This window comes from Arachis stenosperma, chromosome 10 (genome assembly GCF_014773155.1).
Source record: "Arachis stenosperma cultivar V10309 chromosome 10, arast.V10309.gnm1.PFL2, whole genome shotgun sequence".
In the NCBI taxonomy this organism is placed as follows: Eukaryota; Viridiplantae; Streptophyta; class Magnoliopsida; order Fabales; family Fabaceae; genus Arachis; species Arachis stenosperma.
The window spans coordinates 99,089,702-99,161,790 of record NC_080386.1 but is presented as its reverse complement, the minus strand read 5'-3'; the positions used below and the strand labels follow the sequence as shown (position 1 = coordinate 99,161,790).

The following is a 72,089-nucleotide window of genomic DNA, read 5'->3' as shown; positions in this document are numbered from 1 at the left end:
AACAAAGATGGTCAACAAGAAGACGGGTGCAAAAGCAAGGTTAGGGACCCCGAAATTCATTCTAGCAGTCAACACTCTTGGGGCCTTGTCACTTGCTTTAACTTGCTTGAAGACTTTATGCAACTAGTGTGGGATCCTAGAGGATATTGGAATTACAAACATTGGTGGGGATTCCTGGATGAGTTCAAGCACAAGCCTCCATAACAAGGAGCTCACCAAAGGTCCAACTTAAAGACTATAACTAAAAATGCTAGGTGGGAGACAACCCACCATGGTATATTCTTTCCTTTTTATTTTATTTTTATTTTATTTTATTTTTATTCGTGTTTATTCATAATTTCTGCATAGTCATCTGCATTTTGCATTTTGCATTCTTCATTAAAAAAAAAGGGTACGCGACGCGCGAGCGTCGCTGACGCGTCCGCATCATATGTGCATTTGAAACAAGAAGAAAAGAAGTAGAGAGTCATGTGGGAGCGTGGCTGGAGGCGAGCCATAGGCACAGAACACGCCAACGTGAACGCATCCCTGACACATCCGTGTCACTTGCAAAATCAGCCATCCACGCGTGCGCGTCACTCACGCGCACGCGTGACTCTACAAAATCGACGTAAAGAGGTATATGGTAGAGAGTTATGATGAAGTGGGGCTGGAATGGTGCTGGAAGCACAAACCTCATCACGCGTACGCGTCACCCACGCGTACGTGTCATTTTTCAAAATAAGCCCATTCACGTGTACGCGTCACCCTAAATTTTGGCAATGTGCGTATGAAACAGAGAGTTGCGCGTGCGTGAGGCTGCACTCACGCCAATACCACAAATCAAGTCACGCGTGCGCGTCACCCACGCGTCTGCGTCACTTGAAAAGAGCGCAAACCACGCGAACGCGTGCTCCATGCGCACGCGTCGCATGCGACACACAATTTAACTAGACCTGCGCCAGAATTCCTATCTTTTCTTCCCCAATCCTAATTTTTTCTTCTCCCTTCTTATTTCTTTCTTCTTTATTCTTTCTTACTTTCTTCTTCTTCATCCCTTTAACTTCTCATCCTTCTTCGCTTTCATTCTATTTTCCTTAATTTGCATACTTTCATTCGTTGCATTTTAATTTCGTGCATATTTTTATTTTCTTTTCTAAATTTATTATTTTTTCATTGGTGTTAAATTTTCTTATTCAACTATTGTATCTTTTCTGGTATTATTTTGGTGCTTAGTGACTTGTTTTACAATGTTGGGTGATATTATTTTTTTTTGTCAATGTCAATCTTTTATGATCCCTGTATTCCTTTTGCATTGACATGAATTTATATTGTCTTTCATTATCTACTATCTCTTCCCCATTGTTGCAATTTGTGCACTATTGATATGCCATTTGCTTCTACTGTTTTCTCACTTGCATATTGTAGCTACCATGTAATTGAGACCCTTATTATTTGGCATTCACACCCATATTTTATTTGTTCTCTATCTTTGTTTCTGGGTTACTTTTCTTCTTTTCCTCTTCTTTCAGGCTGGCCATCGAGAAGGAAAAGGAAGAACTTCTATATGGGGCAACAAACAAGTTCCTACACATATTTCTTGGAGAGAATAGCATCAGTTGGAGCCACCCGTCCACTTGCACATCTTAGCATACACCAAGGAGGGTGCAATCTTTAAGTGTGGGGAGGTCGATACCGACTTCCATGGGTTAGTTAATTTCTTCTCAACACCAATGTTTTATTTTCCTTGTTAGTTGTTGCATTTGCATTAATTTGATTGCATGTTGCTTGATTTTGTGCATATTTTTCCACTGCTTGGTTAAAGTAATAAATTTCTTTTCAAGACTCTATTTTATAATATTTCACTAATTTAAATTGAAATTTTTTTTGTTAAACTTGTTTGAAGGAATTTTATTTTGGAACATGGTTTAGAGCTCGAACACACAAAATCAGTGAGATTTTGAGCCTATTTGATTGGTTGCATTTTATCAACCAATATTTTATTTTTGGTGTGTGTTTTTCTCTCTAAAATTGTAATCTTTGTCTTGCTTAATTCTATATGTCCATTATTCGATGTATGCATGCACTTATATGATTGAGTCCTTGTTTCATTGAGCTTACATACCCATATGGCCTTAACCCTTCATTATTCCTAAAACCAATTTGAGCCTATTTTACCCCATTTATTCTTTATTTTAGCACATCATTAACTCTAAGTGAAAAATAATAATGTCCTTAATTTGAATCCTTGGTTAGCTTAGACTAGTGAGAGTGTTCATGATTTAAGTGTGGGGAAGTTGGGTTTGGAAATATTTGGTTTAAGAATTGGGTGTTATATATCTTTATCAAAATGTGAAAGAAATGTTTAGGACATATTCATGCATTCAATAATTTAATCATATGCATTGAGAAAAATAAAAGAAAAAAAAAAATATATATATATATATATATATATATATATATATATATATATATATATAACAAGAAAAAAAGGAGAAAAAGAAAAGAAAAAGAGCAAATAACAAAAAAGGGACAAAATGCCCCAAAGTAAATGTTAGTCGTAATGCATATGAGTTGTACTAAAGTTGGGATGCATGAATATGTGGTAAACATGGTTAATGGATAGTTAGGTTTTGTATTTTGATTACATGGATTGTCTTAAGTTAGGTGGAAAGTTTAAGTTAATTAAGGATTTAGATTTTAGTCCACTTGGCCAAATACAATCTTACCTTGACCCTAATCCCATTACAACCCTTAAAAGACCTCTTGATATGTGTGTTTGTGCATTAAATTAGTGTTGATTGGTAGAAGAAAAGCAAGCCTTAGAAAGCAAGGTTAGTAGAGAATTGAGAGACTGGAACTTTAAACACCTGAGCGATTAGAGTGTATACACTTCCAGTGAGGGTTCAATGCTTGATTCCTTGTTCCCAACTTTCATGAGTGATGAGCGGATAATTTATACGCTTTTTTGCATTGTTTTTAGTATGTTTTTAGTATGTTTTAGTTAGTTTTTATTATATTTTTATTAGTTTTTAGTTAAAATTCATGATGAGCGGATAATTTATACGCTTTTTGGCATTGTTTTTAGATAGTTTTTAGTAGGATTGAGCTACTTTTAGGGATGTTTTCATTAGTTTTTATGTTAAATTCACATTTCTGGACTTTACTATGAGTTTGTGTGTTTTTCTGTGATTTCAGGTAAATTCTGACTGAAATTGAGGGATCTGAGCAAAACTCTGAAAAAGGCTGACAAAAGGACTGCTGATGCTGTTGGATTCTGACCTCCCTGCACTCGAAATGGATTTTCTGGAGCTACAGAACTCTAAATGGCGCGCTCTTAACGGCGTTGGAAAGTAGACATCCAGGGCTTTCCAGAAATATATAATAGTCCATACTTTATTCGAAGAATGACGACGTAACTTGGCGTTGAACGCCAAGTACATGCTCCTGTCTAGAGTTAAACGCCAGAAAAACGTCATGATCCGGAGTTGAACGCCCAAAACACGTCATAACTCAAAGTTCAACTCCAAGAGAAGCCTCAGCTCGTGGATTGATCAAGCTCAGCCCAAGCATGCACCAAGTGGGCCCCGGAAGTGGATTTATGCATCAATTACTTACTCATGTAAACCCTAGGAGCTAGTTTATTATAAATAGGATGATTTACTAATGTATTAGACATCTTTGGTCTCAGTTTTGTATTATTCTTCATCCTAAGAGGCTATTGATCATGTTTTAGGGGGCTGGCCATTCGGCCATGCCTGAACCCCTTTCACTTATGTATTTTCAACGGTGGAGTTTCTGCACACCATAGATTAAGGGTGTGGAGCTCTGCTGTACCTCAAGTATTAATGAAGTTCTATTTTCTTTTATTCAAATCTCTCTTATTCTTATTCCAAGATATTCATTCGCACCCAAGAACATGATGAATGTGATGAGTCAATAACCCTCATTATCATTCTCAATCATGAACGCACGTGATTGACAACCACTTCCGTTCTACATGCAACAGAGCTTGAATGTGTATCTCTTAGATTCCCCAACAGAATCTTCGTGGTATAAGCTAGATAGATGGCGGCATTTATGAGGATCCGGAAAGTCCAACCTTGTCTGTGGTGTTCCGAGTAGGATCCTGGGAATCCGGAAAGTCTAACCTTGTCTGTGGTATTCCGAGTAGGATTCCGGTAATGAATGACTGTGACGTGCTTCAAACTTGCAAGTGCTGGGCGTTAGTGACAGACGCAAAAGAATCAAGGGATTCTATTCCAGTAGGAGCGGGAACCAACCAGTGATTAGCCGTACTGTGACAGAGTGCGTGAGCATTAGTTTTCACTGCGAGGATGGGATGTAGCCATCAACCATGGGTGATGCCTCCAGACGATTAGCCGTGCGATTGACAACCGCATAGGATCATTTTCCCGAGAGGATTGAAAGTAGCCACCGCTGATGGTGAACCCCTATACACAGCTTGCCATGAGAATGAGTCAGGAGGATTGAGTTGAAGCAGGAGAATAGCAGGCATCCTTGGTCCATACAGCATCTCCATCCACTTATCTGAAATTCCTACCAATGAATCTACATAAGTATTCTATCCCTTTTTATTATTTCTTTTTATTATTAATTTTCGAACTTATTAAAAGCCAATTATAATCCTCCTGACTGAGATCTACAAGATGACCATAGCTTGCTTCATACCAACAATCTCTGTGGATTCGACCCTTACTCACGTAAGGTTTATTACTTGGACGACCCAGTACACTTGCTGGTTAGTTGAACGGAGTTGTGAATTCAACCAGTGCCATAATTAGAACATTGATCACAAATGATACAAGAACATTGATCACAATTTCGTCCACCAAGTTTTTGGCGCCGTTGCCAGGGATTGTTCGAGTATGGACAACTGACGGTTCATCTTGTTGCTCAGATTAGGTAATTTTCTTTTCAAAAATCTTTTTCAAAATTTTTCTTTTATTTTTCGTTTTTCCAACCTTTATTTCGAAAATATTAATAAAAATCCAAAAAAATTAGAAAATCATAAAAATCAAAAATATTTTGTGTTTCTTGTTTGAGTCTTGAGTCAATTTTTAAGTTTGGTGTCAATTGCATGCTTTAAAATTTTTCTTGCATTTTTTTTTCGAAAATCCCACGCATTCATAGTGTTCTTCATGATCTTCAAGTTGTTCTTGATAAGTCTTCTTGTTTGATCTTGATGATTTCTTGTTTTGTGTCTTTTCTTGTTTTTCATGTGCATTTTTGCATTCATATTTTCCATGCATTAAAAATTTCTAAGTTTGGTGTCTTGCATGTTTCCTTTGCATCAAAAATTTTTCAAAAATATGTTCTTGATGTTCATCATGATCTTCAAAGTGTTCTTGGTGTTCATCTTGACATTCATAGCATTCATGCATGCATTCATGGTTTTGATCTAAAAATTTCATGCATAAAGTATTTTTGTTGTTTTTCTCTTTCATAATTAAAAATTCAAAAATCAAAAATATATCTTTTCCTTATTTTTCTCATAATTTTCGAAAATTTGAGTTGACTTAGTCAAAAATTTTCAAAATTAGTTGTTTCTTACAAGTCAAGTCAAATTTTCAATTTTAAAAATCTTATCTTTTCAAAATCTTTTTCAAAAATCATATCTTTCTCATTTTTTTATATTTCTCGAAAATTTCAGAAATCTTTTTCAAAATTTTTTTCAAATTCTTTTTCTTATCTTTTACATCATATTTTCGAAAATATAATCAATAATTAATGTTTTGATTCAAAAATTTGAAGTTTGTTACTTTCTTGCTAATAAAGGTTCAATCTTTAAGTTCTAGAATCTTATCTTGTAGTTTCTTGTTAGTGAAGTAAATAATTTCAAATTTTTAAATTAAATCTTTTTTTATCTCTTATCTTATCTTTTTCAAAAAAAAAAATTATCTTTTTATCTTATCTTTTTTTTGATTTCAAAATATCTTATCTAAACTTCTTATCTTCTTATCTTTTCAAATTTGATTTCAAATCTTTTTCAATCAACTAACTAACTTGTTGTTTGTTTCTTATCTTTTTCAAAACCACCTAACTACTTTTCCCTCTCTAATTTTCGAAAATATCTCACCTCTTTTTCAAAAATTCTTTTTGTTTTAAATTTTAATTTTAATCTTATCTTATCTTTAATTTTCAAAAATCACTAACCTCTTTTTCAAAATTATTTTCGAATTTTCTTCTCTTTTCTTCTTCTATTAAATTATTCAATTACTAACACTTCTCTTCACCTCTCTTCATCCATAAATCCGAACCCTCTTCTTCATTCTTCTACTCCCCTCTTTTTCTACTAACATAAAGGAATCTCTATACTGTGACATAGAGGATTCCTCTTTCTTTTCTTGTTTCCTTCTCTTTCATATGAGCAGGAACAGGGATAAAGGCACTCTTGTTGAAATTGATCCAGAACCTGAAAGGACTCTGAAGAAAAAATTAAGAGAAGCGAAATTACAACAATCCAGAAGAAACCTTCTAGAAATTTTCGAACAAGAGAAAGAGATGGCAGACGGAAATAATAATAATAATGCAAGGAGAATGCTTGGTGACTTCACAAAGCCAACGTCCAAGTTTGATGGAAGAAGCATCTCCATTCCTGCCATTGGAGCCAATAACTTTGAGCTTAAGCCTCAACTAGTTGCTTTAATGCAACAAAACTGCAAGTTTTATGGACTTCCATCTGAAGATCCCTATCAGTTTTTAACTGAGTTCTTGCAGATCTGTGAGACTGTAAAGACGAATGGAGTTGATCCTGAAGTCTACAGACTCATGCTTTTCCCTTTTGCTGTAAGAGACAGAGCTAGAGTATGGTTGGATTCACAACCCAAGGATAGCCTGGACTCATGGGATAAGCTTGTCATTGCATTCTTAGATAAATTCTTTCCTCCTCAAAAGCTGAGCAAGCTGAGAGTGGATGTTCAAACCTTCAAACAAAAAGATGGTGAATCCCTCTATGAAGCTTGGGAAAGATATAAGCAGCTGACCAAGAGATGTCCATCTGACATGTTTTCAGAATGGACCATATTAGATATATTCTATTATGGTCTATCTGAATTTTCGAAAATGTCATTGGACCATTCTGCAAGTGGATCTATTCACCTGAAGAAAACGCCTGAAGAGGCTCAAGAACTCATTGACATGGTTGCAAACAACCAGTTCATGTATACTTCTGAGAGGAATTCCGTGAATAATGGGGTACCTCAGAAGAAAGGAGTTCTTGAAATTGATGCTCTGAATGCCATACTGGCTCAGAACAAAATGTTGACTCAACAGGTCAACATAATCTCTCAAAATCTGAATGGATTGCAACATGCATCCAACAGTACTAGAGAGGCAGCTTCTGAAGAAGCTTATGATCCTGAAAACCCTGCCATGGCAGAGGTTAATTACTTAGGTGAACCTTATGGAAACACCTATAACTCATCATGGAGAAATCATCCAAATTTCTCCTGGAAGGATCAGCAAAAGCCTCAACAAGGCTTTAACAATGGTGGACGCAATAGGCTGAACAATAGTAAGCCATATCCATCATCTTCTCAGCAACAGACAGAGAACTCTGAACAAAACAATTCTAATTTAGCCAATATAGTCTCTGATCTGTCAAAGGCCACTTTCAGTTTCATGAATGAAACAAGATCCTCCATTAGAAATCTGGAGGCACAAGTGGGCCAGCTGAGTAAGAAAGTTATTGAAACTCCTCCCAGTATTCTCCCAAGCAATACAGAAGAAAATTCAAAAGGAGAATGCAAGGCCATTGACATAGTCAATATGGCCGAATGCACAAAGGAGGAGGAGGACGAAAATCCTAGTGAGAAAGACCTCTTGGGACGTTCCTCAAGCAAGAAGGAGTTTCCTATTAAGGATCCTGAGGAATCTGAGGCTCATCTAGAGACCATAGAGATTCCTTTAAATCTCCTTCTGCCATTCATGAGCTCTGAAGAATATTCATCCTCTGAAGAGAATGAAGATGTGACTGGAGAGCAAGTTGCTCAATACTTAGGAGCTATCATGAAACTGAATGCCAAGCTATTTGGTAATGAGACTTGGGAAAGTGAACCTCCCTTGCTCATTAGTGAACTAGATACTTGGATTCAGAGAACTCTACCTCAAAAGAAACAAGATCCTGGCAAGTTCTTAATACCTTGCACCATTGGCACCATGAGCTTTGAAAAAGCTCTATGTGATCTTGGGTCAGGGATAAATCTTATGCCACTCTCTGTAATGGAGAAGCTGGGAATCATTGAGGTACAACCTGCCTTGTTCTCATTACAACTGGCAGACAAGTCATTGAGACAAGCTTATGGATTGGTAGAGGACGTGCTAGTAAAGGTTGAAGGCCTTTACATCCCTGCTGATTTCATAATCTTAGACACTAGAAAGGAAGAGGATGATTGCATCATCCTTGGAAGACCTTTCCTAGCCACAGCAGGAGCTGTGATAGATGTCAACAGAGGTGAGTTAGTCCTTCAATTGAATGGGGACTACCTTGTGTTTCAGGCGCATGGCCATCCCTCTGTGACAAAAGAGAGTAAGCATGAAGAGCTTCTCTCAGTTCAGAGTCAAGAAGAGCCCACACAGTCAAACTCTAAGTTTGGTGTTGTGAGGCCACAACCAAACTCTAAGTTTGGTGTTCAAACCCCATATCCAAACTCTAAGTTTGGTGTTGGGACCACACTTAAATTGACCTGATCACCTTATGGCTCCATGAGAGCCACTGTCAAGCTATTGACATTAAAGAAGCGCTTGTTGGGAGGCAACCCAATTTTATTTAATTTTATTTTATTTTGTTCCTTTGTTATTTTTGTGTTTAATTAGGTACATGATCATGAGGAGTCACGAAAAAAATCAAAAAAATTAAAAACAGAGTCAAAAACAGAAGAAAAAATTTTTTCACCCTGGAGGTAGCGCAGACTGGCGTTCAACGCCAGTAAGATGCATCTGTCTGGCGTTCAACGCCAGAACAGAGCACCATTCTGGCATTGAACGCCCAAAACAAGCAACAACCTGGCGTTAAACGCCAGGATGGTGCACGAAGAGGACAAGCTGGCGCTGAACGCCAGAAACAAGCATGAAACTGGCGTTCAACGCCAGAAACATGCATTACATGGGCGTTGAACGCCCAAAACATGCATCAATGGGCGTTTGAACGCCAGAATGATGCATAAAGGCATGTTACATGCCTATATGGTGAAGGAATGGTATTTGTTTTCACCTCAGGATCTGTGGACCCCACAGGATCCCCACCTCAGGATCTGTGGACCCCACAGGATCCCCACCTACCATATTCCCATCTTACCTTTTAATCCTAATCACACTCTCCTAATCCAAATCTCATTTCACTCTTCCCCATATCACACTTCCCAAAAACCTTCACCAATCACCTCAACCTCCTCTTCTCCATAAACCCCACCTACCCTCATAAAATTCAAATTCAATTTCCCACCCATTCCCACCCAAAATGGCCGAACTCCCACCCTCCCTCTCCCTATAAATACCCCTCCATTCTTCTTCATTTTCACACAACAAAAACCCCTTCTTCTCCCAAAATAGCCGAACCTACTCTCTCACTCTCTACCATATTCTCTTCTTCTTCTTCTACTATTCTTTTCTTTTTTTGCTCGAGGACGAGCAAATTTTAAGTTTGGTGTGGTAAAAGTATAAGCTTTTTTTTTTTCCATTACCAATGGCACCTAAGGCCGGAGTTTCCTCAAGAAAAGGGAAAGGGAAAGCAAAAGCTTCCACCTCCGAGTCATGGGAGATGGAAAGATTCATCTCCAAGAGCCATCAAGACCACTTCTATGATGTTGTGGCAAAGAAGAAGGTGATCCCTGAGGTCCCTTTCAAGCTCAAGAAGAATGAGTATCCGGAGATCCGACATGAGATTCAAAGAAGAGGTTGGGAAGTCATAACCAACCCCATGCAACAAGTCGGAATATTAATGGTTCAAGAGTTCTATGCCAATGCATGGATCACTAGGAACCATGACCAAGGTATGAACCCAAGTCCAAAGAATTATCTCACAATGGTTAGGGGGAAATACTTGGATTTCAGTCCGGAAAATGTGAGGTTGGCGTTTCACTTACCCATGATGCAAGGTGATGAACGCCCCTACACTAGAAGGGTCAACTTTAATCAAAGGTTGGACCAAGTCCTTATGGACATATGTGTGGAAGGAGCCCAATGGAGAATAGACTCCAAAGGCAAGCCAGTCCAACTAAGAAGACTGGACCTCAAGCTTGTAGCTAGAGGATGGTTGGAATTCATCCAAAGATCCATTATCCCTACAAGCAACCGATCTGAAGTTACTGTGGATCGGGCCATCATGGTTCATAGCATCATGATTGGAGAGGAAGTGGAAGTTCATGAAGTCATCTCCAATGAACTCTACAAAATAGCTGACAAGCCTTCACACATGGCACGGCTAGCCTTCCCCCACCTTATATGCCATCTATGTTACTCAGCTGGAGTTATCATAGAAGGAGATGTCTCCATTGAAGAAGACAAGCCCATCACCAAGAAAAGGATGGAGCAATCAAGAGAAGTTCCTCACGGCCCTCAAGAAGTGCATGAGGAAGCTCATCATCAACAAATTCCTGAGATGCCTCAGGGAATGCACTTTCCTCCCAATAACTATTGGGAGCAACTCAACACCTCCTTAGAAGATTTGAGCCACAATGTGGGACAATTAAGGGTGGAACATCAAGAGCACTCCATCATTCTCCAAGAAATAAGAGAAGATCAAAGAGTAATGAGGGAGGAGCAACAAAGGCAAGGAAGGGACATAGAAGAGCTGAAGAACATCATTGGTCCTTCAAGAAGAAGACGCCATTAGAGGTGGACTCATTCCTTGTTCTTTATTTCTTTCTGTTTTCGGTTTTTAATTACTGTGTTTATCTATGTTTTGTGTCTTTATGATCACTAGTATGTAACCATGCCTTAAAGCTATGAATAAAATCCATTACTCCTTCACCTTTCTTAAAAAAAAATGTTTTAATTCAAAAGAACAAGAAGTACATTAATTTCGAAAATAGCTCTTGAATTTAATTTAATTATATTGATGTGGTGACAATACTTTTTGTTTTCTGAATGAATGATTGAACAGTGCATATGTCTTTGGATATTGTTGTTTATGAGTGTTAAAATTGTTGGTTCTTGAAAGAATGATGAACAAAGAGAAATGTTATTGATGATCTGAAAAACATCATGAAATTGATTCTTGAAGCAAGAAAAAGCAGCAAAAAAAAAAAGCGAAAATTTTAAAAAGCAAAGGATCCAAGGCTTTGAGCATTAATGGATAGGAGGGCCCAAGGAAATAAAATCCAGGCCTAAGCGGCTAAATCAAGCTGTCCCTAACCATGTGCTTGTGTCATGAAGGTCCAAGCAAAAAAGCTTGAGACTAAGTGGTTAAAGTCGTGATCCAAGGCAAAAGAGTGTGCTTAAGAGCTCTGGACACCACTAATTGGGGACTTTAGCAAAGCTAAGTCACAATCTGAAAAGGTTCACCCAGTTATGTGTCTGTGGCATTTATGTACCCGGTGGTAATACTGGAAAACAAAGTGCTTAGGGCCACAGCCAAGACTCATAAGTAGCTGTGTTCAAGAATCAACATGCTTAACTAAGAAAATCAATAACACTATCCCAAATTCTAAGTTCTCCAGAGACGCCAATCCCTCTAAACTTCAAAGGAAAAAGTGAGATGCCAAAACTGTTCAGAAGCAAAAAGCTACAAGTCCCGCTCATGTAATTATAATTAATATTCATTGATATTTCTGAATTTATAGTATATTCTCTTCTTTTTATCCTATTTGATTTTCAGTTGCTTGGGGACAAGCAACCATTTAAGTTTGGTGTTGTGATGAGCGGATAATTTATACGCTTTTTGGCATTGTTTTTAGATAGTTTTTAGTAGGATTGAGCTACTTTTAGGGATGTTTTCATTAGTTTTTATGTTAAATTCACATTTCTGGACTTTACTATGAGTTTGTGTGTTTTTCTGTGATTTCAGATAAATTCTGACTGAAATTGAGGGATCTGAGCAAAACTCTGAAAAAGGCTGACAAAAGGACTACTGATGCTGTTGGATTCTGACCTCCCTGCACTCGAAATGGATTTTCTAGAGCTACAGAACTCTAAATGGCGCGCTCTCAACGGCGTTGGAAAGTAGACATCCAGGGCTTTCCAGCAATATATAATAGTCCATACTTTATTCGAAGAATGACGACGTAACTTGGCGTTGAACGCCAAGTACATGCTCCTGTCTGGAGTTAAACGCCAGAAAAACGTCATGATCCGGAGTTGAACGCCCAAAACACGTCATAACTCAAAGTTCAACTCCAAGAGAAGCCTCAGCTCGTGGATTGATCAAGCTCAGCCCAAGCATGCACCAAGTGGGCCCCGGAAGTGGATTTATGCATCAATTACTTACTCATGTAATTAGAGAGGACGAAAGAGCTATGAGGGAGGAGCAACAAAGGCAAGAAAGAGATATTGACGAGCTCAAGCACTCCATAGGATCTTCAAGAGGGTAGGATTTGATAGGATTTGTTGGCTCTTGAAAGAATAATGAAAAAAGAGAAATGTTATTGATAATATGAAAAATCATAAAATTGATTCTTGAAGAAAGAAAAAGCAGTAAAAAACACAAAGCTTGCGAAAAAGAAAAGGGGGCAAAAAAAAAGAGAAAAAGCAAGCAGAAAAAGCCAATAGCTCTTTAAACCAAAAGGCAAGAGCAAAAAGCCAGTAACCCTTTAAACTAAAAGGCAAGGGTAAAGAGGATCCAAGGTTTTGAGCATCAGTGGATAGGAGGGCCCAAAGGAATAAAATCCTGGCCTAGGCGGCTAAGTCAAGCTGTCCCTAACCATGTGCTTGTGTCATAAAGGTCCAAGTGAAAAACTTGAGACTGAGTGGTTAAAGTCGTGATCCAAAGCAAAAAGGGTGTGCTTAAGAACTCTGGGCACCTCTAACTGGGGACTCTAGCAAAGCTGAATCACAATCTGAAAAGGTTCACCCAGTTATGTGTCTGTGACATTTATGTATCCGGTGGTAATACTAGAAAAACAAAATGCTTAGGGTCATGGCCAAGACTCATAAAGTAGCTGTGTTCAAGAATCAACATACTGAACTAGGAGACTCAATAACACTATCTGAATTCTGAGTTTCTATGGATGCCAATCATTCTGAACTTCAAAGGATAAAGTGAGATGCCAAAACTGTTCAGAAGCAAAAAGCTACTAGCCCCGCTCATCTAATTAGAACTAAACTTCATTGATATTTTGGAATTTATTGTATATTCTCTTCTTTTTATCCTATTTTGTTTTCAGTTGTTTTCTCTATTGTACGTCATATAGACATGCTTAATTCCCTGTGTTGTTTAAGCATCTCTGCTTGATTTGTGATGAGCGGATAATTTATACGCTTTTTGGCATTATTTTTACATAGTTTTTAGTAGGTTTTAGTTACTTTTAATATATTTTTATTAGTTTTTATGCAAAATTAATATTTCTTGACTTTACTATGAGTTTGTGTATTTTTTTGTGATTTTAGGTATTTTCTGGCTGAAATTGAGGGACCTAAGCAAAAATCTTATTCAGAGGCTGAGAAAGGACTACATATGCTGTTGGATTCTGACCTCCCTGCAGTCAAAGTGGATTTTCTGGAGCTATAGAAGCCCAATTGGTGCGCTCTTAATTGCTTTGGAAAGTAGACATCTTCAGCTTTCCAGCAATATATAATAGTCCATACTTTTCCCGAGATTTGATGGCTCAAACTGGCGTCCAAACGCCCACCAGAGACCCTTTTCTGGCGAAAAACGCCAGAACTGGCACGAAAGCTGGAGTTAAACGCCCAAAATGGCACTCAAGCTGGCGTTTAACTCCAAGGATGGCCTATGCACATGAAAGCTTCAAATTTCAGCCCAAGCACACACCAAATGGGCCCCAGAAGTGGATTTCTGCACTATCTACTCATTTTCTGTAAACTTAGTTTACTAGTTTAGTATAAATAGCACTTTTTACTATTGTATGGGGGTCTTCTTCCCCTGTTTTTGAATTCTTATGCCATTTGGGAGGTTGGCCATTCGGTCATGCCTAGAACTTTTGTTCTTATGTATTTTCAACGGTGGAGTTTCTACACCCCATATATTAAGGTGAGGAGCTCTGTTGTTTCTCATGAATTAATGCAAGTACTATTGTTTTTCTTTCAATTCACGCCTACTTCTTCTCCAAGATATACTCTCGTACTTAATTCAGTTAAGTAAGACTGAAGGGGTGATCCATGACAATCACCCACTATCTTCAGTACTCACTTAGCCAAGATCTGCGTGCCTAACAACCACAAGCGGTCTACATGATGTTCAACATAATCATTGGACGCCAGCTGGAGTATATTCTCTTGGGTCTTTGATCCATGTGTTTGACTAGCATCTCCTGACAATAGAGCATTCAAATCAGTGAGATTAGAACCTTCGTGGTATAGGCTAGAAATAATTGGCAGCATTCCTGAGATCCAGAAAGTTTAAACCTTGTCTGTGGTATTCCGAGTAGGATCTGGGAGGGGATGACTGTGACGAGCTTCAAACTTGCGACTGTTGGGCACAGTGACAGTGCGCAAAATGATCAATGGATCTTATTCCGACACAAGTGAGAACTGACAGATGATTAGCCCTGCGGTGAGAACCGTAGCTGGACCATTTTCACTAAGTGGACAGATGGTAGCCATTGACAATGGTGATCCACCAACTTACAGCTTGCCATGAAAGGGAGGATGCATAATTGGAGGAAGACAACAGGAAAGCAAAGATTCAGAAGCAACAAAGCATTTCCAAACGCTTATCTAAAATTCCCACCAATGAATTACATAAGTATCTTTATCTTATTTTATGTTTGATTTATCTATTAAGTATCAAAACCTCATAGACATTTGAATCCGCCTGACTGAGATTTACAAGATGACCATAGCTTGCTTCAAGCCGATGATGAGCGGATAATTTATATGCTTTTTGGCATTGTTTTTAGGTATTTTTAGTAAGTTCAAGCTACTTTTAGGGATGTTTTCATTAGTTTTTATGTTAAATTCACATTTTTGGACTTTACTATGAGTTTGTGTGTTTTTCTGTGATTTCAGGTAATTTCTGGCTGAAATTGAGGGACTTGAGCAAAACTCTGAAAAAGGCTGACAAAAAGGACTGCTGATGCTGTTGGAAAGTAGACATCTAGAGCTTTCCAGCAATATATAATAGTCTATACTTCATTCGGAAATTGATGACGTAACTTGGCGTTGAACGCCAAGTACATGCTGCTATCTGGAGTTAAACGCCAGAAAAACGTCATGATCCGGAGTTGAACGCCCAAAACACGTCATAACTCAAGAGTTCAACTCCAAGAGAAGCCTCAGCTCGTGGATTGATCAAGCTCAGCCCAAGCATACACCAAGTGGGCTCCGGAAGTGGATTTATGCATCAATTACTTACTCATGTAAACCCTAGGAGCTAGTTTATTATAAATAGGATGATTTACTAATGTATTAGACATCTTTTTGACAGTTTAATCTCTTGACTGTTTAGCCTTTGATTATTCGGTCTCTTGATCACTCAGGGGGCTGGCCATTCGGCCATGCCTGAACCTTTTACTTATGTATTTTCAACGGTGGAGTTTCTGCACACCATAGATTAAGGGTGTGGAGCTCTGCTGTACCTCAAGTTTCAATACAATTACTATTACTTTTTATTCAATTCTCTCTTATTCTTATTCCAAGATATACGTTGCACAACACTTTGATGAATGTGATGATCCGTGACACTCATCATCATTCTCACTTATGAACGCGCATGATTGACAACCACTTCCGTTCTACCTTAGGCCGGGCGCATATCTCTTAGATTCCCCAACAGAATCTTCGTGGTATAAGCTAGATAAATGGCGGCATTCATGAGGATCCGGAAAGTCTAACCTTATCTGTGGTATTCCGAGTAGGATCCTGGGAATCCGGAAAGTCTAACCTTGTCTGTGGTATTCCGAGTAGGATTCCGGTATTGAATGACTGTGACGAGTTTCAAACTCCTGAAGGCTGGGCGTTAGTGACAAACGCAAAAGAATCAATGGATTCTATTCCAACCTGATTGAGAACCGACAGATGATTAGCCGTGCTGTGACAGAGCATTTGGACCATTTTCAATGGATTGTAATTTTCGAAAATCACTAACCCCTTTTTTAAAATTATTTTCGAAATTCTCTTTCTCTTTTCTTCTTCTATTTAATTATTTGTTTACTAACACTTCTCTTCACCTCTCTCCATCTAAAAATCTGAATCCATCCTTCTTCATTCTTCTACCCCTTTCTTCCTCTACTAACATAAAGGAATCTCTATACTGTGACATAGAGGATTCCTCTTTCTTTTCTTGTTTTCTTCTCTTTCATATGAGCAGGAACAGGGATAAAGGCACTCTTGTTGAAATTGATCCAGAACCTGAAAGGACTTTGAAGAGAAAATTAAGAGAAGCTAAATTACAACAATCCAGAAACAACCTTTCAGAAACTTTCGAACAAGAGAAGGAGATGGCAGCTGAAAATAATAATAATGCAAGGAGAATGCTTGGTGACTTCACAAAGCCAACGTCCAAGTTTGATGGAAGAAGCATCTCCATTCCTGCCATTGGAGCCAACAACTTTGAGCTGAAACCTCAGCTAGTTGCCTTAATGCAACAAAACTGCAAGTTTTATGGACTTCCATCTGAAGATCCTTATCAGTTTTTAACTGAGTTCTTGTAGATCTGTGAGACTGTAAAGACGAATGGAGTTGATCCTGAAGTCTACAGACTCATGCTTTTCCCTTTTGCTGTAAGAGACAGAGCTAGAATATGGTTGGATTCACAACCCAAGGATAGCCTGGACTCATGGGATAAGCTAGTCACTGCCTTCTTGGATAAATTCTTTCCTCCTCAAAAGCTGAGCAAGCTGAGAGTGGATGTTCAAACCTTCAAACAAAAAGATGGTGAATCCCTCTATGAAGCTTGGAAAAGATACAAGCAGCTGACCAAAAGATGTCCATCTGACATGTTTTCAGAATGGACCATATTAGATATATTCTATTATGGTCTCTCTGAATTTTCGAAAATGTCATTGGACCATTCTGCAGGTGTATCTATTCACCTGAACAAAACGCCTGAAGAGGCTCAAGAACTCATTGACATGGTTGCAAATAACCAGTTCATGTACACTTCTGAGAGGAATTCCGTGAACAATGGGATACCTCAGAAGAAAGGAGTTCTTGAAATTGATACTCTAAATGCCATATTGGCTCAGAATAAAGTGTTGACTCAACAGGTCAACATGATCTCTCAAAATCTGAATGGATGGCAACATGCATCCAACAGTACTAGAGAGGCAGCTTCTGAAGAAGCTTATGATCCTGAGAACCCTGCCATGGCAGAGGTTAATTACATGGGTGAACCTTATGGAAACACCTATAACTCATCATGGAGAAATCATCCAAATTTCTCAAGGAAGGATCAACAAAAGCCTCAACAAGGCTTTAACAATGGTGGACGCAACAGGCTGAACAATAGCAAGCCATATCCATCATCTTCTCAGCAACAGACAGAGAATTCTGAACAAAACACCTCTAATTTAGCAAATGTAGTCTCTGATCTGTCAAAGGCCACTTTCAGTTTCATGAGTGAAACAAGATCCTCCGTTAGAAATCTGGAGGCACAAGTGGGCCAGCTGAGTAAGAAAGTCATTGAAACTTCTCCCAGTATTCTCCCAAGCAATACAGAAGAAAATCCAAAAGGAGAGTGCAAAGCCATTGACATAGTCAGTATGGCCGAATGCACAAGGGAGGAGAAGGACGAAAATCCTAGTGAGAAAGACCTCCTGGGACGTTCCTCAAGCAAGAAGGAGTTTCCTATTAAGGATCCAAAGGAATCTGAGGCTCATACAGAGACCATAGAGATTCCATTGAATCTCCTTCTGCCATTCATGAGCTCTGAAGACTATTCATCCTCTGAAGAGGATGAAGATGCGACTGGAGAGCAAGTTGCTCAATATTTAGGAGCTATCATGAAGCTGAATGCCAAGTTATTTGGTAATGAGACTTGGGAAAGTGAACCTCCCTTTCTCATTAATGAACTGGATACTTGGATTCAGAAAATTCTACCTCAAAAGAAACAAGATCCTGGCAAATTCTTAATACCTTGTACCATAGGCACCATGATCTTTGAAAAAGCTCTGTGTGATCTGGGGTCAGGGATAAATCTTATGCCACTCTCTGTAATGGAGAAGCTGGGGATCATTGAGGTACAACCTGCCTTGTTCTCATTACAACTGGCAGACAAGTCATTGAGACAGGCTTATGGAATAGTAGAGGACGTGCTAGTAAAGGTTGAAGGCCTTTACATCCCTGCTGATTTCATAATCTTAGACATTAGGAAGGAAAAGGATGATTGCATCATTCTTGGAAGACCTTTCCTAGCCACAGCAGGAGCTGTGATAGATGTCAACAGAGGTGAATTAGTCCTTCAATTAAATAGGGACTACCTTGTGTTTAAGGCACATGGCCATCCCTCTGTGACAAAAGAGAGTAAGCATGAAGAGCTTCTCTCAGTTCAGAGTCAAGAAGAGCCCACACAGTCAAACTCTAAGTTTGGTGTTGTGAGGCCACAACCAAACTCTAAGCTTGGTGTTAAAACCCCATATCCAAACTCTAAGTTTGGTGTTGGCAACTATACAACATTGACCTAATCACCTTGTGGCTCCATGAGAGCCACTGTCAAGCTATTGACATTAAAGAAGCGCTTGTTGGGAGGCAACCCAATTTTATTTATCTAATTTTTATTTTATTGTTATTTTGTGTTTTATTAGGTACATGATCATGAGGAGTCACGAAAAAATCATAAAAATTAAAACAAAGTCAAAAACAGCAGAAGAAAAAAATTTACACCCTGGAGGACGCACAGGCTGGCGTTCAACGCCAGTAAGATGCATCTGGCTGGCGTTCAACGCCAGAACAGAGCATCATTCTGGCGCTGAACGCCAGAAACAAGCAACATTCTGGCGTTGAACGCCAGGAATGTGCCCAGAGAGGAAAAACTGGCGCTGAACGCCAGTAACAAGCATGAAACTGGCGTTCAACGCCAGAAACATGCTTTACATGGGCGTTGAACGCCCAGAATGTGCACCAATGGGCGTTTAAATGCCAGAATGGTATGCAAAGGCATTTTACATGCCTATTTGGTGCAGGAATGGAATTCCTTGGCACCTCAGGATCTGTGGACCCCACAGGATCACCTCAGGATCTGTGGACCCCACAGGATCCCCACCTACCATATTCCTACCTTACCTCCTAATCCTATTTTACTCTTCCCCATGTCACACTTCCCAACAACTTCAATCTCTGAATCTCTCTTCCCAATAAACACCCTTTCCCAACAACTTTCACCAATCACCTCAATTCATCTTCCCAATTACCCCATTCACCACTCACATCCATCCACTCTTCCCCATAAACCCCACCTACCTTCAAAAATTCAAAACCATTTTCCCACCCATTCCCATCCTAAATGGCCGAATACATACAACCCCTCTCCCTATAAATACCCTTCCATTCTACTTCATTTTCATACAACACACACCCCTCTTCTCCCACTTAGCCGAAACCACCTCTCTCCCTCTCTACCATATTTTCTTCTTCTTCTTCATCTTTTCTTTCTTCTCTTGCTCGAGGGCGAGCAATATTTTAAGTTTGGTGTGGTAAAAGCATAAGCTTTTTGTTTTTCCATTACCATCAATGGCACCTAAGGCCAGAATATCCTCTAGAAAAGGAAAAGGGAAGACAAAAGCTTCCACCTCCGAGTCATGGGAGATGGAAAGATTCATCTCCAAGAGCCATCAAGACCATTTCTATGATGTTGTGGCAAAGAAGAAGGTGATCCCTGAGGTCCCTTTCAAGCTCAAGAAAAATGAGTATCCAGAGATCCGACATGAAGTCCGAAGAAGAGGTTGGGAAGTCTTAACCAACCCCATGCAAAAAGTCGGAATCTTAATGGTTCAAGAGTTCTATGCCAATGCATGGATCACTAGGAACCATGATCAAGGTATGAACCCGAGTCCAAAGAATCATCTCACAATGGTTCGGGGGAAATACTTGGATTTTAGTCCGGAAAATGTGAGGTTGGCATTCCACTTGCCCATGATGCAAGGAGATGAACGCCCCTACACTAGAAGGGTCAACTTTGATCAAAGGTTGGACCAAGTCCTTATGGACATTTGTGTGGAAGGAGCTCAATGGAAGAGAGACTCCAAAGGCAAGCCAGTCCAACTAAGAAGACTGGATCTCAAGCCTATAGCTAGAGGATGGTTGGAGTTCATTCAATGCTCCATCATTCCTACTAGCAACCGATCTGAAGTTACTGTGGATCTGGCCATCATGATTCATGGCATCATGATTGGAGAGGAAGTAGAAGTTCATGAGGTCATCTCCAATAAAATCTACAAAATAGCCGACAAGCCTTCACCCATGGCACGGCTAGCTTTTCCTCACCTTATTTGCCATCTATGTTACTCAGCTGGAGTTATCATAGAAGGAGACATCCTCATTGAAGAGGATAAGCCCATCACCAAGAAGAGGATGGAGCAAGCAAGAGAGACCCTTCACGGTTCTCAAGAGATGCATGAGGAAGCTCATCATCAAGAAATCCCTGAGATGCCTCAAGGGATGCACTTTCCTCCAAACAACTATTGGGAACAACTCAACACTTCCTTAGAAGGTTTGAGCCACAATGTTGAACAATTAAGGGTGGAACATCATGAGCACTCCATCATTCTCCAAGAAATAAGAGAAGATCAAAGAGCAATGAGGGAGGAGCAACAAAGGCAAGGAAGGGACATAGAAGAGCTTAAGAACATCATTGGTCCTTCAAGAAGAAGACGCCACTAAAAGTGGATTCATTCCTTGTTCTTTATTTCTTTCTGTTTTCGGTTTTTAATGTTGTGTTTATCTATGTTTTGTGTCTTTACTTCATGATCATTAGTATGTAACCATGCCTTAAAGCTATGAATAAAATCCATTAATCCTTCACCTCTCTTAAATGAAAAATGTTTTAATTCAAAAGAACAAGAAGTACATGAATTTCGAATTTATCCTTGAATTTAATTTAATTATATTGATGTGGTGACAATACTTTTGTTTTCTGAATGAATTCTTGAACAGTGCATATGTCTTTTGATCTTGTTGTTTATGAATGTTAAAACTGTTGGCTCTTGAAAGAATGATGAACAAAGAGAAATGTTATTGATGATTTGAAAAATCATGAAATTGATTCTTGAAGCAAGAAAAAGCAGTGAAAAAGAAGAAGCTTGCGGAAAAAAAATGGCGAAAAAAAAATAGAAAGAAAAAGAAAAAGCAAGCAGAAAAAGCCAATAGCCCTTAAAACCAAAAGGCAAGGGTAAAAAGGATCCAAGGCTTTGAGCATCAATGGATAGGAGGGCCCAAGGAAATAAAATCCAGGCCTAAGCGGCTAAACCAAGCTGTCCCTAACCTTGTGCTTGTGTCATGAAGGTCCAAGTGAAAAGCTTGAGACTGAGTGGTTAAAGTCGTGATCCAAAGCAAAAGAGTGTGCTTAAGAGCTCTGGACACCACTAACTGGGGACTCTAGCAAAGCTGAGTCACAATCTGAAAAGGTTCACCCAGTTATGTGTCTGTGGCATTTATGTATCCGGTGGTAATACTGGAAAACAAAGTGCTTAGGGCCACGGCCAAGACTCATAAGTAGCTGTGTTCAAGAATCAACATGCTTAACTAGGAAAGTCAATAACACTATCCAAAATTCTAAGTTCCTAGAGAAGCCAATCATTCAGAACTTCAAAGGAAAAAGTGAGATGCCAAAACTATTCAGAAGCAAAAAGCTACAAGTCCCGCTCATCTAATTATAATTAATATTCATTGATATTCTGGAATTTAGAGTATATTCCCTTCTTTTTATCCTATTTTATTTTCAGTTGCTTGGGGACAAGCAACAATTTAAGTTTGGTGTTGTGATGAGCGGATAATTTATACGCTTTTTGGCATTGTTTTTAGGTAGTTTTTAGTAAGTTCAAGCTACTTTTAGGGATGTTTTCATTAGTTTTTATGTTAAATTTATATTTCTGGACTTTACTATGAGTTTGTGTGTTTTTCTGTGATTTCAGGTAATTTCTGGCTGAAATTGAGGGACTTGAGCAAAACTCTGAAAAAGGCTGACAAAAAGGACTGCTGATGCTGTTGGAATCTGACCTCCCTGCACTCAAAATGAATTTTCTGGAGCTACAGAACTCCAATTGGCGCGCTCTCAACGGCGTTGGAAAGTAGACATCCAGAGCTTTCCAGCAATATATAATAGTTCATACTTCATTCGGAAATTGACGACGTAACTTGGCGTTGAACGCCAAGTACATGCTGCTGTCTGGAGTTAAACGCCAGAAAAACGTCATGATCCAGAGTTGAACGCCCAAAACACGTCATAACTCGGAGTTCAACTCCAAGAGAAGCCTCAGCTCGTGGATTGATCAAGCTCAGCCCAAGCATACACCAAGTGGGCTCCGGAAGTGGATTTATGCATCAATTACTTACTCATGTAAACCCTAGGAGCTAGTTTATTATAAATAGGATGATTTACTAATGTATTAGACATCTTTTTGACAGTTTAATCTCTTGACTGTTTAGCCTTTGATTATTCGGTCTCTTGATCACTCAGGGGGCTGGCCATTCGGCCATGCCTGAACCTTTTACTTATGTATTTTCAACGGTGGAGTTTCTGCACACCATAGATTAAGGGTGTGGAGCTCTGCTGTACCTCAAGTTTCAATATAATTACTATTACTTTTTATTCAATTCTCTCTTATTCTTATTCCAAGATATACGTTGCACAACACTTTGATGAATGTGATGATCCGTGACACTCATCATCATTCTCACTTATGAACGCGCGTGATTGACAACCACTTCCGTTCTACCTTAGGCCGGGCGCATATCTCTTAGATTCCCCAACAGAATCTTCGTGGTATAAGCTAGATAGATGGCGGCATTCATGAGGATCCGGAAAGTCTAACCTTGTCTGTGGTATTCCGAGTAGGATCCTGGGAATCCGGAAAGTCTAACCTTGTCTGTGGTATTCCGAGTAGGATTCCAGTATTGAATGACTGTGACGAGCTTCAAACTCCTGAAGGCTGGGCGTTAGTGACAAACGCAAAAGAATCAATGGATTCTATTCCAACCTGATTGAGAACCGACAGATGATTAGCCGTGCTGTGACAGAGCATTTGGACCATTTTCACTGAGAGGATGGGATGTAGCTATCAACCAAGGGTGATGCCTCCAGACGATTAGCCGTGCAGTGACAGCGCATAGGACCATTTTCCCGAGAGGATTAAAAGTAGCCATTGATGATAGTGATGCCCTACATACAGCTTGCCATGGAAAGGAGTAAGAAGAATTGAAGGAAGAGCGAGTAGTGAAGTAGAGTTTCAAGAGGAACACAGCATCTCCATACACCTATCTGAAATTCCCACTATTGATTTACATAAGTATTTCTATCCTTTTTATTTTCTTTTTATTATTAATTTTCGAAACCATAAACCAATTTAATCTGCCTAACTGAGATTTACAAGGTCACCATAGCTTGCTTCATACCAACAATCTCTGTGGGATCGACCCTTACTCACGTAAGGTTTATTACTTGGACGACCCAGTACACTTGCTGGTTAGTTGAACGGAGTTGTGAATTCAACCGGTGCCATAATAATGATTTCATACAAATACAAAGAATATGGATCACAATTTTGTCCACCAGCCGACAATCTCCGTGGGATCGACCCTTACTCACGTAAGGTATTACTTGGATGACCCAGTGCACTTGCTGGTTAGTTGTGCGAAGTTGTGAAAAGTGTGATCACAATTTTGTGCACCAATTTGCACAATAGGGATGTGAATAATGCAACACAACCCTTGAAATGATCCAAACACCAACGTCCTTCAATATATGTATATAAATTCTTGCAGGACAATTTAATCCAGCTGAGGAATTTGTCTTCTCAGTTGGAGATATGTTTGATTTCCATTTTCTCTCTCTACTACATGTAATCAATTGGTTCTTAATTTTATTTTCCTTTATATTTGTGCTCTAAATTTTCGTAGAAAACCCTACAACTTTCGAATAATCTTTATAGAATTTTGCAGCATCTTCAAGCTTATTAAAAGTCATCCCAAACTTTGAAACAAGCTACTCATCAACATCACACAAAAACTGCAAAAATACACCGAAAATAGTCCACAATACACCATTTTAAAAGTGAGCATACACCAAATCTCATTATTAAAAATAATAAAATCATATTCAAAACTCATCATCAACTATTGCATAGAAATTTTCACAAATAGAAACTAAAAGATTCAACTACAAAATCATAAATTACTAACAAACTACATTAACTAGATTCAAACCACACCTCACTACTTGATTCGATTGAAAACAATAATATAATTCACCCTCGTTCAATTGAAAATTCTGAACCTATAAATACACAAAAAGAATTCTGATATACACCGAAAGTTCTTCCAAATACAAATTAATCAAAACTTCTACATTACATTCAACTCAAACCATCAACGATGAACATCAATTTTCACAGACAAAAACAACATTATTCACCTACAGAATCATAAACTATTAATGAAAACATTAACTAGAATTGAACCACACCTTAGCTACTTGATTGGATTCAAAATAATAATCCACTTCGTTGTGGTTTAATTGATAATCTGAACTTGAATCATTTATTATCTTGAACAATGAGATAACTATTCAAAATTGATTTCAGAGCTTGATCTAAAAAATGTTTAGAACAAGAAAATCACAAAAAAACAAAGAAAGAGAACACAGAGAATGAACAAAGAGAAATACAGAGAATGCAGAGATAGAAGAGAACATAGATCGAAAATGCTGAGAAAATTCGAAAAAAGAAACGAAATTCTTTTCAAAAAGGCAATTAAATATTTGTGCGTTGATTGAAAAGTTAGTTAGATATATAATGGCGCGTGAGGTGAATTAGGTTAAAGAAACTTGTATGAACTTGTTTGTGTAAATGACTTGTATCTAGAGAATATTTGAAGATTCACATGCCAATTGCTCATGAGTAATTTTTCTAAAAAGAATTTATAATTTTATTTACGATGTATATATATGCAGATTATTTTTAGGATTAACACCAATTTCACTTTCGAATGGACAAAAATGATTTTTATTTTTATTAATAACAAAAATATCTTCAAATATTTAAAATGATACAAAAAAAGTCCAATATAAAAAAAAAGCTTTTTCTATTAATAGAATTGGTTGAAGTGGCAAACACAAAGCAAAAGTAGCATCTGCAATTGATGATGTGGCACCATTCTATTTAATTCCCAAATTAAAATCCAAAATTTTCAAATTAAAACCCTAATTTTTCAAATTTTCCTAATTCAAGTATGCACCACCACCAATCTCTTTTCCATATCCACCCCTTCCCATTCTTACTTCTCAACAACATCATTACTACTACCATTACCAATCTCCTCTTTATCCCTGTCCTTTCCTACTTTCACTCATCTACAATGTCAACACCACCAATCCCCTTCCTAGTCTCACTTCCTCATCAAAATACTGCGCACCCACCATAATCGAACTACTCTTTCTTTGTAACAATGTTAATATCTATCTCCGTTAGGAAGCCACAAACAGCTATGAGCACGTTAACACACAAAGATAATGCACCTCTAATAGAGGCCAGCATCATAGTGGATAGTTGAGACTGTTTTGCAGCGCCAAGATCTGACAGCTCGACGTAGGGTCAAGGCAGTAGTTGGTTGAGTTTGTTGTCTTTGGTTAGTTTAAGAAAGTGGAATTGAAACTTAGTTGATTCATGTAAGAAATTTATAGCTAGGAAAGAGTTGAAAACTTTTCTAATTTTTTTCTTTCTTTTTATTTTCTTTCTTTATTTTTGTTTATTTCTTGCCTTATCACTTCATTAGGTTTTAATAATCAATTTAATTTTTTTTTCAAAAATAAAACAGTAAGATGCTGCTGAGTAGACAGACAGAAATTGGGAGAAGATGAAGGAAAAAGAAGATAGACAATGTTGATGCCTGGGAATAGGTGGCCAAAGACACTGCTGGGAGCCCCATTTTTGTCTGTCATTGCTGTTGTAGTGGTTGGGTTTTGATTATGATGGGTTTGGAAGGTGACAGGTGCCTTAGTGACTGTGGTTGGGAATTACAGATGGGTAATTTTGCAATGTTTTTAAATTTATTAAGGATATTTTTGTCATTAATGAAAATTGGGAGTATTTTTATTAGCACAAAAAACTTTTGAGAGCAATTTTGGTGGTCAACCATTATTTTTAGAGTAAACTACCATTTATATCTATAAAAGTTAAAAATGCTGACAAATCTACCCATAAAAAATTACCATTTATACCATGAAAGATTGCCTTTTACAAGCAAAATTACCAAAACCCTAAATAATTAAATAAATTCCCAAATTATCCTCTAATCCCACCACTGCACTAGCACTCACCCTGCATTTACCACCACTGCCTTCTTTTTCATAATCACCATCGTCATCACCAACACCTCAAAATTTTTTATTTTAAATTCAATAACATCAAATTCTTCAAATTCAACAACAACCACAAAAGATTCATAATTTTTTTTAAAACACAATGAATGAAAATATTCATCAAATTTAGGGATAAAGAGACAAGTGAGATACAGAGAGAAGCAAAGGCAGCAAGGTCCATGCTTCGCCACTGTAATCACTGAAAAAAGTTGTCTCCTTGAAAGACACTGCTATTGCTAGACCCAACGACCCTTCTTGTTCTCTTTCACAACAAAATTAGAGTTATGGAAGAGCGTGGAGAAGGTGGTTGCAGCAGTAGCGACGTCGGAAAGGGAGCAGCTCGGCGGCAGCCTCTTTCTGTCGTAGCAGAAACCACCGCAGGAGCATCTTTGTCGTTCTCATCTCCTCGCAAACTTCAGCCTAAAGAGTCATGACAGAGCATGGGGGAGGTGGTTGCAGTAGCAGTGACGTAGGGAGGATAGCAGCTCGGTGGCAGCCTCTTTCAGTCGCGATGGAAACCATTGCGAGGGCACCTCTGTCATTGTCATCTCCTCGCGATCTTCAGTCCCCTTTCACGTTCTGTTTCCAACTCTCTCTCTCTCCCTCTCTCTCTCTCTTTCCTCGGGTTCAACACCTCTGCCTCAATTCCTCGTCAACCTGCGATGATGACAATGACAGTAGTGATTTCCTTCCCTCTCATCTTTTGATTTTTCTCCTTTCTCCAAATGAATGATTGGAAAACAAATTGGGGTAAAAGGTTTAGCTTTGAGTGAGTTGTGACACAAGGAGAGAGCTATAGATGAAGAATTGAAGAGGATGAGACATACCAAGAATAGTTTGGAAATTTTATTTAATTATTTAAGATTGAGATAATTTTGCTTGCAAACCCAATATTTAATGAGTACAAATGGTAATTTTCATTTTCCATGGGTAGATATGTCAGCGTTTTGGTGCAAAATTGCAAAACCACAACTAACCAACAAGTGCACCGGATCGTACCAAGTAATATCTTAGGTGAGTGATGAGCGGATAATTTATACGCTTTTTGGCATTGTTTTTAGTATGTTTTTAGTAGTTTTAGTTGAGTTTTTAGTATATTTTTATTAGTTTTTAGCTAAAATTCACTTTTCTGGACTTTACTATGAGTTTGTGTGTTTTTCTGTGATTTCAGGTATTTTCTGGCTGAAATTGAGGGACCTGAGCAAAAATCTGATCCAAAGACTGAAAAGGACTGCAGATGCTGTTGGATTCTGACCTTCCTGCACTCGAAGTGGATTTTCTGGAGCTACAGAAACTCAATTGGCGCGCTCTTAATGGCGTTGGAAAGTAGACATCCTGGGCTTTCCAGCAATATATGATAGTGCATACTTTGCCCAAGATTTGATGGCCCAAACCGGCGTTCAAAGTCACCTTCAGATTTCCCAGCGTTAAACGCCGGAAGTGGCACCAAAACGGGAGTTAAACGCCCAAACTGGCATAAAAGCTGGCGTTTAACTCCAAGAAAAGTTTCTGCACGAAAATGCTTCATTGCTCAGCCCAAGCACACACCAAGTGGGCCCGGAAGAGGATTTTTATGTCATTTACTCATCTTTGTACACCTTAGGCTTCTAGTTTTCTATAAGTAGGACCTTTGACTATTGTATTTTCATCTTGGTTCTTCTGGTTCCCTCTTTGGGGCCGAAACCAATGATCACTTTTGTTCTTATGTATTTTCAACGGTGGAGTTTCTACACACCATAGATTAAGGTGTGGAGCTCTGCTGTACCTCGAGTATTAATGCAATTACTATTGTTCTTCTATTCAATTCCGCTTGTTCTTTGTCCAAGATATCACTTGTTCTTCAACTTGATGAATGTGATGATCCGTGACACTCATCATCATTCTCACTTATGAACAAAGTGACTGACAACCACTCTTGTTCTACAAGCATACGAGGCTCTAGTGAATATCTGTTGGATTCTTTAACTGGAATCTTCGTGGTATAGGCGAGAACTGATGGCGGCATTCAAGAGAATCCGGAAGGTCTAACCTTGTCTGTGGTATTCTGAGTAGGATTCAATGATTGAATGACTGTGACGTGCTTCAAACTCCTAGCAGGCGGGGCGTTAGTGACAGACGCAAAAGAATCACTGGATTCTATTCCGGCCTGACCGAGAACCGACAGCTGATTAGCCATATGCTGTGACAGAGCATAGGAACATTTTCACTGAGAGGATGGGAGGTAGCCACTGACAACGGTGAAACCCTTGCATAAGCTTGCCATGGAAAGGAGTAAGAAGGATTGGATGAAGACAGTAGGAAAGCAGAGAGACGGAAGGGAAGGCATCTTCATACGCTTATCTGAAGCTCTCACCAATGATATACATAAGTATCTCTATCTTTATCTTTATGCTTTATTCATCATCTATACCCATTTGAGTCTGCCTGACTGAGATCTACAAGGTGACCATAGCTTGCTTCATACCAACAATCTCCGTGGGATCGACCCTTACTCGCGTAAGGTATTACTTGGATGACCCAGTGCACTTGCTGGTTAGTTGTGCAAAGTTGTGTAGTGATCACAATTTCGCGCACCAAGTTTTTGGCGCCGTTGCCGGGGATTGTTCTTGTGTATGGACAACTGACGGTTCATCTTGTTGCTTAGATTAGGTATTATTTTTCTTCAGAGTTCTTAAGAATGAATTCTAGTGTTTCAAGGTGATGTTCTTATCATCACCAAAGCTGATTGATCATCATCAATTTAGCTCTTGAATGCATTGTCCTGCTGAAGCTTAGCTAGCTATGTCTAATTCCTTTAGACTAAAACTTTAGACTAACATTGCATGATTCCTGGAATTCTCATTAAGAATTTTGATACCTTTATTTTCTTCCACTTAATTTTCGAAAAATCCAAAAAAATTACAAAATCATAAAAACCAAAAATATTTCTTGTCTAAGTCTAGTGTCTCATTTTCTGTTTGGTGTCAATTGCATGTTTCTGTTCTTCTTGCATTTTTCGAATTCATGCATTTGTCTTCATTAATCTTCAAGTTGTTATTGATGATTTCCTTGTTTTGATCTTTGAATTCTATTGACTTGAGTGTTTTGTTATTTCTCATGTGCATTCTCATTTGGTTAGTGTCAACAGTATACAAACTGCTAAGTTTGGTGTCTTGCATGCATTGTTATTTGATTTTAGTTGCATTTTGATTATTCTTCATTATTAAAAATCCAAAAATATTTTTACTTTGTGTCTTTTCAAGTCAATAATACAGAGAATTGAAGATTCAGAACATACAGCAGAGGAATTACACAGAAAAAGCTGGGCATTCAAAAATGCCCAGTGAAGAAGACAGACTGGCGTTTAAACGCCAGCCAGGGTACCTGGCTGGGCGTTTAACGCCCAAAAGGGTAGAGTTTTGGGCGTTAAACGCCAGAATGTGCACAATTCTGGGCGTTTAACGCCAGGATGGCACAAGGGGGAGGATTTTGTTTTCAAAATCAATTTTTTTTTCAAGTTTTCAAAGTTTTTCAAAATCAAATCTTTTTCAAATCAAATCTTTTCAATCAAATGTTTTCAAAATCAATTTCTTTCCTTTTTCAAAGATACTTACTAACAATTAATGATTTGATTGAACATTTTAAGTATGTTGCCTTTTCTGTTGAGAAAGGTTTAATGTTTGAATCATATCTTTTCTTGTTAGGCAAGTCATTAATTTTTAAAATCAAATCTTTTTAAAATTGTTTTCAAATCATATCTTTTCAATCATATCTTTTTAAAACCATAACTTTTCAATCAAATCTTTTTAATCACATCTTTTTCAAAACAGTTTTCAATCATATCTTTTTTATTTCTAAATTCAAAATCTTTTTCAAAAATCACTTGATTTCTTTTCCACTTTGAGTTTTCGAAAATTATCAATCAATTTTTCAAAATGTTTTTAAAATCTTTTTAATTAATTTTCGAAAATTCTCTTCCCCTCTTCTCACATCCTTCTGTTTATGGAGTACCACTCCTCCTCAATGCACAATTCGAACTCTATCTGATTAAGTTCGAATTCTCTACTTCTTCCTTCTACTATTCTGTTCTTCTGACACCTCAAGGAATCTCTATACTGTGACATAGAGGATTCCATATTTTCTGTTCTCTTCTCTTTCATATGAGCAGGAACAAAGACAAAGGCATTCTTGTTGAAGCTGACCCTGAACCTGAAAGGACCTTGAAGCGAAAGCTAAGAGAAGCTAAGGCACAACTCTCTGTAGAGGACCTAACAGAAATCTTCAAAGAAGAAGAAGCCATGGCAGCCGAAAACAACAACAATGCAAGGAAGGTGCTGGGTGACTTTACTGCACCTACTCCCGACTTCTATGGAAGAAGCATCTCTATCCCTGCCATTGGAGCAAACAACTTTGAGCTTAAGCCTCAATTAGTTTCTCTAATGCAACAGAATTGCAAGTTCCATGGACTTCCATTGGAAGATCCTCATCAGTTCTTAGCTGAATTCTTGCAAATCTGTGACACTGTCAAGACTAATGGGGTTGACCCTGAGGTCTACAGACTTATGCTATTCCCTTTTTCTGTAAGAGACAGAGCTAGGACATGGTTGGACTCTCAACCTAAAGAAAGCCTAGACTCATGGGAAAAGCTAGTCAATACCTTCTTGGCAAAGTTCTTTCCACCTCAAAAATTGAGTAAGCTTAGAGTGGAAGTCTAAACCTTCAGACAGAAGGAAGGAGAATCCCTCTATGAAGCTTGGGAAAGATACAAATAATTGATCAGAAAGTGTCCATCTGACATTCTTTCTGAATGGAGCATCATAGGTATTTTCTATGATGGTCTCTCTGAACTATCCAAGATGTCTCTGGATAGCTCTGCTGGAGGATCTCTTCACCTGAAGAAGACGCCTACAGAAGCTCAAGAACTAATTGAAATGGTTGCAAATAACCAATTCATGTACACTTCTGAAAGGAATCCTGTGAACAATGGGACAAGTCAGAAGAAAGGCGTTCTTGAGATTGATACTCTGAATGCCATATTGGCTCAGAATAAGATATTGACTCAACAAGTCAATTTGATTTCTCAAAGTCTGTCTGGAATGCAAAATGCACCAAGCAGTACTAAGGATGCTTCCTCTGAAGAAGAAGCTTATGATCCTGAGAACCCTTCAATGGAAGAGGTGAATTACCTGGGAGAATCCTATGGAAACACCTATAATTCTTCATGGAGAAATCACCCAAATTTCTCATGGAAGAATCAAGAGAGACCTCAACAAGGTTTCAACAATAATGGTGGAAGAAACAGGTTTAGCAATGGCAAGCCTTTTCCATCATCTTCTCAGCAACAGACAGAGAGTTCTAAGCAGAACCCCTCTGACTTAGCAACCATGGTCTCTGATCTAATCAAAACCACTCAAAGTTTCATGACTGAAACAAGGTCCTCCATTAGGAATTTGGAGGCACAAGTGGGACAGCTGAGCAAGAAAATTACTGAACTCCCTCCTAGTACTCTCCCAAGCAATACAGAAGAAAATCCAAAAGGAGAGTGCAAGGCCATAAACATGGCCGAATCTGGAGAGGAAAGAGAGGAAGTGGACGCCACTGAGGAAGACCTCAATGGGCGTGCACTAGCGTCCACAGAGTTCCCTAATGAGGAACCATGGGAATCTGAGGCTCAAAATGAGACCATAGAGATTCCATTGGACCTACTTCTGCCATTCATGAGCTTTGATGAGTATTCTTCCTCTGAAGAGGATGAGTATGTCACTGAAGAGCAAGTTGCTAAATACCTTGGAGCAATCATGAAGCTAAATGACAAGCTATTTGGAAATGAGACTTGGGAGGATGAACCCCCTTTGCTCACCAAAGAACTGGATGACTTGTCTAGGCAGAAATTACCTCAAAAGAGACAAGATCCTGGGAAGTTTTCAATACTTTGTACCATAGGCACCATGACTTTTAAGAAGGCTCTGTGTGACTTAGGGTCAAGTGTAAACCTCATGCCTCTCTCTGTAATGGAGAAGCTAGAGATCTTTGAGGTGCAAGCTGCAAGAATCTCACTAGAGATGGCAGACAACTCAAGAAAACAAGCTCATGGACTTGTAGAGGATGTTTTGGTGAAGATTGAGGACCATTACATCCCTACTGATTTCATAGTCCTAGAGACTGGGAAGTGCATGGATGAATCCATCATCCTTGGCAGACCCTTCCTAGCCACAGCAAAGGCTGTGATTGATGTTGATGGAGGTGAACTGATCATTCAAGTGAATGAAGAATCCTTTGTGTTTAAGGTTCAAGGATATCCCTTTGTCACCATGGAGAAGAAGCATGAAGAGCTTCTCTCAAATCAGAGTCAAACAGAGCCCCCACAGTCAAACTCTAAGTTTGGTGTTGGGAGGCCACAACCAAACTCTAAGTTTGGTGTTGAACCCCCACATTCAAACTCTAAGTTTGGTGTTGGGAGGTTCCAACATTGCTCTGAGTATCTGTAAGGCTCCATGAGAGTCCTCTGTCAAGCTACTGACATTAAAGAAGCGCTTGTTGGGAGGCAACCCAATGTTATATTTTATCTATTTTCTTTTGTTATTTTTTGTTATTTTGTAGGTTGATGATCATAAGAAGACACAAAATCAATTGAAAAAACAAAAACAGAATGAAAAACAGGAAGAAAACAGCACACCCTGGAGGAAGAACCTACTGGCGTTTAAACGCCAGTAAGGCTAGCAGTTAGGCGTTTAACGCCCAGTCTGGCACCATTCTGGGCGTTTAACGCCAGAAAGGGGCACCAGACTGGCATTAAACGCCAGGAAAGGGCAAGAACCTGGCGTTAAACGCCAGAAATGGGCACCAGCCCGGCGTTTAATGCCAGGATTGGCTCAAAACACGTTTTTGCATGCCATTTGGTGCAGGGATGACTTTTCCTTGACACCTAAGGATCTGTGGACCTCACAGGATCCCCACCAACCCCACCACTCTCTCTTTTCTTCACCACTCACCTCCATCCTTCATAAAACCCCACCTACCTCACCATTCAAATTCACACCACTTCTCCCCCTCTTTGGCCGAACACAAAGCCATTCCCTTCTTCCTCATTTCTTCTTCTTCTACTCTCTTCTTTCTTCTTTTGCTCGAGGACGAGCAAACCTTTTAAGTTTGGTGTGGTAAAAGCATTGCTTTTTGTTTTTCCATAACCATTTATGGCATCCAAGGCCGGAGAAACCTCTAGAAAGAGGAAAGGGAAGGCAAAAGCTTCCACCTCCGAGTCATCGGAGATGGAGAGATTCATCTCAAGGGTGCATCAAGACCACTTCTATGAAGTTGTGGCCTTGAAGAAGGTGATCCATGAGGTCCCTTTCAAACTCAAAAAGGGTCAACTTTGATCAAAGGTTGGACCAAGTCTTCACAGACATTTGTGAAGAGGGCGCTCAATGGAAGAGAGATTCAAGCAGGGAAGCCGGTTCAACTGAGAAGACATGACCTCAAGCCCATCACTAAGAAAAGGATGGAGCAAACAAGAGATCCTCCTCCTCATGAAGTCCCTAAGATGCCTCAAGGGATGCACTTTCCTCCACAAGACTATTGGGAGCAAATTAAACACCTCCCTAGGAGAGTTGAGTTCCAACATGGGACAACTAAGGGTGGAGCACCAAGAACACTCCATTCTCCTCCATGAAATTAGAGAAGATCAAAGAATCATGAGAGAGGAGCAACAAAAGACAAGGAAGAGACATTGAGGAGCTCAAGCTCTCCATAAGACCTTCAAGAGGAAGAACAAGCCGCCATCACTGAGGTGGACCCGTTCTTTAATCTCCTTGTTCTCTATTTGCTTGTTTTTCGAATTTTCATGCTTGTGTTTATCTATGTTTGTGTCTTATGATCATTAGTGTCTTAGTGTCTATGCCTTAAAGCTATGAATATGAATCCATCACCTTTCTTAAAAGAAAACTGTTTTTATCACAAAAGAACAAGAAGTACAGGATTTCAAATTCATCTTTAAAACTAGCTTAATTAGTTTGATGTGGTGACAATACTTTTTGTTTTCTGAATGTATGCTTGAACAGTGCATATGTCTTTTGAATTTGTTGTTCATGAATGTTAAAATTGTTGGCTCTTGAAAGAATGATGAAAAAGGAGACATGTTACTGAGGATCTGAAAAATCATAAAAATGATTCTTGAAGCAAGAAAAAGCAGTGAATACAAAAAAAAAAGGGAGAAAGAAAAAGAAAAGAAAAAGAAAGAAATAAAGTTGTGATCCAAGGCAAAAAGAGTGTGCTTAAGAACCCTGGACACCTCTAATTGGGGACTCTAGCAAAGCTGAGTCACAATCTGAAAAGGTTCACCCAATTATGTGTCTGTGGCATGTATGTATCCGGTGGTAATACTGGAAGACAGAGTGCTTTGGGCCACGGCCAAGACTCATAAAAGAGCTGTGTTCAAGAATCATCATACTTAACTAAGAGAATCAATAACACTATCTAGATTCTGAGTTCCTAAAGAAGCCAATCATTCTGAATTTCAAGGGATAAAGTGAGATGCCAAAACTGTTCGGAGGCAAAAAGCTACTAGTCCCGCTCATCTAATTTGGAGCTAAGTTTCATTGATAGTTTGGAGTCTATAGTATATTCTCTTCTTTTTATCTTATTTGATTTTCAGTTGCTTGAGGACAAGCAACAATTTAAGTTTGGTGTTGTGATGAGCGGATAATTTATAGGCTTTTTGGCATTGTTTTTAGTATGTTTTTAGTAGTTTTAGTTGAGTTTTTAGTATATTTTTATTAGTTTTTAGCTAAAATTCACTTTTCTGGACTTTACTATGAGTTTGTGTGTTTTTCTGTGATTTCAGGTATTTTCTGGCTGAAATTGAGGGACCTGAGCAAAAATCAGATCCAGAGACTGAAAAGGACTGCAGATGCTGTTGGATTCTGACCTCTCTGCACTCGAAGTGGATTTTCTGGAGCTACAGAAGCCCGATTGGCGCGCTCTCAACGGCGTTGGAAAGTAGACATCCTGGGCTTTTCAGCAATATATGATAGTCCATACTTTGCCCAAGATTTGATGGCCCAAACCGGCGTTCAAAGTCACCTTCAGATTTCCCAGCGTTAAACGCCGGAACTGGCACCAAAATGGGAGTTAAACGCCCAAACTGGCATAAAAGCTGGCGTTTAACTCCAAGAAAAGTCTCTGCACGAAAATGCTTCATTGCTCAGCCCAAGCACACACCAAGTGGGCCCGGAAGAGGATTTTTATGTCATTTACTCATCTTTGTACACCTTAGGCTTCTAGTTTTCTATAAGTAGGACCTTTGACTATTGTATTTTCATCTTGGTTCTTCTGGTTCCCTCTTTGGGGCCGAAACCAATGATCACTTTTGTTCTTATGTATTTTCAACGGTGGAGTTTCTACACACCATAGATTAAGGTGTGGAGCTCTGCTGTACCTCGAGTATTAATGCAATTACTATTGTTCTTCTATTCAATTCCGCTTGTTCTTTGTCCAAGATATCACTTGTTCTTCAACTTGATGAATGTGATGATCCGTGACACTCATCATCATTCTCACTTATGAACAAAGTGACTGACAACCACTCTTGTTCTACAAGCATACGAGGCTCTAGTGAATATCTCTTGGATTCTTTAACCGGAATCTTCGTGGTATAGGCGAGAACTGATGGCGGCATTCAAGAGAATCCGGAAGGTCTAACCTTGTCTGTGGTATTCTGAGTAGGATTCAATGATTGAATGACTGTGACGTGCTTCAAACTCCTAGCAGGCGGAGCGTTAGTGACAGACGCAAAAGAATCACTGGATTCTATTCTGGCCTGACCGAGAACCGACAGCTGATTAGCCATATGCTGTGACAGAGCATAGGAACATTTTCACTGAGAGGATGGGAGGTAGCCACTGACAACGGTGAAACCCTTGCATAAGCTTGCCATGGAAAGGAGTAAGAAGGATTGGATGAAGACAGTAGGAAAGCAGAGAGACGGAAGGGAAGGCATCTTCATACGCTTATCTGAAGCTCTCACCAATGATATACATAAGTATCTCTATCTTTATCTTTATGCTTTATTCATCATCTATACCTATTTGAGTCTGCCTGACTGAGATCTACAAGGTGACCATAGCTTGCTTCATACCAACAATCTCCGTGGGATCGACCCTTACTCGCGTAAGGTATTACTTGGACGACCCAGTGCACTTGCTGGTTAGTTGTGCAAAGTTGAGTAGTGATCACAATTTCGCGCACCAGTGAGTGAGGGTCAATCCCACGAGGATTGATGGACCAAACAACAACAATTGAATGATTCACTTAGTCAGACAAGCAGAAAGTGGTGTTTCATGATTCAAAAGCAACAAACAATAAATTAAGAATTTAGAAAGCAAACAGTAAACTTGGTGTGAGAAGTATTGATGAGCGGATAATTTGTATGCTTTTTGGCATTGTTTTTAGAATGATCTAGTTAGTTTTTAGTATATTTTTATTAGTTTTTAGTTAAAATTCACTTTTCTGGACTTTACTATGAGTTTGTGTATTTTTCTGTGATTTTAGGTATTTTCTAGCTGAAATTGAGGGATCTGAGCAAAAATCTGATCCAGAGACTCAAAAGGACTGCAGATGCTGTTGGATTCTGACCTCCCTGCACTCGAAGTGGATTTTCTGGAGCTACAAAAGCCCAATTGGCCCGCTCTCAACGGCGTTGGAAAGTAGACATCCTGGGATTTCCAGCAATATATGATAGTCCATACTTTGCCCAAGATTTGATGGCCCAAACCGGCGTTCAAAGTCACTTCAAGAAATTCCAGCGTTAAACGCCGGAACTGGCACCAAAATGGGAGTTAAACGCCCAAACTGGCACCAAAGCTGGCGTTTAACTCCAAGAGGAGTCTCTACACGAAAATGCTTCATTGCTCAGCCCAATAACACATCAAGTGGGCCCGGAAGTGGATTTTTATGTCATTTACTCATCTTTGAACGCCGGTTTGGGCCATCAAATCTTGGGCAAAGTATGGACTATCATATATTGCTGGAAAGCCCAGGATGTCTACTTTCCAACGCCGTTGAGAGCGCGCCAATTGGGCTTCTGTAGCTCCAGAAAATCCACTTCGAGTGCAGGGAGGTCAGAATCCAACAGCATCTGCAGTCCTTTTGAGTCTCTGGATCAGATTTTTGCTCAGATCCCTCAATTTCAGCCAGAAAATACCTGAAATCACAGAAAAACACACAAACTCATAGTAAAGTCCAGAAAAGTGAATTTTAACTAAAAAACTAATAAAAATATACTAAAAACTAACTAAAAGATACTAAAAACAATGCCAAAAAGCGTACAAATTATCCGCTCATCACAACACCAAACTTAAATTGTTGCTTGTCCCCAAGCAACTGAAGATCAAATAGGATAAAAAGAAGAGAATATGCAATGAACTCCAAAAACATCTATGAAGATCAGTATTAATTAGATGAGCGGGGCTTTTAGCTTTTTGCCTCTGAATAGTTTTGGCATCTCACTTTATCCTTTGGAATTCAGAATGATTGGCTTCTTTAGGAACTTAGAATCCAGATAGTGTTATTGATTCTCCTAGTTAAGTATGATGATTCTTGAACACAGTTACTTATTGAGTCTTGGCTGTGGCCCAAAGCATTCTGTCTTCTAGTATTACCACCGGATACATACATGCCACAGACACATAATTGGGTGAACCTTTTCAGATTGTGACTCAGCTTTGCTAAAGTCCCCAATTAGAGGTGTCCAGGGTTCTTAAGCACACTCTTATTGCCTTGGATCACAACTTTAATTTTTTTTTCTTTCTTTTTTTTTCGGTTTTTTTTTTCTTTTTTCGCTTCTTCTCTCTTTTTTTTTTGTATTCACTGCTTTTTCTTGCTTCAAGAATCATTTTTATGATTTTTCAGATCCTCAGTAACGTGTCTCCTTTTTCATCATTCTTTCAAGAGCCAACATTCATGAACCACAAATTCAAAAGACATATGCACTGTTCAAGCATACATTCAGAGAACAAAAGTGTTACCACCACATCAAAATAATTAAACTGTTATAAAATTCAAAATTCATGCAATTCTTTTCTTTTTCAATTAAGAACAATTCTTAAGAAAGGTGATGGATTCATAGGACATTCATAACTTCAAGGCATAGACACTAAGACACTAATGATCATAAGACACAAACATGGACAAACATAAAGCACTTAAAATTCGAAAAACAGAAAATTTAAGAACAAGGAGATTAAAGAACGGGTCCACCTTAGTGATGGCGGCTTGTTCTTCCTCTTGAAGGTCTTATGGAGTGCTTGAGCTCCTCAATGTCTCTTCCTTGTCTTTGTTGCTCCTCTCTCATGATTCTTTGATCTTCTCTAATTTCATGGAGGAGAATGGAGTGTTCTTGGTGCTCCACCCTTAGTTGTCCCATGTTGGAACTCAATTCTCCTAGGGAGGTGTTTAGTTGCTCCCAATAGTCTTGTGGAGGAAAGTGCATCCCTTGAGATATCTCAGGGATCTCATGATGAGAAGGATCTCTTGTTTGCTCCATCCTTTTCTTGGTGATGGGCTTGTCCTCATCAATGGGGGTGTCTCCTTCTATGTCAACTTCAACTGAATAACAGAGGTGACAAATAAGATGAGGAAAGGCTAGCCTTGCCAAGGTGGAAGACTTGTCCGCCACTTTATAGAGTTCTTGAGCTATGACCTCATGAACTTCCACTTCTTCTCCAATCATGATGCTATGAATCATGATGGCCCGGTCTAGAGTAACTTCGGACCGGTTGCTAGTGGGAATGATTGAGCGTTGGATAAACTCCAACCATCCTCTAGCCACGGGTTTGAGGTCATGCCTTCTCAATTGAACCGGCTTCCCTCTTGAATCTCTCTTCCATTGTGCGCCCTCTTCACATATGACTGTGAGGACTTGGTCCAACCTTTGATCAAAGTTGACCCTTCTAGTGTAAGGATGTTCATCTCCTTGCATCATGGGCAAGTTGAATGCTAACCTTACATTTTCCGGACTAAAATCCAAGTATTTCCCCCGAACCATAGTAAGATAATTCTTTGGATCCGGGTTCACACTTTGATCATGGTTCTTGGTGATCCATGCATTGGCATAGAATTCTTGAACCATCAAGATTCCGACTTGTTGAATGGGGTTGGTAAGCACTTCCCAACCTCTTCTTCGGATCTCATGGCGGATCTCTGGATATTCACCCTTTTTGAGTGAAAAGGGGACCTCGGGGATCACCTTCTTTAAGGCCATAACATCATAGAAGTGGTCTTGATGCACCCTTGAGATGAATCTATCCATCTCCCATGACTCGAAGGTGGAAGCTTTTGCCTTCCCTTTCCTCTTTCTAGAGGTTTCTCCGGCCTTGGATGCCATAAATGGTTATGGAAAAACAAAAAGCAATGCTTTTACCACACCAAACTTAAAAGGTTTGCTCGTCCTCGAGCAAAAGAAGAAAGATGAGAGTAGAAGAAGAAGAAATAGAGGAGAGGGAGATGGCTTTGTGTTCGGCCAAGGAGGGGGAGAAATGGTGTTTAGGTGGTGTGAAAATGAAGGAGTGAAGAAGGGTTTATGGGGAAGAGGTGTTGAGGTGATTGGTGAATGGGTGAAGAAGAGAGAGTGTGGTGGGGTTGGTGGGGATCCTGTGGGGTCCACAGATCCTGAGGTGTCAAGGAAAAGTCATCCCTGCACCAAATGGCACTCAAAATCACGTTTTGAGCCATTTCTGGCGTTAAACGCCGGGCTGGTGCCCATTCCTGGCGTTTAACGCCAGGTTCTTGCCCTTTTCTGGCGTTTAACGCCAGTCTGGTGCCCCTTTCTGGCGTTAAACGCCCAGAATGGTGCCAGACTGGGCGTTAAACGCCCAACTGCTAGCCTTACTGGCGTTTAAACGCCAGTGAATTCTTCCTCCAGGGTGTGCTGTTTTTCTTCCTGTTTTTCATTCTGTTTTTGCTTTTTTAATGGATTTTGTGACTTCTTATGATCATCAACCTATAAAAAACATAAAATAACAAAAGAAAATATATAAAATAGAATCATTGGGTTGCCTCCCAACAAGCGCTTCTTTAATGTCAGTAGCTTGACAGAGGGCTCTCATGGAGCCTCATATTTTCTCAGAGCAATGTTGGAACCTCCCAACACCAAACTTAGAGTTTGAATGTGGGGGTTCAACACCAAACTTAGAGTTTGACTGTGGGGGCTCTGTTTGACTCTGATTTGAGAGAAGCTCTTCATGCTTCCTCTCCATGGTGACAGAGGGATATCCTTGAGCCTTAAACACATGAGATTCATCATTCACTTGAATGATTAGTTCATCTCCATCAACATCAATCACAGCCTTTGCTGTGGCTAGGAAGGGTCTGCCAAGGATGATGGATTCATCCATGCACTTCCCAGTCTCTAGGACTATGAAATCAGTAGGGATGTAATGGTCTTCAACCTTTACCAAAATATTCTCTACAAGTCCATGAGCTTGTTTTCTTGAGTTGTCTGCCATCTCTAGTGAGATTCTTGCAGCTTGTACCTCAAAGATCCCTAGCTTCTCCATTACAGAGAGAGGCATGAGGTTTACACTTGACCCTAAGTCACACAGAGCCTTCTTGAAGGTCATGGTGCCTATGGTACAAGGTATTGAAAACTTCCCAGGATCTTGTCTCTTTTGAGGTAATTTCTGCCTAGACAAGTCATCCAGTTCTTTGGTGAGCAAAGGAGGTTCAGTCTCCCAAGTCTCATTTCCAAATAACTTGTCATTCAGCTTCATGATTGCTCCAAGGTATTTAGCAACTTGCTCTTCAGTGACATACTCATCCTCTTCAGAGGAGGAATACTCATCAGAGCTCATGAAAGGCAAAAGTAAGTCCAATGGAATCTCTATGGTCTCATTTTGAGCCTCAGATTCCCATAGTTCCTCATTGGGGAACGCATTGGAGGTCAGTGCACGCCCATTGAGGCCTTCCTCAGTGGCGTCCACTTCCTCTCTTTCCTCTCCAGATTCGGCCATGTTTATGGCTTTGCACTCTCCTTTTGGATTTTCTTCTGTATTGCTTGGAAGAGTACTTGGAGGGAGTTCAGTAATTTTCTTGCTCAGCTGTCCCACTTGTGCCTCCAAATTCCTGATGGAGGACCTTGTTTCAGTCATGAAACTTTGAGTGGTTTTGATTAGATCAGAGACCATGGTTGCTAAGTCAGAGGGGTTCTGCTTAGAGTTCTCTGTCTGTTGCTGAGAAGATGATGGAAAAGGCTTGCCATTGCTAAACCTGTTTCTTCCACCATTATTGTTATTGAAACCTTGTTGAGGTCTCTCTTGATTCTTCCATGAGAAATTTGGGTGATTTCTCCATGAAGAATTATAGGTGTTTCCATAGGGTTCTCCTAGGTAATTCACCTCTTCCATTGAAGGGTTCTAAGGATCATAAGCTTCTTCTTCAGATGAAGCATCCTTAGTACTGCTTGGTGCATTTTGCATTCCAGACAGACTTTGAGAAATCAAATTGACTTGTTGAGTCAATATCTTGTTCTGAGCCAAAATGGCATTCAGAGTATCAATCTCAAGAACTCCTTTCTTCTGACTTGTCCCATTGTTTACAAGATTTCTTTCAGAAGTGTACATGAATTGGTTATTTGCAACCATTTCAATGAGCTCTTGAGCCTCTGTAGGCGTCTTCTTCAGATGAAGAGATCCTCCAGCAGAGCTATCCAAAGACATCTTGGATAGTTCAGAGAGACCATCATAGAAAATACCTATGATGCTCCATTCAGAAAGCATGTCAGATGGACATTTTCTGATCAATTGTTTGTATCTTTCCCAAGCTTCATAGAGGGATTCACCATCCTTCTGTCTGAAGGTTTGGACTTCCACTCTAAGCTTACTCAATTTTTGAGGTGGAAAGAACTTTGCCAAGAAGGCATTGACTAGCTTTTCCCATGAGTCCAGGCTTTCTTTTGGTTGAGAGTCTAACCATATTCTAGCTCTGTCTCTTACAGCAAAAGGGAATAGCATCAGTCTGTAGACCTCAGGGTCAACCCCATTAGTCTTGACTGTGTCACAGATTTGCAAGAACTCAGCTAAAAACTGATGAGGATCTTCCAATGGAAGTCCATGGAACTTGCAGTTCTGTTGCATTAGAGAAACTAATTGAGGCTTAAGCTCAAAGTTGTTTGCTCCAATGGCAGGGATAGAGATGCTTCTCCCATAGAAATTGGGAGTAGGTGCAGTAAAGTCACCCAGCACCTTCCTTGCATTGTTGGCATTGTTGTTGTTTTCGGCTGCCATGTCTTCTTCTTCTTTGAAGAATTCGGTCAGGTCCTCAACAGAGAGTTGTGCCTTAGCTTCTCTTAGCTTTCGCTTCAAGGTCCTTTCAGGTTCAGGGTCAGCTTCAACAAGAATGCCTTTGTCTCTGCTCCTGCTCATATGAAAGAGAAGAGAACAAGAAAATGTGGAATCCTCTATGTCACTGTATAGAGATTCCTTGAGGTGTCAGAGGAAAAGAAAAACAGAAAAAAGAGGTAGAAGAATTCAAACTTGATCAGATAGAGTTCGAATTGTGCATTAAGAAGGAGTGATACTCCATAAATAGAAGGATGTGAGAAGGAGGGAAGAGAATTTTCGAAAATTAAGTTAAAAAGTTTGAAAACATTTTGAGAAACACTACTTGATTTTCGAAAATAAGAGTGGGAAAGAAATCAAATGATTTTTGAAAAAGATTTTGAAATTAGAAGTTAAAAAGATTTGATTGAAAACTAATTTGAAAAAGATGTGGTTAAGAAGATATGATTGGTTTTAAAAAAATTTTGATTGAGAAGATATGATTTGGAAAACATTTTAAAAAGATTTGATTTTAAAAATTAATGACTTGCCTAACAAAAAAAGATATGATTCAAACATTAAACCTTTCTCAACAGAAAAGGCAATATACTTGAGATGTTCAATCAAATCATTAATTGTTAGTAAGTATCTTTGAAAAAGGAAAGAAATTGATTTTGAAAACATTTGATTGAAAAGATATGATTTGAAAAAGATTTGATTTTGAAAAACTTTGAAAACTTGAAAAAAAATTGATTTTGAAAACAAAATCTTCCCCTTGTGCCATCCTGGCGTTAAACGCCCAGAATGGTATCCATTCTGGCGTTTAACGCCCAAAATGCTACCTTTTTGGGCGTTAAACGCCCAACCAGGTACCCTGGCTGGCGTTTAAACGCCAGTCTGTCCTTCTTCACTGGGCGTTTTGAACGCCCAGCTTTTTCTGTGTAATTCCTCTGCTGCATGTTCTGAATCTTCAGTTCCCTGTACTATTGACTTGAAAATAGAACCAAGATCAAATAAACAAGGCATGCAAAACACCAAACTTAAGATTAGACACTAGACTCAAACAAGAAACATAAAATGTTTTTGGTTTTTATGATTTTTATAATTTTTTTTTGTGCTTTTTTCGAAAATTATATGGAAATAGAAAATAAAGGTTTCAGAATTCTTAATTTGAATTTCCAGGAATCATTGCAATGCTAGTCTAAGACTCCGGTCCAGGAATTAGACATGGCTTCACAGCCAGCCAAGCTTTCAAAGAAAGCTTCGGTCCAAAACACTAGACATGGCCAATGGCCAGCCAAGCCTTAGCAGATCATTACTTCAATAGCAAGATTGATAGAGATCAACAAGCTATTGTGATGATCAGTTGAAACCTCGGTCCAATAAGATTAGACATGGCTTCACAGCCAGCCAGATTTCAACAGATCACCATGAAACACTAGAATTCATTCTCAAGAACTCTGAAGAAAAAAAAATACCTAATCTAAGCAACAAGATGAACCGTCAGTTGTCCATACACAAGAACAATCCCCGGCAACGGCGCCAAAAACTTGGTGCACGAAATTGTGATCACTACAACTTCGCACAACTAACCAGCAAGTGCACTAGGTCGTCCAAGTAATACCTTACGTGAGTAAGGGTCGATCCCACGGAGATTGTTGGTATGAAGCAAGCTATGGTCACCTTGTAAATCTCAGTCAGGCAGACTCAAATGGGTATAGTGATAAACGAATAAAGCATAAAGATAAAGATAGAGGTACTTATGTATATCATTGATGAGAGCTTCAGATAAGCGTATGAAGATGCCTTCCCTTCCGTCTCTCTGCTTTCCTACAGTCTTCATCCAATCCTTCTTACTCCTTTCCATGGCAAGCTCATGTAGGGTTTCACCGTTGTCAGTGGCTACCTCCCATCCTCTCAGTGAAAATGTTCCCATGCTCTGTCACAGCATATGGCTAATCAGCTGTCGGTTCTCGGTCAGGCCGGAACAAAATCCATCGATCCTTTTGCGTCTGTCACTAACGCCCCGCCTGCTAGGAGTTTGAAGCACGTCACAGTCATTCAATCATTGAATCCTACTCAGAATACCACAGACAAGGTTTAGACCTTCCGGATTCTCTTGAATGCCGCCATCAGTTCTCGCCTATACCACGAAGACTCTGATCTCACGGAATGGCTGGCTCGTTTGTCAGGCGAGCACTCGGTTGTCAGGCGATCAACCATGCATCGTGTATCAGGAATCCAAGAGATATTCACTAAGCCTCGTATGCTTGTAGAACAAGAGTGGTTGTCAGTCACTTTGTTCATAAGTGAGAATGATGATGAGTGTCACGGATCATCACATTCATCAAGTTGAAGAACAGGTGATATCTTGGAACAAGAACAAGCGGAATTGAATAGAAGAACAATAGTAATTGCATTAATACTCGAGGTACAGCAGAGCTCCACACCTTAATCTATGGTGTGTAGAAACTCCACCGTTGAAAATACATAAGAACAAGGTCTAGGCATGGCCGTGAGGCCAGCCTCCCAGTGATCAAAAGATTCAAAGATCTCCAGATTCCTTCAAATACAATAGTAAAAGGTCCTACTTATAGAAAACTAGTAGCCTAAGGTGTACAGAGATGAGTAAATGACATAAAAATCCACTTCCGGGCCCACTTGGTGTGTGCTTGGGCTGAGCAATGAAGCATTTTCGTGTAGAGACTCTCCTTGGAGTTAAACGCCAGCTTTTATGCCAGTTTGGGCGTTTAACTCCCATTTAGGTGCCAGTTCCGGCGTTTAACGCTGGAATTCCTGAGGGTGACTTTGAACGCCGGTTTGGGCCATCAAATCTTGGGCAAAGTATGCACTATCATATATTGCTGGAAAGCCCAGGATGTCTACTTTCCAACGCCGCTGAGAGCGCGCCAATTGGGCTTCTGTAGCTCCAGAAAATCCACTTCGAGTGCAGGGAGGTCAGAATCCAACAGCATCTGCAGTCCTTTTGAGTCTCTGGATCAGATTTTTGCTCAGATCCCTCAATTTCAGCCAAAAAATACCTGAAATCACAGAAAAACACACAAACTCATAGTAAAGTCCAGAAAAGTGAATTTTAACTAAAAACTAATAAAAATATACTAAAAACTAACTAAAAGATACTAAAAACAATGCCAAAAAGCGTACAAATTATCCGCTCATCAACCTTGTTGTTGGAGTTATGGATGTGGTGGGTTAGGACTATGTTGATGATGATTTAGATGAAATGAAAAATCTCTTCCTCTCTCTAGTAGCAGATTGGATTAGGGATTGTGAAGCTGATCTCTTCCTCATTGTACCAGATGGTTGGCGAGCACCTTTGATTACAATTTCTCCCTTCTCCTCTTTAATTTTTTGACAGTAGATTATTTAGAGAATTGGGACTAAAAATGCATACAAACTACTCAAATAGTTACAACCAAGTATAATTGAAAAACCTTAAATTATTACACATAATACAAGGATGGGAGGCTTAGTGCATCTTTCCCTCTTGTGTCCTGCTTCACCATAGTTTGAGCACCTTTGGATTTATCCCTTTCTAGATAAGTGGCTCTTGCTCCTATCCTCAGCTTTTTTAAGGCCTCTTCTTCAATGGTCTGTGGTTAGGCTTCCTATAGAGTGGTAGCATAACATCATCAAAATCAGTCTTCTCTCAAAGATCTAGACCATTTAGAGGATATCTGACTGACTCATATAACTTGGCATATGGCTCCTTCTTATAATAATCATCAACACATGTATCCATTTCTAGTCCTTTGAAGTTGATGCAACTGATGGCATGAGTGCATGTAATGCCACTAAGCTGCCACTTTCTGCAAGAACATTCATGAGCAGCAAGATCTACAACATACTTGTTCCATTGACCACTTCATACGACCGTGTAGTAGAACAAAAGGGTCTCCACTCACCAGCAGACATACTCCTTCTCTCTATTTTCTTCCTAATCCGAGGTAAAATTGTACCATTGTATTCCTAAATTCTTTCTTTATAACCCATCTACTCATCAAATATACTCTAATTTCTTTTAGCATAGTTATAATAGGCTTTTTCCTAACTTATATTATTTAACCATTAAAACTTTCACACATGTTATTTAAGAGAGTATCACATTTAGAATAATACTTGAACTTGGATATACTCCAATATCTTAGAACAATAGCATTCAAATGCTTAAAAGCCTCAGAATTAACCCTTTAGATCACTTCCATGTCTCTTTTCTTATCCTTCCAGTGTGTAGCCTTTTCACACATCCATATCATTTGCTTCAGGTTAGTGCCACGATACTTCTTCCTGAAGTTTTCCGATAGATGTCGTACACATAATCTGTTTTCAACACTTGGAATTACTTCATTAGAAGCGGGTAGCAAACCTTATAATAGAGGTATAATCTTATGTTATTACAATATTTATTTCCCAAAAGTAATTAAAAGACTAAATAATGATTAATATATTATTTGTTTACTTGTTGTTTATCAGACATGAAGACAAATCTTTCAATTTTTTCAATACCGAAATCATCAATTAAAAGCTGCAAAAACCATTTCTAGGTTTCTTTTGTCTCTTTCTCAACAATGGTATACACAATAGAAAGCATTTGATCATTAGGGCCCCACCTTATTGTAGTTAATAACTGTCCATCATGAGGTGTCTTCAGGAAACAACAATTCAACCCTATAAATTGTCTACAATGTAGAAAGCTCTTTTGCATGCATCCAGGCACATATATATTCTTGAGTAAAGGACAAATAGGTCTCTGACTTTTTTTTCTGCAGACATTTTCGTCCTCAAGGATTGGAAAGTACATTCATGTTCTTGACCTCTCCAAAACGTGGACAAATATATCCGTTCGTTGAAATGACTCTATTGTACCTGACAGAAAAGTCTGACGTGGCTCTTGTGATGCTGACTTTGCCGTTACGAAAGCACATGTGGCATGTAGCTTTTGAAAACAGGACATATTAGTCCTCCCTTGCCAAAACGATGCCGTTTCATCACAACCCGCAAACTTTCAAATTTATGAGCCCTAATCCTTCGAATGCCCAGAAACGGTGAAGTGGGTGAACAAAGAGGGGGAAACATTTCTTCCCATGGTGAATAATCATAGCTTCTAGTGACCTTATTCCATTATCATACATTGCTGGTTTGTTAACTAGCAAACCAAATTCGAAGGTTGTTGGACCCAATGGAGAGATCCTTAATGCAAAAAAAGCATTCCATGTGGCCAGAATCGGATTCAATTTCTTTGAGTTGTAACCTAAAGAAGGCCTTACACTAGTGAATGGCACTGTTGTTGGTTCTAGACTAGCCTCAATTGTCCTATTTGAGGCCAATATCCTAGCTGTCTTGTTGGAGGTTCTTTCGGCTATATTCGCAGAGGTGATGCAGGGGAAGCCAGAGTTTACTGACTATTTGACACATAAATTGAAGCACCATCCTGGACAAATTGAGTCTGCAGCCATAATGGAATACATTTTGGATGGTAGCTCATATGTCAAAGCCGCCAAGAAGTTGCACGAGATTGATCCGTTGCAAAAGCACAGGGCAAATATGCACTTAGGACTTCACTTCAATGGCTTGGCTCTTTGATTGAAGTGATTAGATTCTCAACCAAATCAATTAAGAGGGAAATTAACTCTGTTAACGACAACCCTTTGATTGATATGTCAAGGAACAAGGCTTTGCATGGTGGTATGTGGTAACTTTCAAGGTACTACAATTGGTGAGTCTATGGATAACACAAGATTGGTCGTTGCATCAATTGGGAAACTCATGCTTGCCTTCAAATCTAAGTGCTAGTAGGAACCCCAGCTTGGATTATGGCTTCAAGAGAACTAAAATCGCAATGGCTTCTTACTGTTCCGAATTTCAATATCTTGTAAACCCGGTAACTAGCCATGCCCAGAATGTTGAGCAACATAACCAAGATGTGAACTCTCTTGGTTTGATTTTAGCTAGGAAAACAAATGAAGCTGTTGAGATTCTTAAACTTATGTCATCGACTTACTTGATTGCACTTTGCCAAGCCATTAATTTGAAGCATTTGGAGGAGAATTTGAAGAACACCATGAAGAACACTGTGAGCCAAGTTGCCAAGAGGACACTAACCACCGGCATCAATGGCAAACTCCACTTCTTCTTAAGCTTGATGGTACTCAGTCGAATGCCATACGACAAAATATTTCCTCCTCTTCGTTCACCCACTTCACCCACTTCATCATTTCTGTGCATTCGAAGGATTAGGGCTCATGAATTTCAAAGATTGGGGGTTGTGGTGAAACGATGTTGTTTTGGTGAATGAGGGCTAATATGTCTTATTTTCAAAAGCTACATGCCACGTGTGCTCTTGTAACGGCCAGGTCAACGTCACGGGAGCCATGTCAGACTTTTCCGTCTGGTCCAACGGAGTCACTTCAACGGAGGGATAAATTTGTTTACGTTTTGGAGAGGTCGGGGACATGAATGTATTTTTCAATCCTTGAGGACAAAAATGTCCGCGAAAAAAAAATCAGGGACCTATTTGTCCTTTACTCTATATTCTTTGAAAGATGCAATAGTTGGTCATTGAAGATTTTTTAACCTCATTCTCAAAATCATGAGACCTCTGTATCTTAAGCTTTACTTTTGTCCCGGATTAGACATTAGCAACTTTGCACAATAATTAGCTATCCTCTTGTATTAAGACCGGAAAGTTCCTTGTATTTCTTCTAATGCAATTTGTCTTGTTCTAGCTGCCATTGAAGTTGTGACTACAGATTCCATTTCATTTGTGCCTTGCTAACCAAATATTTGATCTTCACTTTTGGGTTATGCTCCACCTTATTTTTGAAAGTTTTACTCAGCCACTTAGTGTGTATTATCCCAACTCTATGTGCTTGGCCACATGTGTGCTTAAGGTTCATAGATGTAAGCTGCCAAGTTATTTTTTCACCCATCTTTGCAAAATATAGCCAAAATGGGAAATCTTTTTGACAAACTTCCCCCACTCTAACCAAATTAAGTTTGGCATAATTGATCCCCTTGCTTGTATGTATTCCATAGGTTGTTATAGTGTTCTTAAATTTCTCTCTTAAGGCAAATACATTTCTCACCTCCTATTTATAATTGCTCATGTCTTTGACATCCTTATGAAATAGATACCTTCTCTTTCCATGTTCATCTTACTCCTCACCATCTTTATCATCTGAGCTACCACTGATCTCATATTCCAAATCTAAATCAACACTATTGAAGCCCTCATCATCACTGAAATCACCATTCACTACACCTTTACCTTTATCAACTTGAGAACCTTCTTTGATACCAACAAGTTCCTCAAACCAACTATCATCATCATACTCCTTCTCACTGTTTGTGAACTGAACATCATTTGTACTGATAACCTCAAGATCAGATAGAACAAACTCTTCATCATCACTATCTTCATCACTGTCCCATTCATTCCCTGCATTTTCAACAGCTACATTTGCATTTAAAGTCTTTACAGCAACATTTGCAGTATAAGTACCACCCTTCATGATCAGCAACATTATCTTCTTAATTAGCTTGCTCATTATCATCCTTATGAGATTCATCAATAGAAGCTACGTTAGTACTCACATACTCATTATGTTGCATGTTATCAGTCTGCACCTCTTGACCTTGCTAACCATCATAAACCACCAACTTATGCCTAGGATCTTAATCTGTTCTACCCGAACATCAATATACCCAACATCAGAAAATTATTTATCTTCATCAACCTCATGTACTACAATCATTTCAACATGATTCCTCAGCTCCATTATTCTACACATCACAAGTACATCTTTATCAGCAGCAAATAATTTCAAATTTTCCTCCAATTATTCAACTATTGGATCTTTATACCACAAAGTTGATATGCTGGAATCTATGTACCCAAATTGCCTTAACTCTGTATATGCCTCAAATATAGACTAGCAATCACTCTTAATATCTATAATCACTATTGTTTTTCCTCCTAGATACTGCAATGGTCCATTATCATACTGCAATCAGATTAAATCTTTCCATCACCTTCTCCTAAATTCCTATTAGTATGCAAAAACAAAAAAAATGATTATACCGAACCCCTCGCAATTTTAGCACTTATAGAATTACTTACAACACTATTAAATACAAACTTGACAAAAACATACCCTAAATTGCAACTGTTGTAAACAACAACTTGACTAAAAAAGCAACATGCTCATGAAATGCAATGTAGCATTCATACCTCAAGCGAGTTGGCAACAATGAAACGACCAACTTCTAGAAGCTTGCTAACGCAATCGAAATGAAAGCACTAAACCCCCCACATGAAGATGAATTTCTATTAGGGCATTATTAAAGATGAAACATCAGTGTCTGCATGGCTTATGTGAATGCAAAGTGAATGAGAAAGTGAATGGATTTCATAGGAATGTTAAAAAATAGTAAAGACCTTAAGGGAAAAATTATTCGTCAAATATCATTCATAGATAAAATGATGATTTTATAATATTTTGCAACATTGGAGATGAATATGTTCTGAGGTTTACCAGAAACTGTAGGTCGATCTCGGACGAGATCTTCTGTACTGGTCGGAGCTGTTGTGTCTGACTTGATGATGGTGGCCGGAGCCGCCGTGTTTGACTGGTTGGACTTGGTGGTGATGCTGATCCTTCGTCACTGGAGGGTGGGGGTACCTGCAAGGGACTCCGATGCTTAAGTTAGCAAGGGTATTAAGCAGTTTTTTAGTAGAATCAGAGTATGAGTTATACCTGGGTGCTCCAGTGTATTTATAATAGTGTGGAGTAACCTTTCTGGAGATAAGATAGTTATCTTATCTTATCTTTGAGTGAAGTCATCTTATCTTTAAGGGGAACCGCCTTATCTTTCTTTAGGCTTTGCCACCTTTAGATTTGGGCTGTGTCCCTTCGTTTGGGCCTGCTTGGGCCTCTTATGGCGATTTGGCCGAGCTCTTTGAGAAGAGGTCGGTAATGGGCCAACCTTCCAAGAGGTCGGTCATGGGCCAACCTTCTAAGAGGTCAGTCATGGGCTAACCTTCTAAGAGGTCGGCCAACCCGGTCCTTTATTGCTCGAACCGATGCATGAACAGTGCCCCTGCTTGAGTTCGGACCTTTCCGTGAGATCGTGCTTTCAGAGCTTCGATCTTTTTGAGGAAGTCGTGCTCAAGCATCCTGACTTTGGTCGATTCTTGAGTAGTTTCTCCTTGTGCAAGTATGGTCTTTCCCCTTTTTGTTTGTTGATGGGACTTTTCAGCCTTCTTCCGACTTGTTTGTCTTCACTGTTCGGGCTTTTTAGTCATAATCCAATAACTTTTTAGGTAGTGTTCCGATGGGGAACCTTTTTTATAGGTTTTTTGGATGACCTTTTAGCGCTGTTTTGATTTGTGCTTTTGCCTTTTATGTAGTGTCTTTTTTCAAGACTTCGTACCTTTCGGCAAAGCATTACTGGCCTTTCTCTGGTCGTTGCGAGATGTCTTTGTCGTTTTTGTGGATCTTTTGTAGAGTGTTGGTACTTTTGTTGTCTGACCTCTTTTTGTTTGTCAAGATGATCCTTAGGGATAATTTGTCCGATAACTTTTTAGTGTTCTCGTAGAGCCCTTTTTAGTTAGTCTGAACAATTTTGATAGCCTTGTCATGGAGTTATGGCTTTTTGGGCAGAACTGTGTCTCTTCTAGTGCACGCCTTTCCTTAGACTGTCTTGAGTTTAATTTTAGTAATCCCTTGGGTTTACTTTTTATAACTCTGTCGCTTTAATTGGCTTGGGCTTACTCCTTCGTCTTGGTCCCTTCTAAGTTATTTCTAGTAATCCATTTTATTTGGACCTTGTCAGGTCTCTTTTTATGGATTACTTTTTATAACTTTTTGTAGCCTTTTTGGCCGACTTCGTCATGTCAGTCCATTCTAAGTTATTTCTAGTAATCATCTTTTTAGGGCAAGCCAGGCCTCTTTCTAGGGATTACTTTTTATAACTTTTGTTATTGTAGTCGACAGGTCCGACTTCTTTATGTCGGTCCGTCTTTAAGTTATTTCTAGCAACCCATTTTTATTAAGACCTCGTCAGGTCTTTTTCTATGGATCACTTTTTGATAACTTCATGCATTATTCTATTTTTATCGCTTTTCATCTTGCTGATTTTGTAGAAGTCCAGACGATGAATTCAATTTTCATCGTGGTCGGGCAGTGAACTTGTTTTCACCTTGCCGACCTGTAGCTTTGTACTGATCGGGTGGTGAATTTGGTGTTCACCTTGCCGACCTGTAGCTTTGTCGTGATTGGGCGATGAATTTAGTTTTCACCTTGCCGACCTGTGGCTTTGTCGTGGTCGGATGGTGAATTTAGTTTTCACCTTGTCGACCTTGTTGTGATCGGGCGATGAGTTTGGTTCTCATCTTGCCGACCTGTAGCTTTGTTGTGGTTGGGTGGTGAATTTGGTTTTCACCTTGTCATGATCGGGCAATGAGTTTGGTTCTCATCTTGCCGACCTTGTAGAAATCAGACGATGAATTTTTGCGTTCAGAATAATGCGTCTTGGTAGAAAAAACTTTTGTAGGGAATATGCAAATTTTTAAACAATAAAATGAAGATATGAATAAGAATGTGTACATGTTAGTGCTTACCCTTCTAGGTCGGGCAAACTTTTAGATTTCGGCCTGGCGCCTTTCTTAGATGGTGGTGCACGAAATTGCAATCACACTTTTGCAATTCCGCACAACTAACCAGCAAGTTTACTGGGTCGTCCAAGTAATACCTTACGTGAGTAAGGGTCGATCCCACAGAGATTGTCGGCTTGAAGCAAGCTATGGTTATCTTGTAACTCTTAGTCAGGATATCAATAATTCTCATGTTTAATTGTGAAAAGTAGAAGAACATGAAATAAATACTTGTTTTGCAGTAATGGAGAACAGGTTGAGGTTTTGGAGATGCTCTATCTTCTGAATCTCTGCTTTCCTACTGTCTTCTTCTTCATACACGCAAGGCTCCTTCCATGACAAGCTATATGTAGGGTTTCACCGTTGTCAATGGCTACCTCCCATCCTCTCAGTGAAAATGTTCAACGTGCTCTGTCACAGCACGGCTATTCATCTGTCAGTTCTCAATCATGTCGGAATAGAATCCAGTGATTCTTTTGCGTCTGTCACTAATGCCCCACAATCGCGAGTTTGATGCTCGTCACAGTCATTCAATCCCTGAATCCTACTCAGAATACCACAGACAAGGTTTAGACCTTCTGGATTCTCTTGAATACCGCCATCAATTCTAGCTTATACCACGAAGATTCTGATTAAGGAATCCAAGAGATATCTACTCGATCTAAGGTAGAACGGAGGTGGTTGTCAGGTACATGTTCATAGGTGAGAATGATGATGAGTGTCACGGATCATCACATTCATCAAGTTTAGGAATAAGTGATATCTTAGAATAGAAGCAAGCGTGATTGAATGAAAAACAGTAGCAATTGCATTAATCCATCAAGACACAACAGAGCTCCTCACCCCCAACCATGGGGTTTAGAGACTCATGCCGTAGAAGATACAATAAGAAACGTGTAATGTGTTATGAGGTAAAGATACAATGTCAAAAGGTCCTATTAATAGTGAACTAGTAACCTAGGATATACAGAAATGAGTAAATGACGTAAAAATCTACTTCCGAGGTCCACTTGGTGTGTGCTTGGGCTGAGTATTGAAGCTTTCATGTGTAGAGACTTTTCCTGGAGTTAAACGCCAGCTTTTGTGCCAGTTTGGGCGTTTAACTCCAACTTTTGTGCCAGTTCCGGCGTTAAACGCTGGGAATTCTGAAGCTGATTTGCAACGCCAGTTTGGGCCATCAAATCTCGGACAAAGTATGGACTATTAAATATTGCTGGAAAGCCCAGGATGTCTACTTTCCAACGCAATTGAGAGCGCACCAATTGGGCTTCTGTAGCTCCAGAAAATCCACTTCGAGTGCAGAGAGGTCAGAATCCAACAGCATCTGCAGTCCTTTTTCAGCCTCTAAATCAGATTTTTGCTCAGGTCCCTCAATTTCACTCAGAAATTACCTGAAATCACAGAAAAACACACAAACCCATAGTAAAGCCCAGAAAAGTAAATTTTAAATAAAAACTAATAAAAACATACTAAAAGCTAACTAAAACGTACTAAAAACACACTAAAAACACACTAAAAACAGTGCCAAAAAGCGTATAAATTATCCGCTCATCACAACACCAAACTTAAATTGTTGCTTGTCCCCAAGCAACTGAAAATCAAATAGGATAAAAAGAAGAGAACATACTATAGACTCCAAAATATCAATGAAACTTAGCTCCAATTAGATGAGCGGGACTAGTAGCTTTTTGCCTCTGAACAGTTTTGGCATTTCACTTTATCCTTTGAAGTTTAGAATGATTGGCATCTATAGGAACTCAAAATTCAGATAGTGTTATTGATTCTCCTAGTTAAGTATGATGATTCTTGAACACAGCTACTTTATGAGTCTTGGCTGTGGCCCAAAGCACTCTGTCTTCCAATATTACCACCAGATACATACATGCCACAAACACAAAACTGGGTAAACCTTTTTAGATTGTGACTCAGCTTTGCTAGAGTCCCCAATTAGAGGTGTCCAGGGTTCTTAAGCACACTCTTTTTGCCTTGGATCACTTTTTATTTTTACCCTTGCCTTTTTGTTTAAAGGGCTATTGGCTTTTTCTGCTTGCTCCCTCTCTTCTTTTTTTTTTCTCTTTTTTTTCGCATATACTCTCCCTTTTTCTCTTCTCTCATTTTTTTTGAATTCACTGCCTTTTCTTGCTTCAAGAATCAATTTGATGATTTTTCAGATCCTCAATAACATTTCTCCTTTTCCATCATTCTTTCAAGAGCCAACAAGTTTAACATTCTTAAAACAACAAATTCAAAAGACATATGCACTGTTCAAGCATTCATTCAGAAAACAAAAAGTATTGTCACCACATCAAATTAATTCAACTAGTTTCAAAGATGAATTCGAAATCCTGTACTTCTTGTTCTTTTGTGATTAAAAACAATTTTCATCTAAGAAAGGTGATGGATTCATAGGACATTTATAACTTTAAAGCATAGACACTAAGACACTAATGATCATGTAATAAAGACACAAACATAGATAAACATAAAGCAACAAAATTCAAAAAACAGAAAATAAAGAACAAGGAAATTAAAGAACGGGTCCACCTTAGTGATGGCGGCTTGTTCTTCCTCTTGAAAATCTTATGGAGGATGATGGAATGCTCTTGGTGCTCCATCCTTAGTTGTCCCATGTTAGAGCTTAATTCTCCTAGGGAGGTGTTGATTTGCTCCCAATAGTTTTGTGGAGGGAAGTGCATCCCTTGAGGCATCTCAGGGATTTCATGATGAGGAATTTCCTCATGCTCTTGTTTGCTCCATCCTTTTCTTAGTGATAAGCTTTTGAGATGAATCTCTCCATCTCCCAAACTCAGAGGTGGAAGCTTTTGCCTTCCCTTTCCTCTTTCTAGAGGTTTCTCTGGCCTTAAGTGGCATACATGGTTATGGAAAAATAAAAAGCAACGCTTTTACCACACCAAACTTAGAAGGTTTGCTCGTCCTTGTGTAAAAGAAGAGAAGAGGGAGTAGAAGAAGAAGAAAATAGATGAGATGGAGAGGTGTGAGTGGTTTGGCCAAGGGGAGTTTTAGGTGGTTATGATGTGGGAAAAGGAAGGAGTGATGGTTTGAATTTGAGTGGGTGGGTGTAGGTGGGTTGTATGATGGTTTTGGAGGATTAATGAAGGTGATTGGTGGAGGTTATTTTGGGGAAGAGTGTTATGGAAGGGTGTGAAGAGGAGAGAAGAAGAGGTGAGGTAGGTGGGATCCTGTGGGGTCCACAGATCCTGAGGTGTCAAGGATTTCTCATCCCTGCACCATGTGGCGTTCAAAACGCCCCTTGCTGCAATCTTGGCGTTAAACGCCAGGCTGCTGCCCATTTCTGGCGTTTAACGCCAGCTTCTTGCCATTTTCTGGCGTTAAACGCCAGTCTAGTGCCCATTTCTGGCGTTAAACGCCCAGAATGGTGCCAGATTGGGTGTTTAACACCCATTCTGCTACCCTCACTGGCGTTTAAACGCCAGCAAGTTTCTCCTCCAGGGTGTGCTATTTTTCATTCTGTTTTTCATTCTGATTTTGCTTTTTCAATTGTTTTTGTGACTTCACATGATCATCAACCTATAGAAAACATAAAATAACAATGGAAAATAAATAGATATAATAAAATTGGGTTGCCTCCCAACAAACGCTTCTTTAATGTCAATAGCTTGACAGTGAGCTCTCAATGAGCCTCACAGATAATCAGAGCAGTGTTGGGGCCTCTCAACACCAAACTTAGAGATTGGTTGTGGCCTCCCAACACCAAACTTAGAGTTTGGTTGTGCCCCCCAACACCAAACTTAGAGTTTGAATATGGGGGTTTTGTTTGACTCTGTATTGAGAGAAGCTTTTCATGCTTCCTCTCCATGGTTATAGAAGGAGAACCTTGAATCTTATAGTTTGCACTGTCTGCAAGCCATGGAGCTTCCTGAATAGCAAACAATTGCTCATCCGAAAAGGTTTCAGATATCTCAGTAGGAGGGAGGGATGCTCCTGCTACTGGTTCTATCCGGGACAGGTGATCAGCTACTTGATTCTCTGTCCCTTTTCTGTCTCTTATTTCTATATCAAACTCTTGCAGAAGCAACACCCATCTTATGAGCCTGGGTTTTGAATCCTGCTTTGTGAGTAGATATTTAAGAGCAGCATGGTCAGTGTACACAATCACTTTTGATCCTACTAAATAAGATCTGAACTTGTCAATGGCATAAACCACTACAAGTAACTCCTTTTTTGTGGTTGTGTAGTTCTTCTGTGCATCATTTAGAATATGGCTGCCATAATAAATGACGTGCAAAAGCTTATCATGCCTTTGTCCCAATACTGCACCAATGGCATGGTCACTGGTATCACACATTAGTTCAAATGGTAATGTCCAGTCTTGTGCAGAGATGATTGGTGCTGTGACCAGCTTAGCTTTCAGAGTCTCAAACGCCTGCAGACACTCCTTATCAAAGATAAATGGCGTGTCAGCAGCTAGCAGATTACTCAGAGGTTTGGCAATTTTTGAAAAATCCTTTATAAACCTTCTGTAGAATCCTGCATGCCCCAGAAAGCTTCTGATTGCCTTAACATTGGCAGGTGGTGGTAATTTTTCAATTACTTCAACTTTAGCTTGATCTACCTCTATTCCCTTGTTTGAAATTTTATGCCCAAGAAAAATCCCTTCAGTCACCATAAAGTGACATTTTTCCCAGTTAAGAACTAGGTTGGTCTCTTGGCATCTTTTCAGAACAAGTGCTAGATGGTTAAGGCAGGAACTGAATGAGTCTCCAAATACTGAGAAGTCATCCATGAAGACTTCCAAAAATTTCTCTACCATATCAGAGAAGATAGAGAGCATGCACCTCTGAAAGGTTGCAGGTGCATTGCACAGACCAAAAGGCATCTTTCTGTAGGCAAATACTCTATAAGGACATGTGAATGCTGTTTTCTCTTGGTCCTGAGGATCTACTACAATTTGGTTGTAACTTGAATAGCCATCCAAAAAGCAGTAGTATTCATGACCTGCTAATCTCTCTAGCATCTGGTCTATGAATGGTAAAGGAAAATGATCCTTTCTGGTGACTGTATTGAGCCTTCTGTAGTCAATACACATTCACCACCCTGTAACTGTTCTTGTAGGAACCAGTTCATTCTTTTCATTATGAACCACTGTCATGCCTCCCTTCTTGGGGACAACGTGGACAGGGCTCACCCAGGGGCTATCTGAAATAGGATAAATAATCACAGCCTCTAGTAACTTAGTGACCTCTTTCTGCACCACCTCCTTCATGGTTGGATTTAGCCACCTCTGTGGTTGAACCACTGGCTTAGCATCATCCTCCAATAGGATCTTGTGCATGCATCTTGCTGGGCTAATGCCCTTAAGATCACTTATGGACCACCCAAGAGCTGTCTTGTGTGTCCTTAGCACTTGAATTAGTGCTTCCTCTTTCTGTGGATTTAAAGCAGAGCTTATGATCACTGGAAAAGTGTCACCTTCTCCCAGAAATGCATATTTCAGGGATGGTGGTAGTTGCTTGAGCTCGGGTTTAGGAGGTTTCTTCTCTTCTTGAGGAATTTTCAGAGGTTCTTTTATTTCCTTTAATTCCTCCATATCAGGCTGAACATCTTTAAAGATGTCCTCTAGTTCTGATACAAGACTTTCAGTCATATTGACCTCCTCCACCAAAGAGTCAATGATATCAGCGCTCATGCAGTCATTTGGGGTGTCTGGATGCTGCATAGCTTTGACAACATTTAACTTAAACTCATCCTCATTGACTCTCAGTGTTACTTTCCCTTTTTGGACATCAATGAGAGTTCATCCAGTTGCTAGGAAGGGTCTTCCTAGAATGAGGGTTGCACTCTTGTGCTCCTCCATTTCCAGCACTACAAAGTCAGTGAGAAAGGCGAATGGCCCAACCTTGACAATCATGTCCTCAATTATGCCTGATGGGTATTTAATGGAGCCATCAGCAAGTTGAAGACATATCCAGGTTGGTTTGACCTCTTCAGTCAAGCCGAGCTTTCTGATAGTGGATGCAGGGATTAGGTTGATACTTGCCCCAAGGTCACATAGAGCTGTCTTGGTACAAGCACCTTCTAATGTGCATGGTATCAGAAAGCTTCCTGGATCTTTAAGCTTCTCTGGTAAGCTTTTCAGAATGACTGTACTGCATTCTTCAGTGAGAAAAACTTTTTCAGTTTCTCTCCAATCCTCTTATGACTTAAGATCTCTTTCATGAACTTAGCATAAAAGGGTATTTGCTCAAGTGCCTCTGCAAATGGGATTTTTATCTCAAGGGTCCTGAGATAATCTGCAAAGCGGGCAAATTGTTTATCCTGTTCCGCTTGGCGGAGTTTCTGAGGATAAGGCATCTTGGCTTTATATTCTTCAACCTTAGTTGCTGCAGGTTTATTCCCTACAGAGGTGGTTGGAGAAGCCTTCTTAGAGGGGTTACTATCACACTTGCAGGTGTCTGATCCTTTTGTAGCGTTTGAATGCCAGAATTGGGTGCTTTTTGGGCGTTTAACGCCACTTTCTTACCCTTTTCTGGCATTTGAACGCCAGAATCATTCCTCTCTGGGCTCTTACTGTCCTCAGAGGGATTTTGGGCAGTGGGTTGGTCATCCTCTGTCAGTTGTTCCTTTCTCAGCTTTCTGCTGCTTTGAGTTGAAACATTCAATGTCCTCCCACTCCTTAATTGAATAGCTTGGCATTCTTCTGTTATCTGTTTAGATAGCTGCTATTTTGTCTGATCCAATTGTGCTTCCATATTCTTGTTAGTATTTTTAGTGTCTTTGAGCATTTCTTTAAATTCTGCTAATTGTTTTGTCATAAGAAGTAATTGCTGATTAAGTTCAACAATCTGTTCTTGAGGATTAGGATCATAGTTACTGCCATAGCCTTTTCTTTTAAAGAGGATTCACTGCTTGAGTATAGATGTTGATTTCTAGCAACCGTATCTATGAGCTCTTGAGCCTCTTCAATCATCTTTCTCATGTGTATGGATCCACCAGCTGAGTGGTCTAGAGACATCTGAGCTTTTTCTGTAAGCCCATAGTAGAAGATGTCTAACTGTACCCACTCTGAAAATATTTCAGAGGGGCATTTCCTTAGCATACCTCTGTACCTCTCCTAGGCATTATAAAGGGATTCATGATCCTCTTGTTTAAAGCCTTGGATGTCCAGCCTTAGCTGTGTCATCCTTTTTGGAGGGTAAAATTGATTCAGGAATTTGTCTGATAACTGTCTCCATATTTTTATGCTTGTTGTGGGTTGGTTATTCAACCACCTCTTAGCTTGATCTTTCACAGCAAATGAAAATAGTAATAATCTGTAGACATCCTGATCCACTTCTTTATCACGTACTGTGTCAGCAATTTGCAAGAACTGTGCCAGAAACTCAGTAGGTTCTTCCTGTGGAAGACCGGAATACTGGCAATTTTGCTGCACCATGATAATAAGCTGAGGATTTAGCTCAAAGCTGCTTGCATTAATGGGAGGTATACAGATGCTACTCCCATATGCAGCTGTAATGGGATTAGCATATGACCCCAGAGTCCTTCTGGACTGTTCATTTCCACTTATGTCCATGATGGAGAAAAGGGAATTGATATGAATTGCAATCAAATTATATTTTAAATTTTTTTATTTAATTAAAAATAACCAAAAAAATAAAACAAAATAAATTGAAGATGAAATAGAACTTTCGAAAATTAGAAGGAAATGCAATAAAAGCAAATTGAAAACTAAATTAATTAATTGATTAAAAAGATTTTGGAAAGTGCAATCAAAAAGATATCATTGAAAACTATTTTGAAAAAGACATGATTGAAGAAATTAAAAAGATTTAACTTTTTGAAAAAGATTTGAAAAGATCAATTTTTGAAATTAGAATTTTTGACTTGACTAAAAAAAAGATATGATTTTGAAAATCTTTGACTAATTTAATGCAAAATTTCGAAAGTTATGAGTAAAATAAGGAAATGATATTTTTTATTTTTAAATTTTAATGAGGAAAGAGAAAAACAACAAAATGACACTAAACTTAGAAATTTTAGATCAAAACAAAGAGAATAAACAAGAAAACTTTGAATGTCAAGATGAACACCAAGAACACTTTGAAGTTCAAGATGAACACTGTTCCGAGGGTTTGCCTGAAACGTGCAGCTCGGTCGTCTGGAGAGGCCCGTGGTGGGGGTTCGGTGACCCGAGCTTGGTATGCAGAATGGTTGGTGGTTGTACCTGCAATGACACTCCGATGCTTAAGTTAGCATGGGTCCAAGCAGATATGTGTAGATTTGGAATGAATGCCATACCTGGGTGCTCCAGTGTATTTATAGTAGTTGGCAGTGATCTTCCCTGGATAAGATATTCTTATCTTATCTTATCTTTGGGAGTTTTATCTTTATCTTTGTGGAACCGCCTTTTCCAGGCCTTTTCGGCCTTTAGGTTTGGGCTGCGTTCCTTTTGATGGGCCTTCCTTGCTCTTTGTCCGAGGTCCGACCTTTAGGTGTGAGCTTTAGGATAAGGTCGGACCTCTTGCGAATTTGCCGAGTTGGAGGACCCCGGTCAGGGTATGAACAGTGCCCCTGCCCGAGTTCGTCCTTTTTGGGAGGTCGTGCTCGGGCATAGTAGTCTGTTTTTCAAAATTCAAAATGGCCGTTCCTGCATTTATTGCATTTTACCGTTTTTCCTCGATTTCCGTTCGGGCTCTGTGAAGGCTTTATTTATTGCTCCTTTCCTCCTTTCTGCGTTTTGTTTTATGCTTTACAAGCGCCGCTTCTTCTTTCCCTTTGTTTTGCTTTCCGGAATCTTTCTTTGTGTGTCTTTCCGGGGTTTCCTCTGTGCCGTCGTTTCGTTCTCCTTGCTTCGGAGCTCTTCGTCTTCGCTTCTTCTTCCAGGTTTGTTTCCGTGTTTCTCTTTTCTTGTGATCGTATGCTTCTGTCCTTTGTGTGGCTCTTGCTTATTTCTTTTTCTTGTATGCCTGGGTTGCCCCAAAAGAGGTGCCGCCATTGCTGTTGTTTTTATATGGGGGGGCTCTTTTTTTTTGTTCCCTGGCGTTTTTGTTCTGTGTTGCCCCACTTTTTTCGTGGGGTCTTTGCTTCTTGCCTTGCTGAATGGTTTTTCGTTGTCTTCTTTATGTGATTTTTTGCCTGCTGCTGTATTTCTTCTTTGTAGGTAAGAATTTTTATGTCTCGAAAGGTTCTTCAAGCGATGTCGACTAAAATTCCGTGTGGTCTTGATTGGGTAGACCTTCTTCCTCTAAGAGTTCCTACCGTGGTAGATTCTGAGTACTTAGTTAGGTTTCGTAGGCATTGTAGCATATGTGAAAATAGAGAGTCTGAGAGGGATTATGAACTAGTTGCCCCGGATTCCGAGGAGAGAGTGTGCTTCCCGCCCCTAGATAGTTCCGAGAAGCTTTTCTTTTACGCTTATGATTGTTTTTTCTCTAAGCTGGGCGTCCGACTTCCCTTTACCGATCTGGAGTCTGAGGTGTTATGGTCTTGTAATCTTGCTCCCACGCAGCTCCATCCAAATTCTTGGGCGTTTTTAAGGCTGTTTCAACTTTTGTGTCAGTTCTTGGGCGTTGCTCCCTCTATTTCTCTTTTTTCCTACTTGTTTGTGTTGACAAAGCCAGGGTCGGGTGGAGGGAAGGTATCTTGGGTTTCTTTTAGGGCTAACCAGGGAAGGAAGTTTTGCACCCTGTATGATGAGTCCTTTCATGATTTTAAGAACTTCTATTTCAAGGTCCGGGCTACTGGAGACGTCCGACCTTTCTTTTTAGATGAGAGTGGGGAGCCTTCTTTTCCTCTTTGTTGGCAGGAGAAAGTAGTGTCTACTAAGTATACCCTTGAGAGTCTAGATGAGGTGGAGCAGGCTTTTGTGGGTGTGGTAAGCAGTTTATGGGGTCGGGCACCTCACTTGGACACGAAGAAAATGTTGGGGGATCCAAGCCTTCTCCGTTCCGAGTTAGGTAGTTCCCGACCCTCCGAGATTATCTTTTTAGTATTTTTGCTTGTTTTTGTTTTGGTGGAATTTCTGTTTTGGTGATTCTTTTCTTTTATTTTTGCAGAGATGTCTTCTCAGGCGGATTCTATGAAGTACCTTCGTCGGACGAAGAAGTCCGTGGCTGCTCGAAATATTGAGGCTGGGGAGGCTTCTGCCCGATCTTCTCCGAAGAAGACTACTGTGGGTGTCACTACTCGGTCGAAGACTATTCCGACTCCCCAGTTTCGACCTATAAATCAGGATCCTCCAACCTCTGGACCCGGTAACTCATCTCCTCCTTCGTCCTCGGGTCCTCCTCCCAAGAAGCAGAAGACCTCTCAAGAGTTTGCGGGTTTTAATGATAAGGATTTTGATGCTCTCGGTTGGGTTGAACAACATATTCTCCCTCAGACTTTTATTTCTACTGATGATGTGTCTATGGAGCACCATTTTCAGTATATGGCGCGGAGCTGTGTCCGGATGGCTAGTCTTCATGCCGCTATTGCCCGAGAGTTCAAGAAATCCCCCATTGGTGCGACCAGTTCCCGACTTGAGAAGGCTCAGTCCGAGTTCGAGAGGATTAGTGAACTGAAGGCTGCTAGGATTGCTGAGCTGGAGGCGTCTTTGGAGAAGGAGAAAGCTAAAGCTACTGCGGCTGTGGCGGCGGCGAGTTCATCCGAGGAGATGGTGAAGGCGGCGAAGGCGAGTTATACTCGGACATATGCTGAGCTTGTGGAGACAAAGGAGAGGTTGCAATCCGCTCAGGATGATTTTTTCGAGCTAGAAGGACATGTGGCTAAGGGTATGGATGCTATGTTTGAAAATTTGAAGGCTCAGGTCCGGGTTCTTGCTCCTGACCTGGATCTGAGTTTATTCAGTACGGATAATGTTGTCGTGGAAGGAAAGATTGTTCCCGCTCCCAACGAGGATGAGGTTCCGGTGTCTGACCTCAAAGTTCCGGTTGCGAACCCGACTTCACCTTTGGCCGGGGAGGAATCTGGTGTGGAGGTTTCAAACCGAGATGACGGTGCTGTCAAGGCTGTCCCGATTTCTATGGTTCTTCCTCCGCAGCCTTCTACCGATGTGGAGTCCGGAAAGGATCTTGATTCCCTGTAATCCTTTGTCTTTGGTTTTTTGCCCGGCCTGTGGGCTCTTTTTTGGATGGTTTTTTACTACCTGTTTAATGCTTTGAACACCTTTTTGCTATTAGCTACTTGTAGTAACTTTTTAGCTTATTATGTGGTGTTTGTTCGCGTTTTGACTTTTAGTTCCGCTTTATGCTTTTTAGTTGTTTTTGTATAACAACTTTTTAGCTAGCGCTTTTTGAAACTTCGTTTTATCCTTCCCTTTGATTTCGTTTCTTCGCTTGTACTTTTTAGTTGTTTTTGTATAGCAACTTTTTAGTAAGCGTTTTTTGAAACTTTGTTTTATCCTTTCCCTTCGATTTCGTTTCTTCGCTTGTACTTTTTAGTTGCTTTTGTATAGCAACTTTTTAGTAAGCGTTTTCGAAATCTTTGTTTTCGCCGTTTTAAGGCTTTTTTCTCGGATCCGGGCTTTTTCTCGGACCTCGGGGGGGCGGTTGAGTACTTCCCTTCGTTGGGTCCGGCCTTATTGTTGGTCGGCCTTTTAAGTTATTTTTGTAACCTCTTTTATTTGGCTTTTTGAGCCTTTTCAGAGTTGCTTTATAACTTCTCACATTAATCTGAACCTCGTCGCTTTATCTTTGCCGACCTTGTGTGGTCTCTTGGCAATGATTTTTTGCGTTTTGTCGAGCATAAATTAATGCGCCTTGGCGGGGTACTTTTCAGGATTTGTTTCATCATGAAGAAGAAGGAGAAGGAAAAGAGAAAAATTCGATTAGTATTTAAAAAAGAAAGAATATTTACAGAGTGTTTACCTTTGGCTAGGTCGGGTGCTTTTCTTGTCCGGGTGTCTCATTAAAAAACCCTTGTAGGGAAAAAGAGTACACCTCGGGTTAGGTTTTTCTAGCTGTAGTATCGTTTTAGATTACAGGCGTGCCAGGCCCTGGGCAACTCATTGCCTTCTAGGTCGGATATTTTGTAATAGCATGTTCCTAAGACTTCTGTTACCTTGTAAGGTCCTTTCCAATTTGCAGCTAGCTTCCCTTCTCCTGACTTTTGTGTTCCGATGTCGTTTCGGATCAGAATCAGGTCGTGAATTGAGAAGCTTCGTTTTATTACTTTCTGATTGTATCTGAGGGCCGTTCGCCGTTTTAAGGCTTCCTCTCGGATCCGGGCTTTTTCTCGGACCTCGGGGAGGAGGTCGAGTTCTTCCCTTTGTGCCTGTGGGTTACCTTCTTCGTTGTAGAAGATGACTCGGGGTGACCCTTCATCTATTTCGATAGGAATCATTGCCTCCATCCCGTAAGCTAGTCGGAATGGTGATTCTCCCGTTGTAGAGTGTGGGGTTGTCCGATATGCCCATAGCACCTGGGGGAGCTCCTCGGCCCATGCCCCTTTGGCTTCTTGGAGTCTTCGTTTTAACCCGGCCAAGATGACTTTATTTGCGGCCTCCGCTTGTCCATTGGCTTGTGGGTGCTCGACTGAGGTGAATTGCTGTTTGATTTTTAGCTCGGCCGCCAAGTTCTGAAAACTTGTGTCTGTGAACTGTGTTCCATTGTCTGTGGTGATGGAGTAGGGGACTCCGAACCTTGTGACGATGTTTTTGTATAGGAATTTGCGGCTTTTCTGAGCCGTGATGGTGGCTAAGGGTTCAGCTTCGATCCACTTTGTGAAGTAGTCGACCCCTACTATGAGGTATTTGACTTGCCCCGGTCCTTGGGGAAACGGGCCGAGTAGGTCAAGTCCCCACTTTGCGAAGGGCCATGGTGCGGTGATGCTGATGAGGTCTTCAGGTGGTGCTTTGTGAAAATTGGCGTGTTTTTGGCAGGGGGGCATATTTTCACAAATTCCGTTGCGTCTCTTTGCAAGGTCGGCCGGTAGAATCCGGCTCGGACTACTTTCTTGGATAATGCTCGAGCTCCGAGGTGGTTCCCACACATGCCTCCGTGGACTTCTTCGAGGACGCTCTTTGTTTCTGAGGTCGGGACACACCTAAGGAGGGGGTTTGAGAATCCTCTTCTGTATAATATGTCGTGAATTAGTGTATAATTCTGGGCGTCTTTCGTGAGTCTTCTAGCTTCCTTTCTTTCGGCGGGGAGAGTTCCCGACTTCAGGTAGTTGAGTATGGGGGTCATCCATCCTTGCTGTTGGTTGGATATATTTAGCGCTTCTTCCTCTCTTAGCACGGAGGGAGATTGTAAGGTTTCCTGGAGGAGACTTCTGTTGTTGCCTCCGGGCTTGGTGCTGGCAAGCTTTGAGAGGGCGTCTGCCCGGGCGTTTTGTTCCTGAGGTATGTGCTGAATCTGTATCTCTGAAAAGTGGCGTAGTTGTGCCTGTGTTTGGTCCAGGTATTTTTTCATAGTGGGGTCTTTGGCCTGGTAGCTTCCATTTACTTGTGATGTGACGACCTGGGAGTCGCTGAAGATCGTGATTTTTTGGGCTCCGACCTCTCCGGCCAGCTTTAGACCTGCTAGTAGGGCCTCGTATTCGGCTTGGTTGTTCGAAGCCTGGAACTCGAATTTTAGGGATAGTTCTATCCGCGTTCCTTGGTCGCTTTCGAGTATAACCCCGGCTCCGCTTCCTGTTTTGTTTGAGGACCCGTCGACATACAGGTTCCACGAGAGTGGGGTTCCAGGGGTCTCAGTGTATTCTGCGATGAAGTCGGCTAGATACTGGGATTTTATGGCAGTCCGGGTTTCATAGTGGAGGTCGAACTCGGACAGTTCCACCGCCCATTGCAGTATTCGTCCTGCCAGATCTGTTTTTTGGAGGATGTGTCTCATTGGTTGGTTTGTCCGGACTTTGATGGTGTGGGCTTGAAAGTAGGGACGGAGCCTCCGAGCTGTGAATACTAGGGCGTAGGCGAATTTTTCTATTTTCTGATAGTTTAATTCGGCCCCTTGTAGTGCCTTGCTTACAAAGTATATGGGGTGTTGTCCTTGGTCATTTTCTCGTATTAACGCTGAAGCAACTGCTCGATTTCCAACCGAGAGGTATAGTACGAGTTTTTCTCCCTTTAGAGGTCGGGTTAGGATTGGTGGCTGCCCGAGGAATTCCTTGAAGTCTTGAAAGGCCTTTTCGCACTCCGGGGTCCATGAGAAGGGTTTCCCTTTCTTTAGGAGTGAGTAGAGAGGTAGTGACTTTATCGCTGATCCCGCCAAGAATCTTGATAGGGCGGCTAGCCTTCCATTTAGTTGTTGTACTTCTTTGACACACGTCGGGCTCTTCATATTGAGTATCGCTTGGCATTTGTCCGGGTTTGCTTCGATGCCCCTTTGAGTCAGCATGAAGCCTAAGAACTTTCCGGCTTCTGCGGCGAAGGTGCACTTTGTCGGGTTAAGTCTCATGTTGTGTTTTCTGAGGGTGCCGAAAACACTGGCGAGGTCGGTCAGCAAGTTTCTGTCTTCTTGTGTCTTTACCAGCATGTCGTCGACGTACACCTCCAGCTGTAGTCCGATGTGCTCTGAGAACACTTTGTTCATTAGCCTCTGGTAGGTTGCCCCTGCGTTCTTTAGCCCGAAGGGCATTACTACGTAGCAGTAGTTTGCCCTTGGGGTTATGAATGAGGTCTTTTCTTGGTCGGATCCGTACATTGGGATTTGATTGTATCCCGAGTATGCGTCCATGAAGGAGAGATATCTATAGCCTGAGGCTGCGTCTACTAATGCGTCGATGTTTGGTAGTGGATATGGGTCTTTGGGGCAGGCTTTGTTGAGATCTGTGTAATCGACGCACATCCTCCATTTTCCGTTGGGCTTTTTTACCAGGACCACGTTTGCGAGCCATAGGGGGTATTTTACTTCCCTAATGAACCCTGCATCTAGCAGTGCTTGTACTTGTTCTTCTATTGCTTGCATGCGTTCGGGTCCGAGCTTCCGGCGTCTTTGTTGGACAGGCCGGGATCCCGGGTAAACCGATAGCTTATGGCACATCAGGTCGGGACTTATGCCCGGCATGTCGGAGGCTTTCCAGGCGAAGAGGTCGGAATTCTCCTTTAAGAGGGTTATGAGTTCCTCTTTTAGGCCTGTGTCGAGGTTTACTCCTATGCTTGTTATTTTTTCAGGTGTGTTCCCAATCTGGACTTTTTCGGTTTCTCCCTCTGGCTGTGGCCGGAGATCTTCTCGGGATTGAACTCGTCCGAGTTCTATCGTGTTGACCTCTTTCCCTTTTTGGCTCAGGCTTTCGTTGTAGCATCGCCGTGCTAGTTTTGGTCGCCTTTTAGGGTAGCGATTCCCTTTGCGGTAGGGAACTTCATACAGAGGTGTGGGGTCGAGACTATAGCTGCCAGTCTGTTTAGGGTTGGTCGCCCAATGAGGGCATTGTATGCTGAAGTGACGTCGACTATAATGTAGTCGATGCTTAATGTTTTAGATTGCTCGCCTCTTCCAAAGGTAGTGTGTAGCGAGATGTATCCTAAGGGATGGATCGGAGTCTCCCCTAGTCCAAATAGGTCGGTGGGGTAGGCCTTTAGTTCTTTTTCTTCAAGCCCGAGTTTGTCGAAGGCCGTTTTGAACAGGATATCTGCTGAGCTTCCCTGGTCAATCAGGGTTCGATGTAAGTTGGCGTTTGCTAGGATAATGGTGATTATCATTGGATCGTCGTGTCCGGGAATTATCCCTTGAGCATCTTCTCGGGTGAATGAAATAGTAGGTAATTCGGGCAGGGGACTGTCTTCTCGGATGTGATAGACTTCTTTGAGGTGTCTTTTTCGTGAGGATTTGGATGTTCCTCCGCCTGCAAAACCTCCATTTATCAGGTGAACATGTCTTTCAGGTGTTCGTGGGGTTTGTTCGGCCCGATCTTCATTGTCCCCCCGCCTTCTCTTCCTGGTCTCTTCTCCTTTCTCTGCTATGTATCTGTCGAGTTTTCCTTCTCTGGCTAGCTTTTCTATAACATTTTTTAGGTCGTAGCAGTCGTTAGTAGAATGACCGTAGAGCTTGTGATATTCACAGTATTCGGACCGATCTCTCCCTGCTTTCTTGTGTTTTAGCGGTCGGGGCGGTGGGATCTTTTCGGTGTGGCATACTTCTCTGTAGACGTCTACCAAGGAGACTCGGAGGGGGGTGTAGCTGTGGTACTTCCGTGGTTTGTCCGAGTTGGGTTCTTCTTTCTTTTTCTGTTCCCGATCCCGATCTCGGAGTGGGTAGGTTGATTCCTTCCTAGAAGAGTCTCTTAGCTGGGAGGTTTCCTCCATGTTGATATATTTTTCCGCCCGCTCCTGCACCTCGTATAGGGAGGTCGGGTATCGTTTGGATAGGGATTGGCTAAACGGTCCTTCTTTTAGGCCGTTTGCTAGTCCCATGATGGCTGCTTCAGTGGGCAAGTGTTGTATGTCCAGGCAGGCTTTGTTGAATCGCTCCATGTATTTTCGGAGAGTTTCTTGGTCACCTTGTTTGATCCCGAGTAGACTGGGGGCATGTTTTGTCTTGTCCTTTTGAATAGAGAATCTTGTTAGGAATTTTTTGGTTAGGTCTTCGAAGCTGGTGATTGATCTTGGTGGCAGGTTGTCGAACCACTTCATGGCTGACTTGGTGAGAGTGGTGGGGAAGGCTTTGCACCGAATCGCGTCGGAGGCGTCGACTAGGTACATTCTGCTTCTGAAGTTGCTGAGGTGATGACTTGGATCGGTGGTGCCGTCGTAGAGGTCCATATCGGGTGGTTTGAAGTTTCGCGGTACCTTCTCCTTCATGATCTCTTGCGTGAAGGGATCGTGGTTGCCCTCGGTGGTGGTGCCGCGTTCTGTTCGGTCTTTCAGGTTGGCCTCTATTTTCCGTAGTTTTTCTTCTAATTCTCTGCGCTTTCGAGTTTCTCTTCTCAGATCTTGTTCAGTTTCTTTCTGCTTCTTTATGTCCTCTTCGAGTTGTTTTAGTCGGTCTTGTTGTGCCCGGACTGCTTCTAGAATTTCCGAGCTCTTCGCTCTTTCGGAATTTTGTGGATCCTTGTTTGGGAGTGACGTTTTTGGGCGATTCTGTTTGTTTCCTCCTGGAGTACGTGGTGACAGAGGGCTGTCCGGTCGTTCTCCGGTGTCAATTTCGTCCTCTTGTTCGGATGCAGCGTGCTCATCGTTGAGAGGGTCGTCCGCCATGGTAGAGGGATGACTTCCAGGTCCCCGGCAACGGCGCCAATGTTCCGAGGGTTTGCCTGAAACGTGCAGCTCGGTCGTCTGGAGAGGCCCGTGGTGGGGGTTCGGTGACCCGAGCTTGGTATGCAGAATGGTTGGTGGTTGTACCTGCAATGACACTCCGATGCTTAAGTTAGCATGGGTCCAAGCAGATATGTGTAGATTTGGAATGAATGCCATACCTGGGTGCTCCAGTGTATTTATAGTAGTTGGCAGTGATCTTCCCTGGATAAGATATTCTTATCTTATCTTATCTTTGGGAGTTTTATCTTTATCTTTGTGGAACCGCCTTTTCCAGGCCTTTTCGGCCTTTAGGTTTGGACTGCGTTCCTTTTGATGGGCCTTCCTTGCTCTTTGTCCGAGGTCCGACCTTTAGGTGTGAGCTTTAGGATAAGGTCGGACCTCTTGCGAATTTGCCGAGTTGGAGGACCCCGGTCAGGGTATGAACAAACACCAAGAAAAAATTTTAAGTAAACAAAAGCACAAAAGACACCAAACTTAAAATTTTTAGAAAATCAAACACAAAATTTTGAAAATTTAAAGGAAAACACAAAGAAGACACCAAACTTAAAATATAAAACTAAACTCAAATAAAAGACTCTAAACCACAAAAATAAAATATTCCTAATCTAAGCAACAAAATAAACCGTCAGTTGTCCAAACTCGAACAATCCCCGGCAACGGCGCCAAAAACTTGGTGCACGAAATTGCAATCACACTTTTGCAATTACGCACAACTAACCAGCAAGTGCACTGGGTTGTCCAAGTAATACCTTACGTGAGTAAGGGTCGATCCCACGGAGATTGTCGGCTTGAAGCAAGCTATGGTTATCTTGTAACTCTTAGTCAGGATATCAATAATTCTCATGTTTAATTGTGAAAAGTACAAGAACATGAAATAAATACTTGTTTTGCAGTAATGGAGAACAGGTTGAGGTTTTGGAGATGCTCTATCTTCTGAATCTCTGCTTTCCTACTGTCTTCTTCTTCATACACGCAAGGCTCCTTCCATGGCAAGCTGTATGTAGGATTTCACTGTTGTCAATGGCTACCTCCCATCCTCTCAGTGAAAATGTTCAACGCGCTCTGTCACAGCACGGCTATTCATCTGTCAGTTCTCGATCATGTCGGAATATAATCCAGTGATTCTTTTGCGTCTGTCACTAACGCCCCACAATCGCGAGTTTGAAGCTCGTCACAGTCATTGAATCCCTGAATCCTACTCATAATACCACAGACAAGGTTTAGACCTTTCGGATTCTCTTGAATGCCGCCATCAATTCTAGCTTATACCACGAAGATTCTGATTAAGGAATCCAAGAGATATCTACTCAATCTAAGGTAGAACGGAGG

At 40.4% G+C, this 72,089-nt stretch overlaps 2 non-coding genes and 1 pseudogene across 2 annotated transcripts; 2 read left to right on the top strand and 1 right to left on the bottom strand.

The window, feature by feature from the left end:
- The first annotated feature begins 27,053 nt into the window (after nt 1-27,053).
- On the top strand, nt 27,054-49,225 carry LOC130957392 (phenylalanine ammonia-lyase-like; annotated as a pseudogene).
- LOC130958434 (small nucleolar RNA R71) lies at nt 31,297-31,400 on the bottom strand. The gene has a single exon (XR_009077556.1). It is a non-coding gene; the product is annotated as a small nucleolar RNA R71 (small nucleolar RNA).
- Nucleotides 42,368-42,471, top strand: LOC130959624 (small nucleolar RNA R71). Its single transcript, XR_009078696.1, has one exon. It is a non-coding gene; the product is annotated as a small nucleolar RNA R71 (small nucleolar RNA).
- Nucleotides 49,226-72,089: the final 22,864 nt, after the last annotated feature.